Here is a 72,089-nt window from a genome sequence, read left to right on the forward strand (position 1 = left end):
AATACCTTAGTGACAACAAGTAAACCCAGTGCACACGTTTTGGTTTTAATGCTGTTATTAAATGCTGTTATAAAGAAAAGAAGTGCTAAAAACAAAACACAACACAACACTGATGACATGAAGATATGTCAAAGACCACAGCAACCCACTTAAAAATTACCCAATGTCTACAACTGAAGCAATCTGAGCAAAAGAATCAATAAGTAGTACTGGATTATAACCTAAGTATAACATAAATATCCATACTGATAGAAATAAATGATTAAACAAATTAATAAACAAGAAGGAAAGACAACTCTCCCGTGCCAAATAATTCTAAATAATTTATATAGATACTGTGTTCTCAAAGAAGGGAGCATACCTTCCCACTCCTTATGCACATTGTGATTCCTTCCTAAGAAACTGTATGCTGAAGAAAAAATAAAAAGTCTGTAGAAGAGAAACTTGACAAACACTAACACAGCCAGCTGATCATGGTCAACTTCAAAAGTCATAAATCGCGTTGACTGTATTTACACTTGATATGATATGATGACAGTGGCAATTTACCTCTGTGTTCTTCCTCCCATGAATCCATTCCCTACACTAATTATGAGAAAAACATCAGATTTATTGCAATACAAAGGTTTTCTACAAAATATCTGATTGGTACTTCTCAAAACTGTCAAGGCCTCCAAAACAAAGAAAGTCTGAGGAACTCTCACAGCTAAGACATACCTAATGAAACACAATAACTAGATTAACATGGTATTGTGGGTGGACTCCTGGAATAGAGAAAGGACGTTAGGTAAAAACTAAATAAAATTTAATAAACTGACTTAAATTTATAATAATATTTCAATATTTGTTAGTTATTTTTAAAAAGTACCATATTTCTGTAAATTATTAATAATAAAGATGTTTAAGCTATCGTCTCAATTTTCCTAGAAATTTAAAACTGAACTAAAAATAATAAAGCCTATTTAAAAAATAGGCATGAAACAAAAAACAGATGAGCAGTAGGCATAAATCAATAGTACTGTATGACTAACATAACACAATAAAAATTATTATCTACATTTGAAAAAAATCAGTAGTGTTTTAGGCAAAGTGAGATATATGATCAACTTACTAAAAATGTCATTAGCTAGAATCTCAAAACACACTAAACCATTATTATGAAGCTTATTGTAAAAATAGAAAAAATAATTACATCAAATAGTCATTCTGATATTCTCAAATACTGAGACTCATAGTGTAGGTCCTCTAATATACTTTCTCTAGATTGTTTTGGCTATCCTTATATACATATTAACAGAACCTTTGCTTAACTCAAAGTCATGAAGATTCATTCCTATGTTTTTTTTTTTCTTAGAGTTTTATCATTTTTATGCCTATATTTAAGTTTATGATATATTTTGAATTACTTTTTATGCATGGCATAGGAGAGGAAAATTGCCACCCTACAGTGTGTCTCTTTGACATGTGGATTATTTTCAGCTGATTATTTTTAAGAAACAGAAGACTAAAAAAGTTTTTTTGCCTCCCATCTAACTGCCTAAAAGAATTTAGACAGAGGACCACAAAGGGAGCTATCACCATAAATAACCATAGTATAATATGAAGCAGGTATGGTAGACAGGTAACAATCTAGCAAGGCTTTTTTGATCAAAATCCTCTTTGTCATTGGTTCTGGATGACCCAGCAAACATTTGTTTATCAAACATCTAATCTTTTCATGATTTCTGGGAATTGCCTTTCTTCTCTTTGAAGCCTCAGATCCCTATTCTCTTTATCTTAGTCCAGAATGATGTATGTACCACATTTTTCCTGTCCTTGGAATCTCTCATGTGGATTCCTTATATGTACATGATTAAATATGATTTTCTCCTACTAATCAGTCTCATGTCAATTTAATTTTTAGACCAGCTGAAAGCAACATTAAAGAGAAGAGTAAAATCTTTCTTCCTCAACAATGGTGTGAGGTAAGGTCTAATTTCATTTTTTTTTTTTTTTTTAGATTTTATTTATTTATTTGACAGGCAGAGATCACAAGTAGGCAGAGAGGTGGGCAGAGAGAGAGAGAGAGAGGAAGGGAAACAGGCTCCCTGCTGAGCAGAGAGCCCGATGCGGGGCTCGCTCCCAGGACCCTGAGATCATGACCTGAGCGGAAGGCAGAGGCTTTAACCCACTGAGCCACCCAGGTGCCCCTAATTTCATGTTTTTGCAAGTGAATATTTATGTTTGATTTTTTTAAATTTTAAGCTAACAGTATATTACTAGGATAATTTGCATTTGATGGTGTATTACAGATGATATAGATATAGATAAGATATATAGATAGAGATTTACATAGAAGATATACATATTATAATTGTGTAAAATATATAATTAATATATTTATGTATATATTGTATATATATTTCCTCATAATTTGATAAGTACTTTTTTCCTGTGTTCATGAGGGTATTAACTTATAACGTTCTTTTCTGAAAATATCTTGGGCATGTTTTATTATAAGAATTCTTACAAATCAGAGTTCAAAATGTTCTTTATTCCTTGATTTTTAAAAGTTTTTTTATGAGTTGATATTATTTTTTCCTTATATATTTCAAAGAATTTACTAGTAATACTATCTCCCCAACCTGCATTCACTCTCTCACTCAAAAAAAAAAATCTTAAAAAATAAGAAAATCTAGAGTAAAATTCACATGGTTATTGACATAGTTATTTGTGTGTGTATCTTTTCCTCACTGTCCAGAAGGCTCATTGAAAATAAAAGAAATGGCATAATCTAATAAAGTTTATAGAAAGTATATTAGTGGTTGCCTAAGGTTGACAGGTAGAAAATGGAAGGGAATACGGATTTACTCCTAATATATATGGGATTTCTTTTTGGTGTGACGAAAAGATTGTCATATTAGACCATGGTGATGTTTACACGTTATATGAATGCATCCTTTAGTCACCAAGTGGAATAAGAACAAATGTGTTTGTCTGAATGTAAAAATGTCACTATAACTGCGGAAACATTAAGTATATGTTCTATTTACTACAAATAAGTTCTCAGAATGTTCTTGAGAATGACCTCTTCTAGTAAAAAATGACCAATTATGGTAGATGAAGAAAGTTATTTTTAATTTCTAGTAGTAAAACTGAAATTCTATATTTTTCCCGTGAGTTGGTAGAGGTTATCTTATTGATCAATTTAAGAAACATGATTTTAGAAGGCATGTACTGAGATAGTAAAATCAAACAACCCAATTCAAGACATCTTGTAGGACAGTTGTCTGACATGTTTCCTTATTTCATGAGTACTGGAGTTTCTGATACAGATATTCATTCAAGTGTGCACAACTTACCAGAGAAGAATGATCTTTGTCATTCTATCTTTCATTGCACATTAGGTGTCACAATACGTTGCATATAACAAGTAGTTGTCTACAAAAATAAAAACTGTGAAGTAACAATTTAAGTTTTTTTAGAATTTGCAAGAACACTTGCAGTAGCTTTGTAGAAATTATAATGAAGCTGTGTTTTAAAAATAATAATAGAAAATTTGAGTTCTGACTCCTTTTTTGGACTTGTGTTTTAATGCCTGAATTTCTGAAAGCATATGGTGATTCTCAAAGTTCTCCATGTTCTACCTACTGCTAGAAATTTCTTGCCTACTGATTTCAGCACCTCTTCAATGGTGTTAAAGCCAATTAGTGATACATCAAAGTTTTTTTTTTAATAACAGAAAGTTTAAACCACTATAGAACATTTGCACATCCAGCCCTATGAAAACCCATGATCTCATGATCTTTGATCTGTGTCTATGAGGCAAAATTCATAAATGTGCTTTCATTACCAACTTTGACTCTCATCAGGAAGCAATTGGAACAAAAATAAATGATCTAACCTTAACTAGAATGGCAACCTCTGTGGAAAAAGATTATAAGGCAGGTAATAATTTCCTAGCAAATATACAGATCCCCCCCAAGTCTTTTTGACACTGTTAAAAATCAGTTACTTTTTAATATAATGAAAAAATCTAGCAGAAGCTAATGAACTAACAGACAACAACAACTACAAAAACAAGCTACATGTTGGCAAATGTTTGCTTTTGATCTCATTTTCAGTTCAAATATAACTGGAGATCGTGCAAATGTATATTCATTAATTTATACAGATCACACATAGACATCATGTTTATTTTACATGTTTGTATTTATTATTTGTATGGTTTGTATTTATTCACAGATCTATGGAGTTACTTTGATCCCAAATATTTCAGGACTAGGAAAAAATGCAGAGTTGCAGAAGAGGATTTAGCTTATTATTTAACATTACGAAGGAAAGTTTTAAAGAGAAGAGAAAAACTTCTGGAAGCTAATACAGGCTTCATCCTATCTGGTAAGATTGTTGTTGTTGTTTTAAAGATTTTATGTATTTATTTGAGAGACAGAGATAGCTAGAGAGCATGAGCAGGGAGGAGAGGGAGAAGCAGCCTCCCCTCCAAGCAGGGAGCCCTAAGTGGATCTTGGTCCCTAGTGAGATCATGACCTGAGCCAAAGTCAGATGCTTAACCAACTGAGCCACCTGGGCAGCCAGGAAAGATTGTTTTTAATGTTACTTTGGATGCCTCCATTTCCTGTCATCTTTTCATTTCTTAGTCACCACTTACCAGATATATCTGGTACTCTATTGGATATTGGTCATATCCATACTCTATCTCTATCACAACAGAGGATACAGTCAATCTTACATGTTGCTCCTTGATATGCTGTATATTGGAGAAAAGTCTAGGTTAGGGTTGAATCCTAGCTTGACCATTTAATAATTGTGTTGAAGTTGTTCAATCTCTGAGTCTCAAATAACCACCACTTAAAAGTGGGGTTATAATATGTATGTCATAGTATTTGCTACATATTGTATAATGAAAAATTAATGTCACATTTTACACATAAAGTATCAATAAATGATTCAGTAATAATGCTGCTAACAGTGAAGATCCCTGCAGATATATTTTAGCAAAAGTCAGGAGGAAAATGGTATTCTGCCATTAAATAAAGGGTATGAAATCTAAGTGTGAAGACTAGGATGGAAAAGTAGGTCTAAATTATTTATATTTTCTTCAAAGTAAAAAGATAAAGGAGAAAGTTAAGGAAATAGATAAGTGGATAAATAAGGCTCAGTGGAGGAAATCAATCAATCAAAAATCAAGTGTAGATCTGTAATGTCTAAGAGGGCAGCTATTAGCCATATGAAGGTATTGAGCATCTGAAATATGACTGGTCCAAAAAGAAATGTGCTCTAATGGTAAAGTGACACAGGATTTTGAAGACACTTAATTTAAAAAAAAATTAAAAGGACATAAAATCTCTCCATAATAATTCATGCACTAATAACATTGAAATTGTAAAAGAGATTTGGATATTTGCATTAAATGATATGTATTATTAAAGTTATTTTACCTTAAATGTAGCTACAGGAAAATTTTAGATTGCATGTGTGGTTCACACTTTATTTTCTATTGGATAGAGCTAAGTCAGAGAAAGAAATTGACATAGGAATAATTCTATCCTCATGAACCAAGTGTTGAAGAAAATATCGGCGGTTGCATCCTTATTGTCATGTGGTATTTGGAGAGGTTCTCAAAGTTGGTGGTATTTGGATTGTACGTAAGAAGATTAATAAATTTTCTATAGATAGTGAAAACAATAAGGAAGACCTTTGTCATCTACTTATGATCAGGAAAAACAAAACAAAACAAAACGAATAAAAAACCACAAACAACTATGACTCCAGTTGGACCTGAAGTTAGACACAGAGTGTAGGTACAAAAAGATTACCTTCTCAATTTCATAGCCAGAGAACATTTCAACTGAAATGGGCTAACCAAGAAACATCTGGTTTAACAGGTTATCTGAACAAGACTTAAATCATTAATCTATACAATAAAAATTTGCTGACATTCCTTTAGTTTTAAATGCAACCAGTTTTTAATATTGTACTGATGTTGACATGGAAAGCAGAAGAAGAAAACATTTTGCAAAACATGTTTCTTTTTCCAGAGAGCTAAGTAATACCACACAATTTTTAATTATTTTCACTTTAGACATAAAATTCAAAATTCCCTTTCTCGACATTTTATTAAATATTTACATCTTTAATTTTGTTCTTTAATTTAAAGCTCAAAACACAATCAAAAAGTATAAGTGCTGAAAAGATCAATTTAGGTTTTCATTTTACATACAATATTTTTTCATATGTTCTCAATTCGGTATTTATGACTTCTGTGTTTCATATCACTACTAACATCCTTCTTAAGTGTCAACTCCACTGATTGTAAAAATTAATGATGGCAAGATTCAATAAAATGTCTAAATAATTTCAAAACCAGCATTGCTTTGGAATTGTGATGATGTTGCTAACTGCATTATTGGTTTGCAGGCAATTATTAGAAATATCAATCATTGGATATAGGCAAGTTTGAATTTAGAATATGAACATGATCCAGCGATATTAATGTATTAAGGATGAAGATGTAAACTATTTCACATCAAAGATATGAATGCTGAGATCATTCTGTACAAGCTTGGTCAGCATACCAACCACTTTATACAGTTGTCCTCCACTTTGGAAGTGATAATGGTGAACATTTGCTTAATTAAATAACTATGCTCACCTTGACTGATATTTTTGGCTGGAATAATAATTTATGCAACTTTTTAGGCACGAGTTTTGTGCTAAGATTATATAAACCATTTTATTTAAACATATTAAAACATATAGCTTTTTCTTCCTTCCTTCCTTGTATTCTTAATTTTATCTTTCTTTACTTTTATTTTATTTTTTCTTTTATACTTCCATTGCTTAGATTGACATGGTGTTTTTTATAACATGGAGGAATCAGAGATTGCAATATATAATTACTATATACCATCATAATATAACCATCTGGATGTTGTGTTGTTATGTGAACCTTAGTTCAAAATGCATTTTTAAAAAATTTTAGAAAATAAATATATTTGAGGGGTGCCTAGATAGCTCAGCTAATTAAGCCTCTGACTCTTGGTTTCCACTAAGGTCCTGATCTCAGGGTTGTGAGATTGAGCCCCACATCAGGCTCCATGCCCAGCACATACATTCTCTCTCTCGCTCTCCCTCTGCTCCTCCTCTCTCTCTCTGTCTCTCTCTCTCTTTAAGAAAAAAAGAAAAAGAAATCTATTTGATAGAGAAGTATGACACTGAATGAAAGCATGAATTCTATTTTTATGGTGAAATTTAGGAAAGGATATGTTTTCATAGGGATACACCTAACTCTAAAATTGTATCAGCACATGAGTAGTCAAAAGAAAAACACTTAAGATTATGTGTTTAAACATGCTTATCATATATATATATATATATAGAGAGAGAGAGAGAGAACAAACTGGTGGTTTTAAGAGAGGAGGTAGAGTGGGTGAGTGAAATAAAGGGGATTAAGAGTAGACTTACCTTGAGGAACACTGAGAAATGTATAGAATTGTACATTCTATATATTATATGTAAGTATGTAGAATGTATATTATCATTATATTGTATAACTGAGACTAATGTAACACTGTATGTTAATTATAATTGAATAAAACTTTAATAGTAATAAAAGAAAGTAAATTAAAAAAAGAAATGTAGAAAACATGCTTATCAAAAATATTTAGTATTCCTGAAGTCATAAAAAACTCCAAATTTAGTAATATTAAATATGAAATGGACCTGCAAGCACTAAATGTAATTAGCATCCATCATGACTTTCATTCCAGGTATAAGTCTTTTGACATAAAGGGAAAACTAAATTAAGGAAATATGGGACTGAGATGTAAAATTGTAGTAGTAATCAAGTAAAAAATAATTGTTCAATAATGCTTGAATTTGAGTGGTAGTTAATTTAATGGTTTTGTTGCCAAATTATTTCATATTTGATCAAAATAAGTGTTATTTGGATCCTAAAATAGTCACTATAGTACTGAATTTGATAGAATGCCTAGGATAAGAAACCAGCAGCACTGGAGTTAAGTAGGACATAGGTTTGTAAAAGGTCCTGACTTAAATACAAACTATTCCAAGAAATTTGAAAGTGGAAAATACAGTTGGAGAGAAAAGGAACTGAAAAGTATCCATTTATTAAAATTTGTTTTTAAAGAGCATTAGTACCTACTCTATGTGGAATACTGGGACAGGAACTTTATAAATGCAAATAAAATGTCCACCAGTAATTGTCCTCCAAGGAGTCCCACAATAATGGATGAAGCAGACATATTTATGAACCATCCTGTTACAAGGTTTAATGAAGTACTGTACTGTAACAAAGATGTGTAAGCTATTATGGCATGTATATAGTGAGTGTGTATTAATTTAACCAGATAACACTGTAAAGTTTCTTTTTTTTCTTTTTAAAGATTTTTTATTTTATTTATTTGACAGCGATCACAAGTAGGCAGAGAGGCAGGCAGAGAGAGAGGAGGAAGCAGGCTCTCCACGGAGCAGAGAGCCCGATGGGGGCTCAATCCGAGGACCCTGGGATCATGACCTAAGCTGAAGGCAGAGGCTTTAACCCACTGAGCCACCCAGGGGCCCCAACACTGCAAAGTTTCTTAGAGAAAATAAGATTTAAACTAGATCTTGAAGAAAGGAAGTCATGGTACATGGTGTGTGGGGAAGTGATACTTGCAAGCAATTCTGACATTTCCACTCATCTGCTCAGGTAGACACTGCCACACAGCAGAGATATACTGGGAAGCCTACCAGACTCTGCCACACAGCAGAGATATACTGGGAAGCCTACCAGACTCAGCCAGAGATCAGTGCACAAGAAATTCTCTCCTGCTGATATAACATATCCCACTTGACACCTAGCGATAACTGGGGGGCTTAAGAAAGTCTTCCACTTCCATATGCAGCACGAGTGGGGGATCTAGCAGGTGCTCACTCACTCAGAACCAGAAAAATGAAGCAGAATGAAATATTATAAGGGCTCAGAAAACTAAATTGTCATTAGACTACAGTCCATAGAAGTAGACCAGAAGAAATGTTCAGGATATAATAAAAAATCACTGGTCATGTAAGAGCCAAGAAAATTGTACCTTAAGTGACAAGAGACAAACCACATCAATACAGAGATGAATCTGATGTGGGAATAATTGTACAAAGATTTTAAAGCAGCCACTGTAAAATTGCTTTGAGAATAATTACAAATTCCTTTTAAACAAATGAAAAAATAGAACATCTTAGAAAAGAAATAAAAGTTATAAAGGAACTAACTGGAAATTACAGAACTGCAAAATACAATAACTGAAATTTAAAAAAGAAAGAGAAAGTAGAGAGAGGGATAAAGAAGAAAAAAAGGAAAGACAGAAAGGAAGGATGGGAAGATACAGACCAATATTTTCACAAACTTAGACATAAGAATTTTCAACAAATTTGGTACATTGACTCCAACAAGGTATATAAAAGAAATTATACACCATAACTAAATTGGATTTACTACAGGTATATGAGGCTGAATCAATCTTCAAAAAAATCAGTACAATCCTCCATATTAACAGTCTAGTGGAAAAAAAAATCAATTGATGCAGAAAAAGCATTTGGCAAAATTCAGTACCCATTTATTATAAAATCTCTCCAGAAAAATAGGAATAGGTAACTACCTCTATATACAGAATCTACAAAACAAAATAAAAAACAAAAAAAGCCCTAAAAGCTAATGTTATAAGTAATAGTGAAAGATCGAATGTTTTCGTATCATGCTAATTATGTTTATGTGATTGAGCCCCACTAAAAACTCTGAACCCAAGGCTTGAGTGAGCTTCCTTGGTTGGCAGTACTCTGTCTATATCACACACTGTTGTTGGGGAAAGTTAATTTTCTTCATCACTCCACTGGAATAGAATACATGACTCCACTGGTATAAGGACACAGGGGTGACTCAGGTCATGATCACAGGGTCCTAGGATCAGGTCCCACATTGGGATCCTTGCTCAGTGGGGAACCTTCTTCTCCCTCTGCCTGCCTCTCTGCCTGTTTGTGCGCTCCTTCTCTGTCTCTCTCTGACAAATAAATAAGTAAAATATTTAAAAAAGAAAGCAACTAGAAACTCATACTTGGAACTCTTCCTGTATGGAAGAGTTCCTGGATCCAGCCTTTTGTGTTTCTTTCCTATGCTGTCTTTAATCTGTATCCTTTCACTGTAATAACCATGAGTGTAATGGCTTGCAGTGAGTTCTGTGAGTCCTTCTAGTGAATTAGCCTAACCTGAAAGTGAGAGAGGACCCAGAGCTTGATATCAGTGTCATACAATATTAGCAGAATGTGTGTGCTGAAAATGATAAAACACTGATGAAAGAAATCAAAGACCAACATAAATTTGCTCATGGATTAAACTATTCAATATTTTTTGGATGTCAATTCTCCACAAATTCATTTATATATTCAATTTAAGAAAACTCCAATCAAAATGTCAGAACTTTGTGTAAATATTGACATGTAGATTCTAAAATTTATATAGAAATGCAAAGAATCTAGGAAAGGCAAAACAGTATGAAAGGAAGAACAAATTTGAGGGTCCTTACACCTGATTTTAAAACTCACTCTAAAGCTACAGTAATCAAGGCAGTGTAGTTTTGTGAAAGGATAGATACCTAGATCAATGAACAGAATAATGTGTCAAGAAAAGGACACATAGGAATGTGGTCAACTGATTTTTAACAAAAGAGCAAAGATAAGTCAGTGGATAACTAATAGTCTTTTCAATAAATAATGGTGGGAAAATCGTATATCCAGTTACAGAAAACACTAAAACTCCAAGGGGGAATCTTAAAACCTAAACTTAAAATTTAAGACCATAAATATTTTAGGAGAAATCATAGAATAAAATCTTTGTGACCTTGAGTTAGGCAAATAGTTCTTTTATAAAATACCAAAGCACTACCCATAAGATAAAAAGTTAATAAACGGGGGGTGCCTGGGTGGCTCAGTCAGTTAAACCTCTGACTCTTGATTTTGGCTCAGGTCATGATCATGGGGTTATGAGATTGAGTCCTGTGTTGGGTTCTGAACTAAGCATGGAGCCTGCTTGAGAGTCTCTTTATCTCTCTCCCTCAGCCCCTCCCCCATTTTGCACTCTCTCTCTCTTAAAAAAAAAGAAAGTTAATAAATTGGAGTTTATTAAAATAAAAAAAATATTAGCTTTGTCAAAGACTGCATTAAGAAAATGAGAAGAAAAAAAAAGAGAAAAGAAAATGAGAAGATGAGTCACAGCCTAGGAGACAATACATGCGAATTTTTGTTTTTGACAAAGGATTTGTAACCAGAAAGTATTAAAAGTGTTCAAAACTCAAGAATATGAAAAAAAAAACTAATTAAAATATGATCAAAGAATTGAAGAGACTGGTGCAAAGAGAATAAATGAAAAACAAATAAGCACATGAAAAGATGTTCGACCTCACTAATTATCAGGGGAATGCAAATTAAAACCAGAATGAGATACCATTATGTATCTATTAAAATGGCTCAAGTCAAATAGCTGACAGTACTAAGAGCTGGTGAGAATGCAGAGTACCTGAAAATCTCATACTTTGCTGTTGGGAATGTAAAATGATACAATCTCTTTGGAAAACATTTAACAATTTCTCAAAAAGATGAACCTCGCTAACTAACCATTGTAAACCAGACATCTCACTCATAGGTTTTACCCAACTGAAATGAAAACCTGTCTTCATCAACTGACAGGCAAATGTTTATGGCCGTTCTATTCTTAATTGCCACAAAGTGGAAATGACTTAAACATCCCTAAACTAGAGTACGAATAAAGAAACTCTGGCGCATTCATAAAATAGAATGCTAATCAGTAACAAAAAGGAACAAATTATTGTACATGCAACATCATGAATGACTCTTAAATGCAATATGCCAAGCAAAAGAAGGCATACTTAAAGGCTACACAAATTGTGATTCCATTTATGTATTTTTTTATTAAATTTATTTATTTATTTTAATAAACATATAATGTATTTTTATCCCCAGGGGTACAGGTCTGTGAATCGCCAGGTTTACACCTTTCACAGCACTCATCATAGCCCATACTCTCCCCAATGTCCATATCCCCACCACCCTCTCCCGTCCCCCCTCCCCCCAGCAACCCTCAGTCTGTTTTTTGAGATTGAGTCTTTTATGGTTTGTCTCCCTCCCAATCCCATCTTCTTTCATTTTTTCTTTTCCTACCTCCCCCCAACCCCCCACATTGCATCTCCACTTCCTCATATCAAAGAGATCATATGATAATTGTCTTTCTCCGATTGACTTATTTCGCTAAGCATAATACCCTCTAGTTCCATCCACGTTGTCGCAAATGGCAGCATTTTATTTCTTTTGATGGCTGCATAGTATTCCATTGTGTATATATAACACATTTTCTTTATCCATTCATCTGTTGATGGACATCTAGGTTCTTTCCATAGTTTGGCTATTGTGGACATTGCTGTTATAAACATTTGGGTGCACGTGCCCCTTCGGAGCACCACGTTTGTATCTTTAAGATATATACCCAGTAGTGCAATCGCTGGGTCATAGTGTAGCTCTATTTTCAGTTTTTTGAGGAACCTCCACACTGTTTTCCAGAGTGGTTGCACCAGCTTGCATTCCCACCAGCAGTGTAGGAGGGTTCCCCTCTCTCCGCATCCTCGCCAGCATCTGTCATTTCTTGACTTGATAATTTTAGCCATTCTGACTGGTGTGAGGTGGTATCTCATTGTGGTTTTCATTTGTATTTCCCTGATGCCGAGTGATGTGGAGCATTTTTTCATGTGTCTGTTGGCCATCTGGATGTCTTCTTTGCAGAAATGTCTGTTCATGTCCTCTGCCCATTTCTTGATTGGATTCTTTGTTCTTTGGGTGTTGAGTTGGATAAGCTCTTTATAGATTTTGGATACTAGCCCTTTATCTGATATGTCGTTGGCAAATATCTTCTCCCATTCTGTCAGTTGTCTTTTGTTTTTTGTTTTTTATTTTTTTTAAAGATTTTATTTATTTATTTGACAGAAAGATCACAAGTAGGCAGAGAGGCAGGCAGAGAGAGAGGAGGAAGCAGGCTCCCTGCTGAGCAGAGAGCCTGATGCAGGGCTCGATCCCAGGACGCTGGGATCATGACCTGAGCTGAAGGCAGCGGCTTTAACCCACTTAGCCACCCAGGCGCCCCTGTCTTTTGGTTTTGTTAACTGTTTCCTTTGCTGTGCAAAAGCTTTTGACCTTGATGAAATCCCAATAGTTCATTTTTGCCCTTGCTTCTGTTCCCTTTGGCGATGTTCCTAGGAAGAAGTTGCTGTGGTTGAGGTCAACGAGGTTGCTGCCTGCATTCTCCTCAAGGATTTTGATGGGTTCCTTTCTCACATTGAGGTTCTTCATCCATTTTGAGTCTATTTTCATGTGTGGTGTAAGGAAATAGTCCAATTTCATTTTTCTGCATGTGGCTGTCCAATTTTCCCAGCACCATTTGTTGAAGAGGCTGTCTTTTTTCCATTGGACATTCCTTCCTGCTTTGTCCAAGATTAGTTGACCATAGAGTTGAGGGTCTATTTCTGGGCTCTCTATTCTGTTCCATTGATCTATATGTCTGTTTTTGTGCCAGTACCATACTGTCTTGATGAGGACAGCTTTGTAATGGAGCTTGAAGTCTGGAGTTGTGATGCCAGTGACTTTGGCTTTCTTTTTCAATATTCCTTTCATTATTCAAGGTCCTTTCTGGTTCCATATAAATTTTAGGATTATTTGTTCTATTTCTTTGAAAAAAATGGATGGGATTTTGATAGGGATTGCATTAAATGTGTAGATTGCTTTAGGTGGCATAGACATTTTCACAATATTTGTTCTTCCAATCCATGAGCATGGAACATTTTTCCATTTCTTTGTGTCTTCCTCAATTTCTTTCATGAGTACTTTATAGTTTTCTGAGTATAGATTCTTTGCCTCTTTGGTTAGATTTATTCCTAGGTATCTTATGGTTTTGGGTGCAATTGTAAATGGGACTGACTCCTCAATTTTTCTTTCTTCTGTCTTGTTGTTAATGTAAAGAAATGCAACTGATTTCTGTGCATTGACTTTATATCCTTACACTTTACTGAATTCCTGTACAAGTTCCAGCAGTTTTGGAGTGGAGCCTTTTGGGTTTTCCACATATAGTATTATATCATCTGCAAAGAGTGATAGTTTGACTTCTTCTTTGCCAATTTAGATGCCTTTAATTTCTTTTTGTTGTCTGATTGCTGAGGCTAGGACTTCTAGTACTATGTTGAACAGCAGTGGTGATAATGGACATCCTTGCCGTGTTCCTGACCTTAGCGGAAAAGCTTTCAGTTTTTCTCCATTGAGAATGCTATTTGCGGTGGGTTTTTCATAGATGGCTTTGATAATATTGAGGTATGTGCCTTCTATCCCTACACTTTGAAGAGTTTTAATCAGGAAGGGATGCTGCACTTTGTCAAATGCTTTTTCAGCATCTATTGAGAGTATCATATGGTTCTTACTCTTTCTTTCATTAATGTATTATATCACATTGATGGATTTGTGGATGTTGAACCACCCTTGCAGCCCTGGAATAAATCCCACTTGGTCGTGGTGAATAATCCTTTTAATGTACTGTTGGATCCTATTGGCCAGTATTTTGGTGAGAATTTTCACATCTGTGTTCATCAAGGATATTGGTCTGTAATTCTCTTTTTTGGTGGGATCCTTGTCTGGTTTTGGGATCAAGGTGATGCTGGCCTCATAGAATGAGTTTGGAAGTTTTCCTTCCATTTCTATTTTTTGGAAGAGTTTCAGGAGAATAGGAATTAATTCTTCTTTAAATGTTTGGTAGAATTCCCCTGGGAAGCTGTCTGGTCCTGGGCTTTTGTTTGTTTGGAGATTTTTGATGACTGTTTCAATCTCCTTACTGGTTATAGGTCTGTTCAGGTTTTCTATTTCTTCCTGGTTCAGTTGTGGTAGTTTATATGTCTCTAGAAATGTATCCATTTCTTCCAGATTGTCAAATTTGTTGGCGTAGAGTTGCTCGTAGTATGTTCTTATAATTGTTTGTATTTCTTTGGTGTTGGCTGTGATCTCAACTCTTTCATTCATGATTTTGTTTATTTGGGTCCTTTCTCTTTTCTTTTTGATAAGTCTGGCCAGGGGTTTGTCAATCTTATTAATTCTTTCAAGGAACCAGCTCCTAGTTTCATTGATTTGTTCTATTGTTTTTTTAGTTTCTATTTCATTAATTTCTGCTCTGATCTTTATGATTTCTCTTCTCCTGATGGGTTTAGGCTTTTTTTGTTATTCTTTCTCCAACTCCTTTAGGTGTAGGGTTAGGTTGTGTATTTGAGACCTTTCTTGTTTCTTGAGAAAGGCTTGTACCGCTATATATTTTCCTCTCAGGACTGCCTTTGTTGTGTCCCACAGATTTTGAACCGTTGTGTTTTCATTATCATTTGTTTCCATGAATTTTTTCAATTCTTCTTTAATTTCCTGGTTGACCCATTCATTTTTTAGAAGGACGCTGTTTAGTCTCCATGTATTTGGGTTCTTTCCAAATTTCCTCTTGTGATTGAGTTCTAGCTTCAGAGCATTGTGGTCTGTAAATATGCAGGGAATGATCCCAATCTTTTGATACCGGTTGAGACCTGATTTATGACCCAGGATGTGGTCTATTCTGGAGAATGTTCCATGTGCACTAGAGAAGAATGAATATTCTGTTGCTTTGGGATGGAATGTTCTGAATATATCTGTGATGTCCATCTGGTCCAGTGTGTCATTTAAGGCCTTTATTTCCTTGTTGATCTTTTGCTTAGATGATCTGTGCATTTCAGTGAGGGGAGTGTTAAAGTCCCCTGCTATTATTGTATTACTGTCGATGTATTTCTTTGATTTTGTTATTAATTGGTTTATATACTTGGCTGCTCCCATGTTAGGGGCATAGATATTTAAGATTGTTAGGTCTTCTTGGTGGACAGACCCTTTGAGTATGATATAGTGTCCTTCCTCATCTCTTATTATAGTCTTTGGCTTAAAATCTAATTGATCTGATATAAGGATTGCCACCCCAGCTTTCTTCTGATGTCCATTAGCATGGTACATTGTTTTCCACTCCCTCACTTTAAATCTGGAGGTGTCTTTGGGTCTAAAATGAGTTTCTTGTAGGCGGCATATGGATGGGTTTTGTTTTTTTATCCATTCTGATACCCTGTGTCTTTTGATTGGGGCATTTAGCCCATTAACATTCAGGGTAACTATTGAGAGATATGAATTTAGTGCCATTGTATTGCCTGTAAGGTGACTGTTACTGTATATTGTCTCTGTTTCTTTCTGGTCTACTACTTTTAGGGTCTCTCTTTGCTTAGAGATCCCCTTTCAATATTTCCTGTAGCGCAGGTTTGGTGTTTGCAAATTCTTTCAGCTTTTGTTTGTCCTGGAAGCTCTTTATCTCTCCTTCTATTTTCAGTGATAGCCTAGCTGGATTTAGTATTCTTGGCTGCATGGTTTTCTCGTTTAGTGCTCTGAATATATCATTCCAGTTCTTTCTGGCCTGCCAGGTCTCTGTGGATAGGTCTGCTGCCAGTCTAATGTTTTTACCCTTGTATGTTACAGACTTCTTTTCCTGGGCTGCTTTCAGGATTTTCTCTTTGTCACTAAGACTTGTAAAGTTTACTATCAGTTGAGGAGGTGTGGACCTATTTTTATTGATTTTGAGGGGCATTCTTAACATCTCCTGGATTTTGATGTTTGTTCCCTTTGCCATATTAGGGAAATTCTCTCCAATAATTGTCTCCAATATACCTTCTCCTCCCTTCTCTCTTTCTTCTTCTTCTGGAATCCCAATTATTCTAATGTTGTGTCGTCTTATGGTGTCGCTTATCTCTCGAATTCTCTCCTCATGGTCCAGTATTTGTTTGTCTCTCTTTTGCTCAGCTTCTTTATTCTCTGTCATTTGGTCTTCTATGTCACTAATTCTTTCTTCTGCCTCATTTATTCTAGCAGTGAGAGCTTCCATTTTTGATTGAACCTCATTAATAGCTTTTTTGATTTCAACTTGGTTAGATTTTAGTTCTTTTATTTCTCCAGAAAGGGCTTTTATCTCTCTGGAGAGTTTTTCTCTAATATCTTCTATGCCTTTTTCGAGCCCGGCTAGAACCTTGAGAATCGTCATTCTGAGCTCTAGATCTGTCATATTACCCATGTCCGTATTGATTAGGTCCCCAGCCTTCAGTACTGCCTCTTGTTCTTTATTCTGTGGTGAGTTTTTCCGCCTTGTCATTTTGTCCAGATAAGGTTTCCTTTCTCCTCCTCTAGAATTCCACTGTTCTTGGTAAGCAAAGTTGGTCTTGGCTGGGTTTCTTGTTGATCTTCTGGGGAGGGGCTTGTTGTAGTGATTCTCAAGTGTCTTTGCCACAGGCCGAATTGCACCGCCCTTGCCAGGGGCCCAGCTAAGTAATCCACTCGGTTTGCTTTTGGGAGCTTTTGTTCCCTGAGTACTTTCCGTAGAGTTCCGGAGGACGGGAATGAAGATGGTGGCCTCCCAGTCTCTGGCCCGGAGGAGCCGAGAGCTTGGGGTCCCGCTCCTCAGTGCGCCCTCAGAGAAAAGCGCCCAACCGCCTCTGCCTCCCTGACCTCCGGTCACACCTGGAGTAAAGCAGTCAATTGCTGGCACTTGGAGAAAAGGCCCGGTTGCTTCCGTTTCTGTGGCCTCCGGCAGCGCTCTGAGCCCACCCAGCCTGCGACCGGCACAAGGTAACCCTGGGCTGAGAGCTCACACCTTGGCTTTGTCGCTGTAGCCGGTTTCCCTGCTCTAATACCTGCGAGCTCTGCAGCACTCAGACACCCCCGGTCCTTCTGTGACCCCGCGGGACCTGGGGTTACGCTGACCCCGCGTGGGCTTCCCCCCGGTTTAGCCTCTGGAGCGATGTCCCTCCGTGGAGCAGACTTTTAAAAGTCCCGATTTTGTGCTCTGTTGCTCCGCCGCTTGCTGGGAGCTGGCCCCTCCCCCTGCGGTCTGTCTTCCTGTCGCTTTGGATTCACTTCTCCGCAGGTCCTACCTTTCAGAAAGTGATCGATTTTCATTTTATAGAATTGTTGCTCTTCTTCTCTTCGATTTCCCGTTGGATTTGTAGGTGTTTGCAATGGTTTGATAAACTAGGTAGCTGATCTCCTGCTACCCGACATCGTCTCAGCCTGCTACTTCTCCGCCATCTTGACTCCTCCCCCCTCTCATTTATGTATTTTTATAGGAAAAGTGAATAGATTGATGGTTTTCTGGGCCTAGGAATAGTGGTAGAAAAAAAAAAAAGAATAGTGTAGAGTTTAAGTGGTAGTATTTGGAAATTTTGGGGGTTGATGATACACTTCTCTATTTGGTAGTAGTATTTGCAACAATACTCTATGCATTTATCAAAACTCTTAAAACTATACAACAAAGTAAGTGAATTTTGGTGCATGTAAATTTAAAAACAAAAAGAATATTCTTCATATGTAACTATACCTGCTCTTTTGTGGGTTTAATAAAGGTAGAAAATGTGTCTTCCAAACTTTGTTACTATAGATGTGATGGTTGTATACCGTTGGGACAAAGTGTAGCAGTGGCAAAGGTCTGAACAGAGATGAACCAATCAGTCTCATGAGTAAAGATAATATAGAGAGAAAATAGTGGTTACTGTAGTTATTATTGGTTTCTTGCCTAGCCCAGCCCTTTATACCCCATACCCCATACTTTATACCCCATACTCATACTAGAAACTTTTAAATCGTTTTGACTTTTTATTCTCTCCTTCCCTTCCCATGTAAGCAATTATCAATTGCTCATGATTGTCCCTTCCCAGTTAAGGTTGCTCTACTTTCTGTATATATAAATTATCACTATATAATCCCAAGTCACAATCACCAATTGCCTGGAGCAATGTAAGAACCTTCTAAAAGACTTTGTAATCTTTCTCATTACAATCTTTTCTGACCACTTTTTGTCCATTTTTAATGGGCTAACTGATTTCCACGTATTTAAGCAAATATAATTAATATTGAAGATCCCCTTCCATCTAGCTCCAACCATGTCAATACAAACAGTATTCCACTCTTTTTAATGGTCAAGTAATATGCCACTGTATATATATATACCACATCTTCTTTATCCATTCATCAATCTATGGACACTTGGGCTCTTTCCATAATTTACCTATTGCTGATAATGCTGTTATAAACATCACAGTGCATGTGCCCCTTTGAATGCATTTTTTGTGTGTGTGTCCATTGGGTAAATACTTACTAGTGTAACTGCTGGATCACAGGGTAGTTCTATTTTTGACTTTTTTTTTTTTTAAGATTTTGTTCATTTATTTGACACAGAGAGAGAGATCACAAGTAGACAGAGAGGCAGGCAGAGAGAGAGGGGGAAGCAGGCTCCCCGATGAGCAGAGAGCCCGATGTGGGGCTCGATCCCAGGACCCTGAGATCATGACCTGAGCCGAAGGCAGAGGCTTAACCCACTGAGCCACCCAGGCGCCCCTATTTTTGACTTTTGAAGAAACCTCCATACTCTTTTCTGCACTGGCTGCACCAGTTTGCATTCCCACCAACAGTTAAATAGGGTTCCCTTTTCTCCACATCCTAACTACATCTGCTGTATCCTATGTTGTCAAATTATCCATATGACAGGTATGAGGTGGTAACTCATCATAGTTACAAATCATTTGATTTGTATTTCCCTGATAATTACTGATGAGCATCTTTTCATGTGTCAACTAACTATCTGGATATCTTCTTTGGAAAAATGTCTTTTGCCCATTTTTTAACTGAATTATTTGTTTTTTGGATGTTGATTCTGATAAGTTCTTTATAGATTTTTGGATATTAACCCTTTATCAGATATGTCATTTTCAAGTATCTTCTCCCATTCAGTAGGTTGTCTTTTACTTTTGTTGATTGCTTCCTTGCTGTGCAAAAGCTTTGTATCTTTATGAGGTCCTAATAGTTTATTTTTGCTTCTGTTTCCCATGCCTCCAGAGACATGTGTAGTAAGAAGTTGCTGTGCCTGAGGTCAAAGAGGTTGCTACCTGTGTTCTTCTCTAGGATTTTAATAGATTCCTGTCTCACATTTAGGTCTTTCATCCATTTTGAGTTTATCTTTGTGTATGGTGAAAGAGAATGGTCCAATTTCATTCTTCTTTATGTAGCTGTCCAGTTTTCCCAACACCATTTGTTGAAGAGACTGTCTCTTTTGCATTGGATATTCTTGAAGATTAGTTGACCATACAGTTCTGGGTCCACTTCTGGGTTTTCTATTCTGTTCCATTGATCTATGTGTCTGTTTTTATGCCAGAACCATACTGCCTTGATAATTACAGCTTTGAAATATCCCTTAAAGTCCAGAATTGGGATGCCTCCAGCTTTGCTTTGCTTTTTCAACATTACTTTGGCTATTTGGGGTCTTTGTGGTTCCATACAAATGTTAAATTGTTTATTCTAGCTCTGTGAAAAATGCTGGTGGTATTGTATTAAATATGTAGACTGCTTTGGATAATATAGAGATTTTAACCTTATTGGTTCTTCCAACCCATAAGTATGGAATGTTTTTCCCTTTTCTTTGTATCTTCAATTTCTTTCACAAGTGTTCTGTAGTCAGCATACAGATCTTTTAACTCTTTGGTTAGGTTTATTCTCATGGTTTTTGGTACAATTCTAAATTGGATCAATTCCTTGATTTTTCTTTCTGCTGCTTCATTACTGGTGTAGAGAAATGCAACAGATTTCTGTACATTGATTTTGTATTCTACAACTTTATTGAATTTGTGTATCATTTCTATCAATTTTTGGCGGAGTCTTTCAGGTCTTCTACATAGTCTTTCATATCTTCTACATATCATGTCATCTGTAAATTGTGAAAGTGTGATTTCTTCCTTGTCAATTTGGATGCCTTTTATTTCTTTTTGTTGTCTGGTTGCTGATGCGTCCAGTACTATATTAAATAACAATGGTGAGAATGGACCATCCCTGTTGGCATTCCTGACCTTAGAGGAAAAGCTCTGTTTTTCTCATTGAGAATGCTAGAGGTGGGTCTTTTGTATATGCCTTTATGATATTGAGGTATGTTCCCTCTATATCTACATTGTTGAGGGTTTTTATCAGGAATTGATGCAATGTTTGTTACATGCTTTTTCTGTATCTATTGACAGGACCATAAAGTTCTTATCTTTTCTTTTATTAATTGATTTATTTGTGAGTATTGAACCACCTTTGCAGCCCAGGAACAAATCCCACTTGACTGTGGTGAATAATTCTTTTAGGGTAGTGTTGGAGTGGATTTGCTAGTGCCTAGTTGAGAATTTTTGCATCCTTGTTCATCAGAAATACTGGCCTATAATTCTCCTCTTTAGAAAGGTGTTTGCCAGGTTTTGGAATCCAGGTAATAATGGACTTAAAGAATAATTTAAAAGATTTCCTTCCATTTAAATTTTTTGGAACAGTTTGAGAAGAATAGATGTTAAATCTTCTTTAAACATTTAGTAGAATTTCCCTGGGATGCCATCTGGCCCTTGACTTTTTTTGGTTGGGAGTTTTTTTTATTACTGATTCAATTTTTTGCTAGTTATGGGTCTGTTCAAATCTTTTAGTTCTTCCTGTTTCTTTCTTTCTTTCTTTCTTTCTTTTTTTTTAGTTTATATGTTTCTAGAAATTTATCCATTTCTTACAGATTGCCCAATTTGTTGGCATATTTTTCATTATATTCTCCTATAAAAGTCTGTATTTCTATACTATTTGTTGTGATCTCTCCTCTCTCATTCATGATCTTATTTATTTCAATCCTTTCTCTTTTCTTTTTGATAAGTTTGACTAGGGATTTATCAATTTATCAATTTATTTCTTATGTATTTATTTATTTATTTCAGACAGAGAGAGTGTGTGCATGAGTAGGGGGTAGAGGTAGAGGGAGGAACAGCCTTCCTGCTGACAAGGGAGCCTGATGCAGACCTTGATCTCAGGACCCAGGGATCATGAACTGAGCTGAAGGCAGATGCTTAACCAACTGAGCCACCCAGGCTTGCCTTATTAATTCTTTCAAAGAACAAGATCCTAGTTTCTTTAATCTGTTCTACTGGATTTTGTTTGTTTGTTTGTTTCTGTATAATTTATCTCTGCTCTAATCTTTATTAATTCCCTTCCTCTCCTGAAGTTAGGCTTCTTTTGCTGTTCCTTACTAGCTCCTTTAGGTGAAAGGTTAGGTTGTGTGTTTGAGATTTTTCTTGCTTTTTGAGGCCTATATTGCTTTACTTCCCTCTTATGATCACCATTTGGACCATTGTGTTTTCATTTTCATTTGCTTCCATTTATTTTCTTTTATTTCTTCTTTAATTTCCCGGTTAGCCCATTCATTCTTTAGTAGGATGTACTTTAACGTCCATGTATTAGAGGTCTTTCCAAATTTTTTCTTGTGGTTGACTTCAAGTTTCATAGCATTGTGGTCTGAAAATATGCATAGTATGATCTTAATCTTTTTATACTGGTAGAGGGCTGATTTCTGACCCAGTATGTGATCTGTTCTGGAAACTATTCCATGTGCCTTTGAAAAAAATGTGTATTCTGCTGCTTTAGGATGAAATGTTCTGAATGTGTCTTTTAAGTCCATCTGGTGCAATGTGTCACTTTGAACTTCTACTTAGATGATTTGTCCATTGTTGTATATGGGGTGTTTAAGTTTCCTACTATTATTGTATTATTATCAATGAGTTTCTTTATGTTTGTTATTAATTGATTTTATATTTGGGTGCTCCCAAATTGGGGGGATAAATATTTACATTTGTCACATCTTGTTGGCTAGACACCTTTATTATGATAGAGTGCCCTTCTTCATCTCTTATTAAAGTCCTTGGTTTAAAATCTAGTTTGTCTGATATAAGTATAACTACTCTGGCTTTCTTTTTGACATGCATTAGCATAAGTGTTCTCCATCCCCTCACTTTCAATTTGCAGTTATGTTTAGGTCTAAAATGAATCTCTTGTAGGGAGCACATAGATGGATCTTGTTTTTTTATCCATTCTGAGACCCTATGTCTTTTGATTGGAGCATTTATTCTTTTACATTTAGAGTGATCGTTTATAGATAAGAATTTCATGCCATTGTATTACCTGGTAAGTCATTATTTCTGGAGATTTTCTCTTTTCTTTCTAGTCTTTGTCCCTTTTGGTCTGTGTTTCCCATTCAAAGTGTCCCCTTTAATATTTCTTGCAGGGTTGGTTTAGTGGTCACAAACTCATTCAGTTTTTGCTTTTCTTGAAAGTTCTTTGTCATTCTGAATGACAGACAGCCTTGTTTGCTGGATAAAGTGTTCTTGGCTACATATTTTCCCCATTCTGCCCATTGAATATATCATGCTACCTTCTTCTGGTCTGCCAAGTTTTTGTGGCAAGGTCCGCTGCTTCTCTCATTTGTCTTTCCTTGTAATTTAGGGGTTTCTTTTCCCTTGCTGCTTTTGGTGGTTTTGTTTGTTTGTTTGTTCGTTTCTGTATTTTTTAAATTCTACAATGATATGTCTTGGTATTGGCCTCCTTTTTTAAAATTTTGATCAGAGTTCTCTACCTCCTGTATTTGGATGTCTGTTTCCTTCCCCAGATTAAGGAAGTTTTCAGCTATACTTTTCTCAAATAAACATTTTGTGCCTTTTTCCCCTCTCTCCTCTGGGACTCTTATGATATGAAAGTTACTGTGCTTCACGGAGTTGCTCAGTTCCCTAAGTCTACATTCATGATTCAATATTTTTCTTTCTCTCTTCTTTTCAGCTTCATTATTTTCCATTATCTTATATTTTATCTTCTATATCACTTATTTATTCCTCTGCTTCTTCTAACCTTGTGGTCATTATATCAACTGGTTTTGCATCTCAGTTACAGCATTTTTTTTTATTACATCCTGACTAGTGTTTCAGTCTTTTATCCTGCAGTAAGGGACTCCCTGGTATCCTCTATGCTTTTCTCAAACTCAGCTAGTATCCTTTTGACTGTTGCTTTAAATTCTGGATCAAGCATATAACTTATATCTATTTCAATTAGATCCCTGACTGTGACCTTTTCTTATTCTTTCTTTTGGTGTGAATTCCTCTGTCTTGGCATTTGTCTAGCTCTCTGTATACTTCTTGGTGTTAGGAAAGCCTGTTGTTTCCTGCTTCTGAGAATAATGGATTTGTTAAGAAGAGGTCAGATACTGTCCACAGCCTGGTGCTTCAGGAAAAGTTTCTGGTATATGCTACATGCACTCAGCTCCTGTATTTTGGTTTCTCTTTCCCTCAGGTCAGTCCTCTGCAGAGTTTCTCCTTACCTACAATGGTGAGTGTTTGACCTTGACCAGTGTGTGGTAAGTTTTATCCAGGTGTTCTCTGGTCTGCTTGTTAACATAGGCTTGATCTGATTTCCAGTAGAGGTGAGGCCTTGCAGCACTCTATGGTTGTAGACTTGGTGCTTGCAAGGGGGTTTGTGCTGGTCTTCTGGGGAGTGACCCATTGTTGCTCTGGCACTCATGCACACTTGCCCTAGTAAAGAAGCACCTGCAGAGTGCAGGGCAGTGGGTCTTGGTGTAAATGGCTCAAGCCTCCACTGTGGATGCTGTACTACTCACTTAAGTCCATCCATGCTGATGGGTAGGGGAGAAAAATGACACCAGCCTGCTTCCTCATACCCAGAGAGGGGATTTTGCACCTGCTGAGGTTCAGGAAGCCTTCACCAAAGAGCAGACAATCTATCTTCATGTGTCCCAGGCTTCTGTCTGTTTCCTGGCTTCACGCTGTCTGTGTCCAGGCCATCTGTCTGCCCAGGAGTGGCAGTGCTCCTGTGATCCTGTGTTTTATCCCAGACATTGAATTTCAAAATTCCAAATTTTAGGGACTTAGCATGGCATGGACCCAGCATGGCATGGACCCATTGTGATCCTCTGGGGTAGGGTCTCCCCATGCTGGGGCTGGTGCTAATTTTCTAAGAAGGTCAGTCACACAAATGTACAGGAGCTTGGAGTTTAGAGCAAAGTACAACAAAAAACCAGCATCCAGGTTAGCTGCCATCAGCAGGTATCTCTGCACCTCTGGTAATAAATGGGGCAGTGCAGTGGTACCCACTGACTCTTTTGTCCTGTGAGAGGCAATGCTACATCTCCCAGATGAACTCCAAGAAGGAGGAACTGTCTGTCCCAGTGCAATGCAGGGAATCGTTGGACCATATGTTGAATCGTGCCCCTGCCCTCTCTTTCCACAGGAGCACTGCTGTACCCACCAGGCTTCACACCAACCCTGTCATGGACCTCTAAGACTTCAGTTTTGGGGTTCTGCTAGTTGTAAAAACTCACAATGATCAACCCCACTCATTTTCTCAGTCAGTGGTTTCGGAAAAGTGCCACTGTGCACTTGTCTCTCTCTCTCTCTCTGTGTCTCTCTCTCCACTGTGTGATCAGAGTTTCCTCTCCTCTGCAACATCCATAATTCTTTTCTCCCCCAAATCATGTCTCTTACCTCCTGCCTTCCACAATGTGGCCTCTTTTCTCTCTGTAGTTGTGCATTTGTTCTTTTAGTCCTCAGATCGATTTCTGAGGTGTTCAGAATGATTTGATATTTATCTAGAGAGTAGGCAAGCATAGGATTCCTCTACTACTCTGCCATCTTAACTTCACACCATATAGACTTCTAAGTGTGCCTGAGCACTCCAACTCAGGTTATTCCAGTTCCATTCCCTATTTTCTCTTTAAGGACTTATGAAGGAAATCAAGAATACACTGTTAGAAAAGGCATGAAGGGAATGGGTGTTCTGCTTTTCCTGAACAATCTACCTAACTGACATTATTCTGTCATTCATAATGACAAGAAAGTACATGAATGATCTTTGATATATGAATTAGTGTTATTTATTTATTTATTTATTTTTAAAGATTTTATTTATTTATTTGACAGAGAGAATCACAAGTAGGCAGAGAGAGAGGGTGAAGCAGGCTTCCCGCTGAGCAGAGAGCCCAATGTGAGGCATGATCCCAGGACCCTGAGACCATGACCTGAGCTGAAGGCAGAGACTTAACCCACTGAGCCACCCAGGTGCCCCAAATTAGTGTTATTTATTGATTATAGAGAAGGTACTATAGAATATATATAGAGGGAAAAAATCGGTTCATGCATTTATTTCACTTAGTTGGATTACATTCTAAATATTTTAAATAAAAGTGTATGTGGGAACTACAAAAGGATTGGCAAAGAAAAATATCAACTCAGAGGAACAGGGAAACAATATAGATTTAGACGATTGGAAAAGGCTTCCCAGGGTGGCTGTTAAACTGAGTTTTGAATGCATAGCGTTAGTATAGAAAGAGTAGATTTGGAATGTATTCTAGATGAGGGAAGAGGGATAATGTGATCAAAGTTTGGAGGAAATGGACAAGGAAGCTATGGGCAATAATCAAGGGCTTCCCTGGGATTAGTTCATGTGACATTGAACAGGTCATTTCAGATCTTCAGTTATCTGTAAAATAAATGTAGTAGGTTGCATAATTTTAATTTCTCTGAAAATGTTAATGATAAGAACACTTACTATGTAGAAAAGCACTGTGTTAATAATTTTACATGGATTATCTCATCTAGCCCTCACAATAACCTTATGATGCAGATCCTGCTCCTCAAAGTTTGGCAATAACCAGCAGCTTGACAAGCATCATCTGGAGACTTTAAAAATCCAGAATATAGATTCTATATTAAACACAATTAATGTGTGACAGAATCTTAACAAGATTCTTAGATGATTCATTTGTGAAGTAATTTTTGAAAATCCTTGATGTAGATGTGTGAGTATTGCCATTTCATAGAAACTGAATCAAAGAGCTAAAGTAATTTGTTCAAGATCAGTTAGCTACAAAAAAAAAAAAAAATCAGCTAATATGTGATGGTGACAAGTTTTAACCAAGGGAATCTGCTTAGAAACTGCTATTAGCCACTATTCTGATATGCTTATCTTAGGAAAGAAAGCGCAGCTGGATAGAGATAAGCTTGCTTTGCAGCATAAGGATTTAGTCTTAGGGTAATCGATATTTCCTAATTATCAAAATTGGAGACAACAGTGGAATTCAACTATTCAACTAAGATGTAATTAAAATACTATAAGTAGTGACCATTAAAAGAATACCATTATAAATAATAATATATGTTAAGAAATGTCAAGAATCCTTTGAGTGATTTTTCCAGTATATGTGAGAAGAATGTTAAAATTTGTAACTTCATTCTGAAAGGACAATTTAATAAATGCACAAAGATATTTATTTCCTAGATTTAAAATGCATTAAAATACTTGAAATTCTATGAAAGAAGAATATATGGATTTTCATATTTGCCACTACATTGTCTATTTCAACTGTTATTTAATATCATGGCTCCATTTCTGTTGCTAGAGTCTAGTTTTAACTGGTGATTCAAAAAATCAACCAGTTGTTCAATCAGTGTGTTAGGACATCTTTTATTTATCAATCAAATTAGTTGTTTAGATCAAGCTGTTAGCTTATTCAACACAAGGTCATCATCCCAAGGGCAATGGTTTCTTCATTGTCTTTTATACCTCTTGGCAATGTGATTAGATTCCTTAGAAGAACTTCCAGGTGAGAATGGCTGTCATGAAAATACTTGGTTCTCTTTTTACAACAACACACCAGTCCTGAATTAGCCTCTTAAAATGCTTAATAATTTGGGATTCTTATTTTGGAGGTGCACAGAAAATTTCGTTGCTTAGCAACAGGATTAGTATACTTCTAGCAAGTTCATTAACCTTATAGAATGTCATAAAGCAAATTGCAGCTGCATTTTACATACGTCCCTTGTCCTTAAAAAGTAGTCATTCATTTTTGTATTATCCCTATTTCATGTTTCTGATAGTGGTACAGATTTAGATATTAATGCCTAGTTACAATGAGTCTATTTTTTTTGACAAAATATATATTCTCTTTTCAAATTTAGTAGTTCCTGAATTTCTGAATAATCAAATGCCGTTCACAGACTTGTTTTTGTTAGAGAAGCAGCATTCATTTCTTTCTTAGAGTTCTTCAGCAGTGACTGTCAACCCAGACTTGAAATGTTAAAATATCTATGCCTGGTCCTCAACCTTAGGTAGTAGGATATACATAAGGAGTCTGGAGTTGGGCCAGACATGTATATTTTTCAAAGCTCTCCAGGTGATACTAACATGTATACAGAGCTGAGGATTGTATGTAACACATATAAGTATGAACCTCAAATAGAGATCTATTGCAAAAATTGAGGTGGAGAAGCATGAAGGAAGACCAGAGAAGCTGAGAATGTAGGACACGTTCCCTCTGTTATAATCTTTCTTCTTTCTCATGTACTTGTTTTGTACATGAGTGCAAAACTCATGCACTTCCTTCTCATGTACTGTGCCTCATATTTTGCAGTGTTTTGCTGTTTAGTGCATGGCATGCAAAGCTCAGATGTGTTTATTCTGTATTAAATTGTTTCCCTTTCTTTTGTGCTCAATACCAAAAATTTGTTTCATGTGATACAATTTTCTTTAGATCTAACTAAATTAATTGCATTGACCCAACCAATTAATATTCTAAGTTTATGCTTTTAGCCAAACAGGTAAAATGTTAGAAAAAGTGGTAATTGTAAAATTGACTAAAATAAACCTACAATTTTTATTTATAAAAAGTCAGTAACTTTTCATATCAGTATTTTAATATTCAGATCAATTGATATATTAATTTGTAGTATCTGTATTTTAAAGGTTCAGCTTTACTTAGTTTTGAATCAGTCATACTTGAAAATTTTATGTTCTTGATCTTTTTTTCATTTAAGTGTTTATGAATCAGATGTGCCTGGAATATATTGGATTGTAATAAGGGCTCATGTGTTTTGTGGAATTTTATTCATGGAGGTTTTCCATCATTCAGGAGCAGTGGAAAGCACCATTTTTTAACACCAGCACAAATTATTTTAGTTAGATTCCTTTCTTTTTGGAGCTGGATGCATCAGTACCATATTGTTTTTGTGGTTCTTTTCTTTCCCTCTGCTAGGAATTCATGGTCTCTGGTTCTTACCTTTTTTAATAAGAGCTGCTTCTTTGTATTGTATCAGATAACAGGCTTTAGTGAATTTACATGATTTTCTAGGCACTCTTTCTGCTACTGACACCACATTTAGAGGGGATATAAAAAAAATGGCTGTGGGGGCCCTGGGTGGCTCAGTGGGTTGGGTCGTGATCCCAGGGTCCTGGGATGGAGCCCCGCATTGAGCTCTCTGCTCAGCAGGGAACCTGCCTCCCTCCCTCTCTCTCTCTGCCTGCCTCTGCCTACGTGTGATCTCTGTGTGTCAAATAAATAAATAAAAGCTTTAAAAAAGAAAAAAAAAATGACTGTGGACCCAGAATTCTTCCTTGCTAGCTGGGTCTGGAGTTTCCAGGCTCTGGAAAATATTTAACAGGCATTGTCCATTCTGTAGTCAAGTTTTTTGTTGTTTTTTTTTTTGTTGTTGTTGTTTTAAGATTTTCTTTCTTTCTTTCTTTTTTTTTTATTTACTTGAGAGAGAGAGAGTCAGACAGACAGCATGAGAGGGGCGAAGGTCAGAGAGAGAAGCAGACTTCCCACTGAGCAGGGAGCCTGATGTGGGACTCCATCTCGGGACTCCAGGATCATGACCTGAGCTGAAGGCAGTCGCAAAACCAACTGAGCCATCCAGGCACCCCTGTAAGCTGCAATTTTACTCAATTTACCTATTTTCCTGTTAGCAGCCTTGCATTGGCCAACTGGTATTTCAGTGAAGTTGTCATTTGCCCTAAAAATATGTGGAACTCATTTTGTTATGTTGATTTAACACCACTTTCCAGTCCTTGGAAGATATTTCCTATTACTTGTACAGTTTTTGTTTGCAACAAGTCAATGCAAACAGGCTATGTACATTAAGAAAAATGTATAGTCACTTTTCATTCCCCATACAAACTTCTTGAGTGCCTATTAAATTCAAAGCATAGTACTGGGTTCTATGACTATAGCCAAGAAATCTGAAATATAATTGAAAGTGTTAGATACTTTATTGTCCTGATGTTATAGCAGCTAACCATAGAGACTGATCACCTCCCTTTTGCTGCTCCTCTCCCATTAAATTCTAGCATATATTCATAGAGAGTCAGTGTCATTTTAATTATAGGGTATTTACTCTTGCTTCTGGAATTGCTCTGATAGAGCAAAAGTATAGATAAAAAGTACAAAGATAAGTATCACGTTTGGACACAAACGTGCTTAATCTGTGCCTTAAAAAAAATCAGAATATAACTATGTTGGCATTTTAAAAAATGCAAATTAAATCTACTGCATCAGGGTAATAGTTCTGAGAATAAATTATACTACCCATTTTATTTTATGGCAACTAATACTAAACAGGATTGGTGTGCTTTTATTGCTGAGTAATAACACAAGAATTTTCCATCTCTATTGCCTCTTAAAATATTGGCAACAAGGTCTTATAAAAAGATTGTGATGCTTTGTAATATATATAGCCCTGTTTTCCTGACCACAGTTATTACAACAGGAATCTACACTCTACTACTGATATGTAACACTGTAGAGACTGAACCAGTAAGAGGCAATGATTTGGAGCATGGGCAGAGTGACCGAGAGCATGGACACTGGACTCACCGACTCCACCACTTACTAGCTAGGTCACTTTGGCATATTTATGTAACCATTCTAAGCATCAGTTTCCCTATTTATAAAAAGGGATATGAATTATACTTCTTTCATATGATTTTTATTAGGTTTAAATGATACAATATATAAGAACTACCTGGGCCCTAGTAAGAATTCAATAACTAGCAATCATTTATCTCTGTCTCTTAGAGATCTCTGTCCAAGAAGGACCCTACCCTGAATAGGTGTTACTCAAACCAATATGATTCTCTATTAGAAAGTTTATGTGTGGTGAAGAGAGAAAGAGCAGTATGAAATAGATGCTGAGGAGCTAAACTGCAACAGTACAGCAATCCCTAGACCAGGAAGAATGCCCATAGAGCTACTGCTATCATTGCTGTAATTACCAGGACACAGAATGAGACCCCCATTCTCCAGGAGGCCTGAGTGTATGACCAATGAAATGGTCTTTTCTGCTCCTGTGCTCCCAATAAATTCTCATAGCTGAAGGCATTTCTGTGTGTCTCTGTGATATTTTCAGTATAGACTTTCAAGATACTTTGTTAAATTTATTCCTGTGTATCATATTTTTTTGTCTTTTTGAATGATATTATTTTCATTAGCGTTTTCAATTTCTATCTGGTACATAGGAACGTACTGGTTATTTTATGTTGATTTTATGTCTACTACTAATTTTTTCAGCATACCTGTTGAATTTTCTATGTACAAATTCATACATTGTCTGTGGATGATGGTGGGGTTTTTTTTGTTTGTTTTTTCCTAATTTCTATTTCATTAACTAGAGGACACAATTCACTGTTGAAAACAAAAGTGATAACAGGAATCCTTTGCTCACTGCTTAATTTTAAGGGGTTGCTCATACAATTTCATCATTAACTTTAATTTCTGTAAATTTTTTTTGTAGATTCCTTTATCACACCAAGGAAATTCCTTCTGTTTCCAGGTTACTTAAAGTTTTTAGTAATGAATGGGTACTAAATTTGAACACTGACTTTTCTGCATTTAGAGCTATGTTATCCTCCATTAATTCCTCAATGTGTTAAAAAAAATTTTTTTAAGATTTTATTTATTTACTTAAGAGAGAGAAAAAGAGAGAGAGCATGAGAGGGGAGAGGGTCAGAGGGAGAAGAAGACCCCGTGTTGAGCAAGGAGCCTGAAGTGGGACTCGATCCTGGGACTCCAGAATTATGACCTGAGCTGAAGGCAGTCGCTTAACCAACTGAGCCACCCAGGTGCCCTCAATGTGCTAAATTTATTCAAAGTAATTTCTGTTAAGTAGTTATTGCATCTCAGAAATGAAACCTCTTGGATATTAATATTTTAAAATAATATTTAAAATAATATTTTTAGATTCAGTATGTTATATATTTTACTAGGAATTTCTCACATCTATGATCTATAAATGAGAATTGGAATTTTCCTGTCTCATATACTCCATAATTCTTTATAAATGTTATTGCAACCTCATTTTCTCATGGATAATCTGAATCTCTTTAATGCCTGATAATGTCGAACATCTCATGTGCTCATCTGTCACCCATATCTTTTTGGTGAAATGTCTGCATGACTCTTTGCCCATATTTCACTGTGTTGCTGTTTTTTCTTTTTATTGTGTATATTTATATTATGAATTTGAATCCTTCACAGATATGTGTTTTACAAATATTTTCTTGTCTGTAGTTTGTCTTTTATTTCTTAAAGTATCTTTTAAGAAGCAGTATTTTTTTAATTCTGCTTTAAAATTTTTTTTTTAATTTTGATAAAATCCAGTGTATCACATTTTATATGGTTTGTGGGTTTTTTGGTATCCTACCTAAAAAACTGTCTTTTCCACTGTTTCAATGTTTACCTCTAGAGTTTATAGTTTCAGGGTTCATGCCTAGATTGTGATGCATTTGTTGTTTTTTGAGTATGGTGCAGGACAAAGGTCAAGATGATTTTTATTATTACATCTGATGTATTATTATTACATCTGATGGCCTGACCTTTTATTATCACACATCATACAATGTTCCTCTTTATCTCAAGTAACTTTTTTTTAGTCTAGTCTATTTTTCTTTTGCTTTCTGTTTGTGTTATCTATCTCTTCAATTCCATTATATTAAATACATTGTATTTTTTAATTTTCCTGTAGAGAACATATAATTGTGTCTTGTTTTGCAATCCACTCTGATAATTTCTGCCTCTTGATTAGAATGTTTCAATTTATATTTAAAGTACTTATTGGTAAGTAGCATTTGCATCTGTCATTTCAATTGATTTTTATATATCTTATGTGGTTTCTGGTTTTATATCCCCTCTTTTTTGAAGATATTTTTAGATTTTATTTTTTTAGTGGTTGCCCTGGGTATTAAAATGAATTACTAATTTAAAGTAATCTAGATTGGGGGCGCCTGGGTGGCTCAGTGGGTTAAAGCCTCTGCCTTTGGCTCAAGTCATGATCCCAGGGTCCTGGGATTGAGCCCCACATCGGGCTCTCTGCTCAGTGGGGAGCCTGCTTCCTCCTCTCTCTCTGCCTGCTTCTCTGCCTACTTGTGATCTCATCTGTCAAATAAATAAATTAAAAAAAATCTTTAAAGTAATCTAGATTGGATTAACACCAATTTCATTTCAATAGCATACAAAAGCTTTGCTCTAAAATAGTTCCATTCCCTTGCCTTCCTTTGTAATATTATTGTCAAATTACAAACTTGTACTTTATGAAACTACCAACATGTTTTATAATAATTACCCCATGTCACTGTGTTTTAAAAGAAGAAAATGTTACAAAATGTTTATATTGTTTTTTGTATTTACTTATACAGATTCTATTAGCACTGTTATTTATTTCCTTGTGTGGATTTGAGCTACTCACTAGTGTTTTTTCTTATCAGACTAAATGATTCCACTTTGTATTTCTTGTAGGGAGAGTATACTAATGAAAAATTCTCTTTTTTTTGCAATGTCATGTCTTCCAAATTTTTGAAGGATAGTTTCTCTAGGTATAGAATCTTTGGTTAATAGCCTTGGCCTGTCCATGCCTTGAAGATGTCACCCCACTTTGTCTTTCCCAGAGTGAGTTGTTCATTTATTTGAGCATTCCTAATCCAAGTCTTTTTTCATCTTTCTGCTTTCAAGTATGTCTCTTTGTCTTAGATTTTGAGAATTAAACTCTAACATGTATAGTTGTGTATCTCTTTGAGTTTATCCTGTTTGGAATTTGTTGAGCTTCTTGAATATATAAATTGAGTTATTAAATATAGGAAGTTTGGGACTCTCGTCCCTTCTTTATTCTCCTCTAGGAGTCCATTTAAGCATTTATTGCTGTCTCGATGATGTTCCACAGGCCTCTGTTCATTTTTCTTTTTTCCTTTTTTTGTTTGTTTGTTTGCTTCTCAGACTGGTTGACTTCTATTGATCTATCTTCAAATTTTCTGATTCTTTGTTTTGGCAGCTCAAATCCACTGCTGAATCTCTCTGGTTAATTTTCCTTACTATTATTTTCCTTTTCAACTTGACACTTTCTATTTGGTTCTTTTAGATAACTTCCCTCTATTGATATTCTTATTTGAGGAGTGTTCTTATGCTTTTCTTTAATGTTTTAGATATATTTTATTTTATTTAGTTGAACATATTTATAATGTCTTCTTTAAAATGTTTTTCTAATGAGTCTAATTTATGAAATTCCTTGGTTAGTGTTTCTAATGACTGCCTTTTTACCTTTGTGTATAGGCCATACTTTCATGTTACTTTTATGTCTCATAATGTTTTGTTGGAATCTAGAAATTTTAAATAACATAATATAGCAGGTTTTGTTGTTGTTGCTGGTTGTTGTTGTTTCTTTTGGTGTGGTTTGTTTGTTTAGTGACTTTCCTGAATTCCCTAAAGTATGTATTCTTTGATCTGTGCAACTGCTCAAGTTGTCACTTGATTGTTTGGTCAGCCAATGATTAAATGGACATTTCCTTAAATGCTTTGAACCAATGTCCTCCACCATTTCTGAGGGACTCTGTGTTTATGTTGGATATGCCTTTAACATTCTGGTAGTTTATAACTTTTCCTTCTTGTGCAGAACCTCAATGTCAGAGTTGAGAGATCGGGGCCTTTTGGGGGTTTTTTTCTGAACATGCAAACAACTTCGTGTTTGTATGTGGAATTTGCAATGCTCAGGAGTATATCAGAGCTTTTCAAAGTCCTCTATGGGCACCTCATTCCCAGATTTTACTTTTAAGTTTTATGGCCAATCTCATGTTTGCCCCAACTAGTATCACCACTGTAGGAAGCTGTAGTATTAAATAATTGTTGCTGATGCTGATTGATAAATAACCTGGGAAGAGGGATTTTCCCAATGAGAAAAATCTGAGTTCTAATAAAAATAAACCCTGTGAATGGAGATTTTTCCAGACAATTGTCAAGCAAGTCAAATCCTAACAATTCTCTGAGATGGGGCTTTTTGTGGAGCTCCAAATCTGTTCTTGCCCCTGTAATACCTTTAGGCTGCTGATTGTATAGCTACCATGCTTGCAATCCTGTTGTTTTTTTAAGGCTACTGTGGAGTGGGGAAAGAGGGAAGGGAACAGAACAAGTTGAAATGCTACAAAACTTCTTACTGAGATTAAATAATCTTTCTGGAAAAAACACACCTTAGATTATTGCAAGCCTTTGCTTGATTTCCGGAAATATGAAAAAGTTGATTTTGACAATTTTTCACTGTTTTTATAAAGGAACAGATTTGGGGGGTATCATTTCTCTACCATTCTCCTGGTGGGAGGCATTAATAGACCTTTTCTCACAAGTGTGTTCCTCTGCAAAAGTTCTGTAGCAGAGCACAATTTGGCAGGTGCTCCAGGGAACATATTCTTGTAGGAATACCTTCCATATTCTTTTCTTGGCTCACATTCAGTCCAAATAGGTAATTTAAATGTGAAGTCCAAATTCAGATGAGGTATCTTACATTCAGAATTTCTAAATGGAAACCTTTTCTATTTAGAGTCCACACTAAGGCAGATGTGAGTCTTTGTTGCTTGCACGTGCTAGTTTTTTCTAAACCATCCTTTCAGTGAGTATGGCCATTAGTGAAATGGCCTCCACTATAGCAAACTGGGTTGCATCATACCCTGTTCTCCTTCCTTTCAAAAATCACATGATCATACTTCTCAAGACAAATCTGTTCTTTCAAGGATTTGTTTTTGTTAAGGGTAGCCACTATCTGCTTCACTTAATATAGTGGAGGAGGAGGGTACTGCTGTTGGTTCCTCACTCCATTCATACTCACATGATCAGTGTTTTCTGATGACTCTGCTGAAGCTCTTAATTCTTACCATACATTCATGTATCAATCCAGAGGTCAGATTGTTTGGTGGTGGGTGTATAATTGCTCAGTTTTCTTTTTGTTTGCTTTCTTGTTTATTTTTCTTTATGCTCCTTAATGGAATTCTGAGAATCCTGAATTCAACACCAAAGAGAGTAGTGTGTGAGTGTTGTGTAACACATTTGCCCATCTGTGACATGGCACAATTGTCTTAAATCATCATCCATCTTGGAATCACCTAGGAAAATATGATGAAAATAAAAGGTACAACTTTCTACCCCAAACTATGTCCTTCTGGCCCTTAAGTGTTCAAGGCTTTGAATTCTCTTTGTATAAAGCCTCAACTAATTTTTGGTTCTAAATTGTATCTACTTAGTTGTATATCTTTATCCTCCCACATTGGGGCTCCTTCCTAATTATCATATTTGCTGAAGATAATAATAACTATAGAATAATCTTAAATTTTTATTTGATTCTTCCAACAACTTTTTGAGAAGGAAACTATTATGAAGTTCACTTCACAAGTGAAGAAACAGGTTTAGTACATTTAAATAACTTGGCTAGGTACACCAACAGCAAACTACAGTGTCAGCATTCAGAATCATGTCTTTTACTTTACTTTAGCTACCTTACATGACATTTTTATTTTCTCTCAGAATACAAAAATAGTGGAGAATAAATTAAATCAAAGCAAAATGGACAATGTGTTTCTAGAATGGAAAGAAATGAAAACACTGTTTTTATATACAGGTGATATGATTATGTAGAAAATCCAAGGAAAGCTACCCCTAAATCTGCTAGTATTAATGAGTTTAGCAAAAGAGCAACATACAAGTTCAATATACAGAAATCAATTCTATTTCTACATACCAAATAATCCATATATAAAAAATTTTAAAGTACTATTCAAACTACTATCAAACATATGAAATATGTATGGCTAAGTCTGAGAAAAGATATTAAAGGCCTGCATACTGAAAAATAGAAAGCACTACTGAGAGGAAGTAAATATCTAAGTAAATGGAGAGGTGTACTATCTATAGGTTGGAAGACTCAATATTGTTGAGATGTAAATTCTCCCCAAATTGATGTAAAGATTTAACACAGCTCCAGTTAAATCCCAGTAAGAATTTTTGTGAGACTAGACAAACTAATTGAAAATTAATGTGGAAATGCAAAGTGCTTAGATTAGCTATAATAAGTTTGTAAAAGGAAGAATAGAGCTGGAGAACTACTGCTATTTAATGTTAAGACACTATAAAGTTAATATAATTAAGACAGTTTTGGTATTCGCAAAGATAAATAAATAGATAAAAGGAACAGAATAGAAAGTCCAGGAATAGACACACATGTATATGGACAACTGGTTTTTGAAAAGGTGCAAAGTCAATTCAGTGGAGAAAGAATAATGTTCATCAAATAGTGCTCAAACAGTTGGCTAACCATATGCAAAATACCCAAACCAAAACAAAAACAAACATTGATCCATAACCTACACCATATGTTGTAATTAACTCAAAACGAATTATTGGCCTAAATATAAAACTTAAAACTATTAAATTTCTAGAAAAAAAAGATAAGAAAACTTGTGACTTTGGGTTAGCAAAGAATTCTCAGATATGGCAAGAAAAACACACCTTAAAAAAAGATAAATTAGATTTCATTAAAAATTAAAATTTTCTGCCCTACAAAAGATACTTTTAAGAGAATGAAAAGATAAACCACAGACTGGTAGAAAATATTTGTAAAGTGTATATATGATAAAGGACTTGTATTCAGAATCTGTGAAGAACTCTCGAAACTTAATAAGAAGAAATCATGCAAACTAATAAAAAAAACTGTGTAAAATGTTTGTAAAGACACTTTAGTAACCACCAATAGTTGCCTGGGCAGGAGTGGTAATTACACATAGGCAAGAAGAAACTTTTGGAGGTGATGGATATGATTATTAGCAATTATAGTGATGATTTAAAGGGGTTATATATATTTAAAAGTTATCAAATTATACATTTTAATACATGTAGTTTATTATATGTAAATTAAATCAATAAAGCTATTGAAAAAAGAAAATATTTAATATAGAGTTTATTTTGAGGACTCAGCCATAAAGAAAAAAAATGTAAATAATTCTAGAATTTCTATTCTAAGCAAATTATTTGAATATTTTCTTCAAGTAACATTACTTATTTTTTATGTCTTAGAATGAATGAGATTAAGTCCTGACCTTAAACTATAAGGAGAATTATTATAGCTCTTTTCAGGGAAAGATCACTATATTTTTAGTTCAAAATTACCTTCAGGGAACCAGGAGCCAACCTATCCTAATGACACCTTACACACTGATGGAGAAGCTGATCTGATAGACGTCAAAAACAGGAGATAACTTGTTGGATGAAGATTGCTAGTAGCATGATATACTTAGGGGAAAAAAATAACCCTTCAGCTTCAGTAGTTGCTCGTGTAATTGAACTTGCCTGTGGGAAGAATATAAGTAGTTTGGATAGTTAACATTGATTTATAGATCTCTTCTCTTCCTTTCTCTATGCACAAGAACAGTTTTCTCTCTACCACACAAAGAAAAAAAAAAGAGAAAAAGAAAAATTAAAGTAAACTGAGAAGTTTTTTCAGGAGCTGGAATGAACTAAGTAGAATGTATTTCCATTGGTTCCTTATATAAAGTAAAGGAGAAATATTTATAGCATGTAATAAACAACAATTTTTAGTATTATACTGCATGAAGAACTAATGAAAGTCAACCCCAAAAAAGATGAACAACCAAACAAGAAAATGATAAAAAGTATATACATTATATGATTTAGATGAAAGAAGAAATATAAGTAGCCAGTAAATATGTGAGAAAGTTCTATAAGCTCATGAGTATACCAATAAAACAATATTCATTTCTCCTATCAGTTTGGTAAAAGGTGAACACACACACACACACACACACACATAAACAGGCACACAGACTCACAGACACACACACACGAGTGCACACACACACTGCATTACTAACTGCAAAAATCCTTTTACTGTTACACTATCCACTTGAGCTTTTTAGTTCTTTGTTGGAATTCTCATTGCCACTGTCATGGGATAAAGCCACCGCATCCTGGATCAGTTTTTAGTAGAATTTGGGGAAGGTTCATCACGAAAAAAACATGTATCGAGGCTGAAATCTAGCTTCAAAGTCTCCCTTATTCAGAAAGAATCCTTGATTCCTAAACTGAGGAACATGATCATTCAAAGTTTTCTAGTTTTTGACAGAGGAGAGCTGCCAGAAAATAAATGCCACCTTTATATAATTATAGTGAAGTCTCCATTCTTTATTGCAAGCATTGCCAGATTTTGGAAAAAGCTGTAAGTGCTCATTGTACTCTATGAAGGAAGATGAAGATGAGAATGGGATTTTGGCATGAGTCAAAAATAGCATTAAGCATCTTGATTGGTGGTGTATCTTACTTACCATTGCTGACATGATGAATTCTAAACACCGTTTGTGGCTCACACACACACACACACACACACACGTACATATATGTGTGTACATATATATACACATATATATGTATACACACACACATATAACAAATGAAAATGTAGTGTATCTTTAGTTAAAATGATGGAAGTTGATTTGTGTTGCTTTAAAAAAAATAAAATAAAATGATGGAAGTTGAGATGTCAGAAAGAAAGCATAAGATTAGCAAATGCTGTTTTTCATTAACGTGGAGAATAAATGTATAAAGGAGGAAGCAAATAATTTTTTTAAATAGCTCAAAAAATCTTTTCATTTCCTCATATTTCTGATAATTTCTAAGACATTGTACACTTGAGATTCAATACAAATTTTATTTTCAGTTAAAAATTAGTCTCTATTACATACTAGCTCTTTCTCATTAACTTGCCATCTTGTAGACAACCAGTCCCTTGTTATTTTATGCTGTTCATTGTACACTAGATAATAATTTGTAACTCACATTTTGATTACTTATTACACATTTCTGATTGCTTGAGTTTTTACCAGCTTCAAACTGCTTTTTGAAAGTGAAAATTAAGTTGAAAACTCCAAACTGTTCTAAAATAAAAACTTAAGTTTGACATTTTTTCACAAATTATTTTAAGTAGTTTAAAATATATTTTGGTTAATCTGTTAGGAAAGTTAAAATAATTTATTGCTACATGTGAAGGTTACTATCATTGAAGTCCACAGTGCTTCATCCATTTCCCATTAGTACACAAAGAGTGTGTGAAAGCTCTGAAAATCATGGACACACACCAACATTAAGTTGGGGGAAGATTGGCTTGGGAGGGAAAAGCAAATAAGAATAGGAATATTCCTGAGTTAAAATTTGAAATGGCCACTTCCCTATTTGTATCATCTTTACAAATATTCCAAACAGTTACAGACTTTTCTTAAGAATGCAATTAATGTTATCATGTAGAATTGTGAATAATTGTTAGTTGATTAATAGAATGGTAAATGAATGCTTTCAAATGATCAATAAAAGGGTGGTGAAGAGTTCTGAAAAATAGAGACCCTCAAATACTGGCTTTTGAATCCAGACCAGGATGGTGACATCACGGGTAGTAGGAAGTTACAAAAAAATAAAGATTTCTCAGACTTACTGTAAAACATTTTAATTAATTAAGATGGGCCCCATGGATCTATAATTTAAAAATGTATCCAGGTTACTCTGATCTTTAGAATACTAACTTTGAGAGATGTTAAGACTTTTTTTAAACCATATGGTTGTGCAGATATTTTACATAATTTTTTCTTAACTTATTTCACCATAAACTTCCTTCTCCAAGCATCTTATAGAATTATTTTATGGACATGTTTTGAGAGATGATTTTCACAGAGTTAAAACTATTTGCTGTGACTATGAGGTTTGGTGGAAAATTGGGTAGTTATAAACAGGTTTAAATACGATAGAGATATAGGAGTGCATGTATGGATACTATTCTCTAGATACTCTAAGGAAAAGAGACCTAGCATAACATGAACAGTTAGAGAGAATATGAAAACAAATAAAGACTGGAATGTGATATTGCCTATGGGGCTGAAAAATTACAATCTGGGCTTAAAACTAGATTTGGTCATCCGTTCTTAGAAGCAATCTCAAGATGCAATCAATTGACAGATCCCTCACCTGTGTAATAGGCTCTGTTGGAATGAGTGGGAACCTGTCCCCCGTCTCCAGGGACAATTGAATCCCAAGTGCAAAGAACAATATTGGCAAAGCACTGTTGGGATCAAAAGGAAGGAACATCAGTTATTGCCACTTCGCTTGGTTACAAAGTGCTTCAACCACGACCCAATGTCCAATCACATAAAAATTGCTAAGACTTTTGTGAAGATAATAGTACCATGAGGAGGTAAGGACAGCGGATTGTAAAGCTACACTCTAGAAATAGAGTAGTTCTCAAGTTGTTCCAGGAGCTTTCTGAATGAGATGGTCCTTGTTTTCCCCTCCTTTTTCTTTCCTCTGCTTTCTTCCTCCTCTCCTCTCTTGTCCCATATTTTCTTTCCCTTTTTTCCCCTTTTTCTGATCTTGCTTAGGTGTCAGGAATATCTCTGGAGTGACCAGGAAAAAAATCCATGAGTTGCTGCCTAGAGGAAAGGATTCCTTGACAATGTCTAACTCCTTCCGCTGTGATTGTTCATTCTCTAAACACTGCTGACCTGACATTCATTCTTCCAACTGAGACTTCCGCTATGCACACTTCCTATGCATTTTCACAATAGCCTCTGAAACCTGTCTTTATATTTATAAACTTGAATTATGATTATAGTATACATGTGTCCCACTAAGTAGATTTTTAATGCCTTTAAGACAGGGATTGCATTCTTCCATACTGTATTCTCAGTAGTATTTGGTACATTATATGAACTTGGAAATTATAATCGATCTGAACTTGGATAAATAAAATAATTAAAAGAGAATTTTGTGAAAATAGTTCCTCCAGATTCTTAGACTAGTAATATTTGCCCATAATCATTGTCAGTCACTTAGCAAATGCCTGATGATGGTTTACTGGGCTGATATACCAGTGTTCTTAGAGTCTTAGGCTGCTAAATAAGGGGATGACGTCCTAGAGTGTTAGCAGCCTTAGGAGGAACCTAATTCAGCTCAAAAGTAAATTCCTCAGAACAAGACTGGTTGAAAAGCCAGATGGCAATGAAAGGAGAATGTGTGTATACACACACATACACACACACACACACGCACACACACACTCACGTACTCACACATATATGTTTAAAACCATGAATTATTCTACTCAGGGTTATTTAAATCCTTCTTCAGGTGTGTCTGCCTCTACCTTAGGACCTCATAACTAAAACAGGATGTGGCCTAACACGAAATCCAGAGGAAATCAACTGAGTCAATTTAATGCAATAAATATTTATTGATTATTATATGCAAGGAATATAGGTAAATGACTGAAAGTCTGAGAATAAGGGAAAAATTAAAGAAACCTGGGTCATTGTACATGAAGCCAGATTGACCTAGGGTTGGGGAACTGAGGTAACAGATTTCAGGTCCCTGAATAAATGTCATTTGTAAGCAAAACATGCACATTTTCACCAAGACACATAAAAAGAATATACATAATGAGCATTTTTAGCAGGAAGCATTTTAGTTTAGAATCAGCCTTCCAAGAGTGCTCTACCAAATGGGCTAGGATGGCTATTTCTTGGGAGATGGTTATAAGGTTAAGGTAACTTCTTAGTTTCAATCTTTTTAATTAAAGTAAAAAAGGCAAGATCCTCAGATCTCCCTTCTGGCTATGTAGTTCTAGGACATTTTAGTTCTTTTTTATGCCTCTCCTCTAGTGACCTTATTTCCTTTTTTCAGTTTAAAGTTTAAAGCATTTATAAGGAAAATGTATCTATTTAAATGGATGAGAAATTGCAAACTTTTCCAGCCAAATCTATTTTAGAAAAAATCCCCTATTTTAAGTAACCTCATGAGTTTCTCCAGGGCAGATACAACCATTAAAAGATGCAGTTAACACAGGCTTTAACTTTGAAGGAGATGATATGAAATACAAAAACAGACTTCCCTTTTATAGTGTGTACAAGCATTGTCTTTTTTAAAAAGAAAAAAAAAATTCGGGGCGCCTGGGTGGCTCAGTGGGTTAAATCCGCTGCGTTCGGCTCAGGTCATGATCCCAGTGTCCTGGGATCGAGCCCTGCATCGGGCTCTCTGCTCAGCAAGGAGCCTGCTTCCTCCCTTCTCTCTCTGCTTACTTGTGATCTGTCTGTCAAATAAATAAATAAAATCTTAAAAAAAAATTGGAGATGATGCATAAGGTTTCAGAAGCAAAAAATAGTCCAAATAAACTTCTCACATGCTACTACTACTCAACTCTGATTAAAACCTCTCACCAACTTTACATTTAGACATTCATAATTAGACCATCTTAAACAGCCAAAACTGAGAATGGCTGTCAATGGCATGGCCTTGGTTCTTTCCCCTTTCTGTTGAGGGTTTCTATTGCATTTGATACTCTCTGATGCAGCCAGTTTCCAAATGCTTCTGGAAAATTTGCACATGCCATGCCTGCTAAATTTACATTCACATACTCTTTCCTACCTCTGCCACACATGCTCCTGAAGATGACTCAAACCACACTGTACTCATGCTGTGCCTGATGATATCATGTACTTATCAAGAGCTATATTTGCGAGTGGTGGCCACCCAGTCTGTGGAGTGGTAGAAAGAGGAGAATTTGTGGAATCATTGCTATTTTCCATCAAGCAAGTTCAAAAAAACACAGGACAAGGCCATTCAATTGAATGTGACAACTTTCCATGTATTATATTAGGTCCAAATTGTTAATTCTATCATAGTTCTATAATTTACACAGGTTTTTCCACATATTTCCAATATAATATATATAATTCAATATACTTATATTATATTATATATAATATAATATATATACATATAATCCAATAACATGGTCCAATAATCCTCACACGACCCAGTAAGAAAAATGGAGCCAGGGTATCATTGCATTAAAAACTTCTGGTCTTCCTCCTGAACCAAGATTCTGTGGATACTGGATTCCCATTTATGGCTTTCTTATTTGATCTTTTATTCACAAACATGCAACCAAATATTACACAAACACTCCCTTATGTACACACACTCACACACAGAAATTATCAACATCCATCTGCAGGAACTATGATATATTATGTCTGGGGCAAGGCATGCCGCATGTGATTCTGACGTTTTGACAACTTTAGTATATACTTTCCCTGATCAGTGTTTCTGAACTCTAGTTGCACATTAGAATTACCCGCAGAACTTAAAAATTATGAGTATGTTCTGGCCCCAGGAAAAAGTAAACAAATCTGAGTCAGTGGGGTGGGGGCAAAGCATGAGTAATTTTTTTAAGGGCCACAGATAATTCCAGGGTACAGCCAAGGTTCAGGATCAGTGGCTCAGAGGAGCATTTTCAAACTTGAATGTGCAGGAAGCACTTGGGAATCTTGTTAACATGCAGATTCTGACTCAGTAAGTCTGGGGTAGGGCCAGAGATTCTGTAATTCTGTATTTCTACATTTCTAACCAGTTTTCCAATGATGCTGGAAGACCACATTTGAGTAGCTTCACATGAGAAAGGAATGACCACCAGTCTCAGCTGCTCAGAAGGGTTAATTGCAAACCTTACCACAGTAAAGGCCATTCACATTTAAGGCTCAGTCTCCAGTAGGATGTCCTGCCATTGAGCCACAGTAAGTCTTTATTATCCTTATTAGAACTGTCACTTCAAGACATCAGATCCTTCTTTGTTCAATGAGCTTCTGTTTCACCCTATGGGAAAGTTTCTAATTGCTTTTCCAGCTGTGCTCAGGTAAGCTGAGTTACCTGCTCTGTTTTCAGGGACACGTGGACCTTCTACTTCCTTATGAACAACTTAAACACAGGGATTGTGTTTACCTAGATCACCTGTGTGTTCGTAACACCTTTTATATTGCCTACTAGATAATAATTGTTCAATAAATGTGTGTTGAATGAATGAGCACAGCTCTTAGAACATGTAGCCAGTGTTCTGTCTTCCCAAAAATCTGTGAGTTCTTTGAAAGCAAAGCTTATATCTTTTCATGTTTATAGACCCAGCACCTGGTACAGGGTAGGCAATTAATGCATATACAATATATATAATGAAAAAATTAATACCATATATTTACAAAGAATATCACTATGTTGCAGAACGATGCAATGATTAGAATGTTAAGACTCTTACATTCTTTAGAGAATATTAACTTGCATTCATCATACTCTGTATATATGTATATGTACACATATGTATGCATACCTATATCAGGGTCTGATTACTATCCCGGGATACTTTTCATTAACAAGAATTTGCAGTATTTTGTAATTAAGAGAATCAATTCCCCTTACTCCTGCCTACTCACTCCACTCACGTATTTGGATCAAAATCCTTCACTGCCCACACCAGATATATGTATGTGTTGTTGCCCTGATTATATCTGGTGGAAGAATCGAGACCATGCTTTGGAGTAACTATGAAAGTTTCCAAGCCTTCTGTGTAATCATTTGTACAGACTGCTCTGACACTGTTTGTTGGCAGTGCCAGTCAGACGTTGGCACAGGAAGTAAGGGCACACATGAATCTCCTCAAGAGGCCTATTTATAGCTCTTACAGACAATTATGCATACTTTACTTTAAGAACATAGCCTTTTCCATTTTCAAAGCATTTGAGAATTAGGGGGTTGGAGCTGCATTGTTTCCTGACATTGATAACAGGAGAGTATCAGCCCCCTTCTCTTCTTAACTCATTTGCAGGAGATTTCATTAGCAGGAAGACTGTGGTGAGCTGATTCAGGACAAGCTGTACCACTGGTCTGGCAGAGTAGTTGAGAGTATGGGTGATGAAGTTAAAAACAGGTGTTCCCAAACCTGCTTTTGCCACTTGCAGATAGTATAACACTGAACAAGCCTCAGACTTTCTCTGTACTTCTCTTCTTTTCGGCAAAATGGACATAAAATAATATTCCCTTCATAACATTCTGAGGTTTCGAATTAATTCATGCTTAACACAGTAACTGGCATGTTATTACACGTCCATTATTATTGTTGGGTTTAATTATTTCTATTCTTTGACTTCTGAAATCTTCAAGGTTTCCATGGTAGAAGCCAGCACATATGTTATCAAGCAATTGATTAACCAGCATATTAATGTTGATCATATATTCTGATTGATTTCAGAGAAGAGAAAATCACACTCAGGAAAAATGACCAAGTTTGTGATTCAATTGATGCCAAATGACTGGATTGACTCTATTATTTTTCCCCCAGCAAGTTAATTAGACTTTGGGTACTATAGGTTAGTTGTATGAGACAAAGTCAGGATATAAGGTGAATATGACAGGAGAAATCAGTAATTAGGGGAGAGAACTCGGGGTATTGCAGGGTTTGTTCTAGCACAGTTGGAAACCTAACCACATGTGTCTTGCAAATTGCATTTCCTATTGATAAGTCTTCCTGATCCTAGGGTACACTTATAAAACTCATCTTGAAGCTTAGGGCCACAAATTTCTCCATCTTCTAGTAATCCCTAATGGATATTTTCTATAGTCTTTTTTTTTTTTTTAATAGGAGACACCTATCCCATATATAAGTCAATTTGTGAGTGTTTTATTTATTTGTTAGCTTGGACTAGCCTTGGAAATCTTCTCTTTGTTCTTGAAAATAACAAACATGAATATCCTTCACTGGCCATTTTCTATAATAGACTCCAGGTTTTTTAAAACTAAAATTAAGGTGCCTGGGTGGTTCAGTCAGTTAAATGCCTGTCTTCAGCTCAGGTCATGATTCCAGGGTCCTGGGATCAAGTTCCGCATTGGGCTCCGGGCTCAGCAGGGAGACTGCTTCTCCCTCTGCCTCTGCTCTTTCTCCCTGCTTGTGCCCTCTCTCTCTCTCAAAAAATAAAAAATAAATAAAATCTTAAAATAAAATTAAATTTTAAAAAACTAAAATTAAGGAGCACCTGGGCAGCTCAGTGGGTTAAAGCCTCTGCCTTCGGCTCAGGTTATGATCCCAGCGTCATGGGATCGAGCCCCGCATCAGGTTCTCTACTCAGCAGGGAGCCTTCTTCCTGCTCTCTCTCTGCCTGCTTCTCTGCCTACTTGTGATCTCCATCTGTCAAATAAATAAATAACATCTTTAAAAAAAAACAAAATAAAAAAATAAAAAAACTAAAATTAAAATGTTTTTCACTGAGCCTCTGTCCTGGAAAGCAGATTTTTTTGATGAGTGTTTGTTTCTTAAAGCAAATAAATGATGTAAGAATACTAATTACCTCACTCTATTTTTTCCTTAGTACTTGTTCATCATTTTGCCCACTGAGTATATAAAATATAGAGTAAATTCTGTTTTGTTTTACAAAATTGGATTTTAATGGCTTATTTGGTTCTAAAAATATTTCCTTATGCCAAATTTTAATCAACAGTATCAATCTGAATCTCACTAAACTGTTTTAACCAAAATTTGAATAAAATTCAAAAATCAACAATTGAACATGTAGAATCTCCTTGTTTCTAAAGTTAATCAAAATTGATAGTTTGAGAAGGACAAATGTCATATGATTTCACTTATACATGGAATCTAAAAAACAAAACAAGTGAATAAACAAACAAAAATCAGAATCAGACCTATAAATAGAGAATAAAATGATGGTTGCAAGAGGGGAAAGGGTGGGCAAAATGGATGAAGGGGAGTGGGAGGTACAGGCTCCAGTTATGGAATGAATAAATTGTGGAAATAAAAGACACAGCATAGAGAAGATAGTCAGTGATACTGTAATAGCATCATATGGTGGTAGCTACACTTGTGGTGAGCATAGCTATAATGTATAGAATTGTTGAAATCACTGTGTTATACCTGAAACTAATATAACATTGTGTGTCAACCATACTCAAGTAAAAAAAAAAAAAAAGATAAAATTCAGAGAGAAAAAAACCTGATAGTTTTGTTTTTATTTTTTTTTTAATTTTTAAAATTTTTTTTAAACATATAATGTATTATTAGCCCCAGGGGTACAGGTCTGTGAATCGCCAGGTTTACACACTTCACAGCACTGCACTCACCATAGCACGTACCCTCCCCAATGCCCATAACCCCACCACCCTCTCCCTAGCCCCTCCCCCCGGCCATCCTCAGTTTGTTTTGTGAGATTAAGAGTCTCTTATGGTTTGTCTCCCTCCCGATCCCATCTTGTTTCATTTATTCTTTTCCTACATGCAAACCCCCCACATTGCATCTCCACTTCCTCATATCAGGGAGATCATATGATAGTTGTCTTTCTCCGATTGACTTATTTCGCTAGGCATAATACCCTCTAGTTCCATCCATATCGTTGCAAATGGCAAAGTTTCATTTCTTTTGATGGCTGCATAGTATTCCATTGTATATATATACCATCTCTTCTTTATCCACTCATCTGTGGATGGGCATCTAGGTTCTTTCCATAGTTTGGCTATTGTGAACATTGCTGCTATAAACATTCGGGTGCACAAAGATCTTCAGATCACTATGTTTGTATCTTTAGGGTAAATACCCTGTAGTGCAATTGCTGGATCATAGTGTAGCTCTATTTTCAACTTTTTGAGGAACCTCCATGCTGTTTTCCAGAGTGGTTGCACCAACTTGCATTTCCACCAACAGTGTAGGAGGGTTCCCCTTTCTCTGCATCCTCGCCAGCATCTGTCATTTCCTGACTGGTGTGAGGTGGTATCTCATTGTAAAAACCTGATAGTTTTAATTAGAAGTTGCATGCCCTTTATTTTTTAAGAGGTAATGCAAGCCTGTGGTCTTAATTGGGATTCATTCAAAGTTGCATTTTTTTATTTATTTTTTATTCCTGTGTTTCTCAGCATATGGTCTATTTCCCACTTTCATTACAACTATTTGGGCATGTTTGTTAAAAAACTTAGATTCCTGGGCTCCATTCGAGAGTTAATGAGTCAGGATGTCTGAAGGTAGAGCTAAGGAATCTGCTTTTTTTTTTTAAAGTATCCCATGTAACTCTTACACACATTAAAATTTGATCTGAGTGCCAATGGCAGGAATCAATGGAAACCAATGGCTGTTAATTGAGCTTGCTTAGGAAAATGTGGGTATGAATAAAGGCAAGGCAATTCAGCCTTGATTATCAGTGTATGAATGGTAGATAGTAACATGCTATTTTCTGCATTTTTTTAAAATCTTTTACTTTGTATGAACAACTGATATTCAGTAAAGTGCTTAAAAATTGTAGTTACATCTTAATTCACAATAGAGTGATGAATGTAAAAAAGAATGTTTAGAGGATAAAAATCGCTGAGATGTGCATTTCCACAGAGAAAACAAAGCTGTTGATATGCAAGATAGGTTAAAGAAATGGGACAGTATGGGGGGGAGACAAGATGGCGGGGAAGTAGGAGGAGGTGCTGTTTCAACCTGTACCCTAAAGTGAGCTGATTACCTACCAAAGAACTCTGATCACCCATGAAATCAGCCTGAGATCAGAATTATACACATTTGGGTCTCTACAGTGGTAGAAGATGCCAGTGGGCAGGTAAAGTGGAATGGGAACGTCAGACTGATATCAGAAGATAAACAAAAGGGGGAGGGAGCCACCAGAGGTGACCCATTGGAAAGTAATACCCCAATACGAGAGTGCCCTGCGTCTGGGGACCAGCATTAACTTGGAGTCTGGTTGAAAGCACTCAAAAAGAGCAAAGGATTGTGGGGGGAAATTGTGGGAATCGGGGTGGTTAGGGACAGGGGCTTAAGTCCCTGGACCTGGGACAGCCACCCCTGGCACTGAGCCAGAGAGAGTGTGGCAGAGAAACCAGGTCTAGGTCCCTGAGCTGACAGCATGCCTGAGAACACGTCGAGTCCGGCTCCCGTGAGGGGCTGGGAGCCTCGCCAGCCAGCAGAAGCATGCCTTTTTGCACTCTCCACGAAAGCACCATGTATCTCAGGCTATCAGAGCCTGAGACACGCGCATCCCACACCCTCCCCTGAGAGAGGTGCATGCAGGCACCAGACCGGCGCTCTCGGACCCGGAAAGACCAGGCACTCCCAGCCCGGGCCAGTGAGAAAATCTCAGTGTGTGATCACTGCTTGGAACCTCTCTGGCAGTCCAGAGCTGCCCAGATAGCTGCCACTGTCATGGTTTTGGGTACAAGCAGGAGTTCCTGTGTCCCCAGGGACTGCAACTCGGAACCTGCTCTGCCAGTGGCTGAGGGGGAACTTAATGTGCCCTGGAGACCCAGAGGGGAACAGACTGAGGCTTCTCTCTGAGAGGGAGGTCGGGATGCAGTTTGCATTCCTCTAAACCTTCAAAAACCATCAAAAGCTGTCAAAGTGAGAGAAAACAAATGAACAAACATAAAAATCTCCAGAGAACAAAAGCCTGAAAAACCGATTTCCTCAGAGCCCACCCCCTAGAGGGGAGTGGGAGGACTTAACTCAGGGAACATTGCCTGAAAACCCACGTGGCAGGCCCCTCCCCCAGAAAACCAACCAGGAAAAAAAAAGAAAAAAAAAAAAAAGACGACAAGAGAACAACCACCACTACTTCATAGATACAACTTTTATTTTTAATTCATTCCCACTATTCTGGTTCTTTTTTTTTTTTTAATATAGATAATTTTTTAACCTATTTACCAGCACAGTGAGATGTCCATCAAATTCCATAATAACCTTTTAACCTGAACATTTTGATACATATACCTGTGTTTTTCTTTTGCTTTTCAATATTTTAATTTTTTATAATTTTAGTTTAGTTTATTCTTTTTTTTATTTTTATATTTTAATATTCATATAGAGTTAAACTTCAAGGTAACCCCCTTTCCCCAACCAATGCTACCCCTATAGGTAAACCAATTTTTAATCCCCTGTTATCTTAGGAAAGTTGAGTCCTTTAACAAAGATATCAAGATTCATCCAGGAAGAATCAAAATAAACTTCCTCACCCACACTGAGAATTTATAACCACTCTCCCATCTTTTTCTTCTGCCAGTGTTTCTGTGTATTTGTGTTTGTCCTGATAGTATATAAATCTTATACTTGGGGTTCTTTTGGACGAGGTTCTTTCCTTTTTTTTTTTTTTTTTTGCTTTTATATATATATATATTTTTCTCTTGTCATATACATTTATCAGTCTTTTTGTTTGTATACTTCATAAATCTTACCTTTGGGCCCATTTGGGCTGAGCCTTCTCTTTTATCTTCCCATTTTTTCTTGTCTCTCTCTCTCTTTTTTTCTTTTTCTTATCTTTTTTCTCTCATTTGGGTGGGGACTCCTGATTGCTCAGAAGCGTTCCAGGGTGCACCTTGACTGCACCATGGTAGATACATCCAGCTACATCCGTTCAGCCATCTCACCAAAATGACTAGGAGGAGGAATGCCCAACAGAAGAAAAATACAGAGGATGGGCCTTCTGCAACAGAGCTAATGGCTATCGACATAGACAATATGTCGGAAAGAGAATTCAGGCTAACAATTATCCAGGCAATAGCTAGGTTGGAGAAAGCCATGGATGACCAAATAGAATTGATTAGGGCAGAAATGAAAGCCACCAGGGATGATGTTCACAATGCTCTCAATGAGTTCCAATCTAATCTAAATTCTCTAAACGCTAGGGTAACTGGGACAGAAGATAGAATTAGTGATCTGGAGGACAAACAGATAGAGAGAAAGGATCACGATGAAGCCTAGAACTAACAGCTTAGAAGCCACGAAAACAGAATCAGGGAAATAAATGATGCCATGAAACATTCCAACGTCAGAATTATTGGAATCCCTGAAGAGAAGAAAGAAAGAAGTCTAGAAGATATAGTGGAACAAGTTCTCCATGAAAATTTTCCCAATCTTGTGAATGGAACCAGCATTCATGTACTAGAGGCAGAATGATTTCCCCACAAGATTATAGATTCTTGAAAGTCCTCGAGAAACCTAATAGTAAGAATGAAGAATTATAATTGTAGGCAGGCCCTCTTGAAGGCAGCTAGGACAAAGAAGCTCCTTTAGTACAGAGGAAAGCCCATCAGAATAATGTCAGACCTGTCCACAGAAAGCTGGCAAGCCAGAAAGGGCTGGCAAGATATATTCAGGGCACTAAATGAGAAGAACATGCAGCTGAGAATACTTTATCGAGCAAGACTGACATTCAAAATGAATGGAGAGATAAAGAGTTTCCAAGACCAGCAAGGCTTAAAAGAGTATGCGACCACCAAGCCGACACTGCAGGAAATATTAAGGGGGGTTCTATAAAAGAGGAAAAATCCTAAGAATATCATTGAACAGAAATATAGAGACAATCTACAGAAAGAAAGACTTCAAAGGTAACACGATGTCAATAAAAACGTATCTGTCAATAATCTCTCTCAATGTGAATGGCCTAAATGTGCCCATAAAACAACACATGTTGCAGATTGGATAAAACGACAGGACCCATCCATATGTTGTTTACAAGAGACCCATTTCGAACCTAAGGATACACCCAGACTGAAAGTGAAGTGATGGAGAAGCATCTTTTATGCCAATGGGCCTCAAAAGAAGGCCGGGGTAGCGATTCTCATATCAGATAAATCAGATTTTAAACTAAAGACTGTAGTCAGAGATACAGAAGGACACTACATAATTCTTAAAGGGACTATCCATCAAGATGATCTAACAATTGTAAATATCTATGCCCCCAATATGGGAGCAGCCAATTACATAAGAAAACTATTAATCAAGATAAAGAGTCATATTGATATGAATATATTAATAGTAGGAGATCTTAACACGCCTCTCTCAGTAATAGACAGATCATCGAAGCAGAAAATCAATAAAGAAACAAGAGCACTGAATGACACATTGGACCAGTTGGACCTCATAAATATATACAGAACATTCCACCCTAAAACAACAGAATACTCATTCTTCTCAAGTGCAAATCTATCTATGAAAGACCCACAGCAAATATCATCCTTAATGGGAAAAAGCTCGCAGCCTTCCTGCTGAGATCAGGAACACGACAAGGATGCCCACTCTCACCACTCTTGTTCAACATAGTATTAGAAGTCCTAGCAACAGCAATCAGAAAACAAAGAGAAATAAAAGGTATCCAAATTGGCAATGAAGAAGTCAAACTCTCTCTTCGCAGATGACATGATTCTTTATATGGAAAACCCAAAAGACTCCACATCCAAACTACTAGAACTCATACAGCAATTCAGTAATGTAGCAGGATACAAAGTCAATGTACAGAAATCAGTGGCTTTCTTATAAACTAACAATGAAAATACAGAAAGGGAAATTAGAGAATCAATTCCATTTACTATAGCACCAAAAACCATAAGATACCTGGGAATAAACCTAACCAAAGAGGTAAAGGATCTGTACTCGAGGGACTACAGAACTCTCATGAAAGAAACTGAAGAAGACACAAAAAGATGGAAGACCATTCCATGCTCTTGGATCGGAAGAATAAACATTGTTAAAATGTCTATACTGCCTAGAGCAATCTATACTTTTAATGCCATTCCAATCAAAATTCCGTCGGTATTTTTCAAAGAGCTGGAGCAAATAATCCTAAAATTTGTATGGAATCAGAAGAGACCCCGAATTGTTAAGGAAATGTTGAAAAACAAAAATAAAACTGGCGACATCACGTTACCTGATTTCAAGCTTTACTACAAAGCTGTGATCACCAAGACAGCATGGTACTGGCATAAAAACAGACACATAGACCAGTGGAACAAAGTAGAGAGCCCAGATATGGACCCTCAACTCTATGGTCAAATAATTTTTGCCAAAGCAGGAAAAAATATACAGTGGAAAAAAGATAGTCTCTTCAATAAATGGTGCTGGGAAAATTGGACAGCTACATGTAGAAGAATGAAACTCGAACATTCTCTTACACCGTACACAAAGATAAACTCGAAATGGATAAAAGACCTCAATGTGAGACAGGAATCCATCAGAATCCTAGAGAACATAGGCAGTAACCTCTTTGATATCAGCCACAGCAACTTCTTTCAAGATATGTCTCCAAAGGCAAAGGAAACAAAAGCGAAAATGAACTTTTGGGACTTCATCAAGATCAAAAGCTTCTGCACAGCAAAGGAAACAGTCAACAAAACAAAGAGGCGACCCACAGAATGGGAGAAGATATTTGCAAATGACAGTACAGACAAAAGGTTGATATCCAGGATCTATAAAGAACTCCTCAAACTCAACACACACAAAACAGATAATCATATCAAAAAATGGGCAGAAGAGGGTGCCTGGGTGGCTCAGTGGGTTAATGCCTCTGCCTTCGGCTCAGGTCATGATCTCAGGGTCCTGGGATCAAGCCTCACATCAGGCTCTCTGCTCAGCAGGGAGCCTGCTTCCTCCTCTCTCTCTCTCTCTCTGCCTGCCTCTCTGCCTACTTGTGATCTCTCTCTCTGTCAAATAAATAAATAAAATCTTTAAAAAAAATGGGCAGAAGATATGAACAGACACTTCTCCAATGAAGACATACAAATGGCTATCAGACACATGAAAAAATGTTCATCATCATTAGCTATCAGGGAGATTCAAATTAAAACCACATTGAGATACCACCTTACACCAGTTAGAATGGCCAAAATTAGCAAGACAGGAAACAACATGTGTTGGAGAGGATGTGGAGAAAGGGGAACCCTCTCACACTGTTGGTGGGAATGCAAGTTGGTACATCCACTTTGGAGAACAGTGTGGAGATTCCTCAGGAAATTAAAAATAGAACTTCCCTATGACCCTGCAATTGCATTACTGGGTATTTACCCCAAAGATACAGATGTAGTGAAAAGAAGGACCATCTGTACCCCAATGTTTATAGCAGCAATGGCCATGGTCGCCAAACTGTGGAAAGAACCAAGATGCCCTTCAACGGATGAATGGATAAGGAAGATGTGGTCCATATACACTATGGAGTATTATGCCTCCATCAGAAAGAATGAATACCCAACTTTTGTACCAACATGGATGGGACTGGAAGAGATTATGCTGAGTGAAGTAAGTCAAGCAGAGAGAGTCAAGTATCATATGGTTTCACTTATTTGTGGAGCATAACAAATAACATGGAGGACATGGGGAGATGGAGAGGAGAAGGGAGTTGAGGGAAATTGGAAGGGGAGGTGAACCATGAGAGACTATGGACTCTGAAAATCCACCTGAGGGTTTTGAAGGGGTGGGAGGTGGGAGGTTGGGGGAGCCAGGTGGTGGGTATTAAGGAGGGCATGTATTGCATGGAGCACTGGGTGTGGTGCAAAAACAATGAATACTGTTACACTGAAAAGAAATTAAAAAAAAAAAGAAATGGGACAGTATCATGTCCATTTCTTACTATAGTTGTGTAAATTGTTCATTAAAAATTCCTGAAGCCAAGGTTAGTTCCAGCTAATTTATCCCCATCTGATTATACTGCTTTTTAAAAATTATATTTTAAAGTTAAATAAATACTTTCTGCAACTCTAAAACCCTGTTTTATTCATTTAATTGTATATAGAACTGTTGAATCTTCAACATTTGGATTGAAATGCCCACTGACATTTTGTAAAATAGTTTTAATCAAATAACCTCCTTTTGGGGAAGATTTTCTTTTATCTCAGTTTTGCTTTGTATTTCATTAAGAAGTTTGTTGGTATTCTCCAAAGATTTTCTCCTAAGAAAGGGAGAAAATAAAAGAATTACCTTTTCAATCTTTAATATATATAAGTTGCAAAATATTTGATATTAAGCCAACATGAGACGATAAATAATTCATGTAGTCTATTGGTAATTGGCAATGGGAGATGGGAACCACATAAATGAAATATATCTCTTTGCTATCATTTGCCCAATGTAATATATTTTATAGACACTAATGATACACAAACAGTAAAGTTTAATGATGTTTTGAATGCTGATTATACCTAAAAGATGCTTCAAGTCATACAAATATTCCAGAAGTGATCACACAGTGAGCTATTTGTTGAAATAAACATTACAGGATGGCTTAAGGTCAATTTAATTAAATATATATGGAGATCTTTTTGTAGTTGCGTGAATCTCACTATTGCTCAGTCACTTAAATCTGTTTACTTCTCAAATAAATCAGTTCTGGAAAAACAGTAAAATGGAGTGTGTCACCAATTAGTGCAACTGTTCCTCAAATTTAATTAACCTTTTATTCAATCAAAGGGCACACCTGCAAGTTTCCATTTATTTCAGGGTTGATGCTGCTGTTTCCCAGAGATTCTCTTAGGACTCAGGATCTTCTAAGCAGATGCTTAGACCATAGTATGATATTTTTTATATCAGAAAGATGGCAATTCATTAGAATAAAAGTAGATAAAATGGGTTAATTAATGAAGCTACCCTTGAAAAAAATGTCACTTTTTCTTTAACAATCCAATTCTATTATAGAGCACTTTCATCCTGTATTTAACATTTAGGAAGAGGTTTTGTTCCTACCCAAATTCTTACTCTCAGTAAATGGAAGAATAGTGAATAAGTAAGACAGACTAAGTTTTAGAACGTGTCCATTCCCAGAGTATTTTTACTTATCGAGCTGCTCTGTGTTGCATCATAACTTTGTGAAATATTGTTAGATTTCAGTTAGCATAACAAGAAAATATCCATTTTTTAATCAGCGAAACTGAATTATGCTGCTTCACTGAACTGATCTGGACAGGTTGCTTATAATACTCAAGGTATTGTCATCCAGCTGCAGTAATAGTGACAATTTGAATAGGAAGTGGGATCTCAAAAGCCTTTCACCAGATGGGAGATTTTATTTATTCCTTGCAACCAGATGCCACCAACTTCTCTTTCTGATGAGGCTGTTTACTTATTTTACTTGGAGAGGCAGTGGTTGCTCTCAGGCATGTTTATTGAGAATTTCAACTCCCAGTTGAACAAAAGAATCCTCACTTAATAACAGCTAATTAACATAAAACCAACATTCTTTTGCGATTTAAGAGAACCATTCAACCGACTCTTTTCTCTATTTCATTAGCAAACTGTCCAAACCCTGGTTCTTCAATGCTGGTGGCAATTGTGCAGTAATGAAGGAGGCAACATCAAGTGGTTTCACCTGCGTGATTCTGGAGCCAACCTAGGGGCAGCCCAGAGTGTGACCTGGCATAGCATAGAGCTGGAAGGGGACCCTCAGCCCACAGCAGCCCCATCCTAGAATCCTTAAGTGTTGGTATAGAGTCCTTAACAAAAGTACTGAAATACAGTTAAATTATAAGATCGACAACATAATTATTCTGAAAGTAGTTCCCTCACCCCCACCCCCACCCCAATTGGGCTCTGCAATCCTGGGCTTCCTGTATTCTCTCAGAACTCTCCATGAGCCATTCCAAAACCTGTACCCATCCTCCTTCCTCTACCAACTGAAGAAATCCTATGCAGAAACACATGTAAAACAGACTAGAGCAGTGTAGCTCAGAAGGGTCTGGAACTTCAGCTCTTTAGTATTCCCCCTCATAGCTTTCTAACAGCTCCTCAATATCCTTGGGTCTTATTGCTCCAGGTGTCCCAGCAATAGACCAAAACTGCTTCAGAAATTTGTCAGCTCTTCCCTGTCCTAACCCATCATACAATGAAACAGGTGGTCCCCAGCCAGGCCACCATGTGTGTCCTCAAACCACACAATCCATGATCCTTGACCCAAGCAAGACGAAGGCCATCTAACCTATCTACACCTCAGTGTCCATCTATGAAATTAATCACTCATTAAAATGTGTCCTCTTATCACACAGATCCACATGTGTTATATAAAATCACAGGAAACAAGAACCTATTTCAATAAGTTAAGCCATAGAACATGCATTGGATTCCTAACATTGTGGCTCTCATTGCATAGGTGCATTCAAATTCCTTGAATGTTCCCACAGGGAACATAGAATTTAATTATCTCTTATAAATTTAGTACATTTATATGAGAATAGCTCTAAAATCAAAAGCCATCGTGGAAGAATGTCTTCTTAGCCTTACCACATTTAGGATAGCAGCAGTGACTCATGCGGTCACTACCATAAGAAGGTTATGGAGTCAACCAGATCTGTTTGTTTTTTGGTTCTCTTACTCATTGGGAAATTACTAAATCTCTTTAAGCTTTAGCTCCTCATATATGAAGTGGAATATGTAAATAGTGTGTACATACAAGATTGTTATGAGTATTGCATATGAAGTTCTTAGCATAGTTTCTAACACATAGGAAGTATTTACAAATGTTTGCTATTTTAATTATTACTAAAATTATTTTTATTATTGATAATCCAATTCTACTTCCTCTACTTATAGGCCAGATTACTATATTAATCTCCTAATGCTACTACAATAAGTTCCTTCAAATTTAGTGGCTTAGAACAACACAGTTTATTCTCTTATAGTTCTGGAGCTCAGAAGTCCAAATTCAGTCTGACTGGGCTCAAGTCAAGGTCAGCAGGGCTTGTTTCTTCTTTAGGCTCTAGTGGATAAATAGCCTCCTTGCCTTTCTACCTTTCAGAGGCAACTGCATTTCTTAGTTGGTGGTTTCTTTTTCCACCTTCAAAACCAGAAGTGTAGCAATCTTAGTCTCTGTCTTTGTCTTCCTTTCTGTCTCTCTGTCTTTCTCCTTTCTCTTAGTCTCTGTCTTTGTCTTCCTTTCTGTCTCTCTGTCTTTCTCCTCCCATTATCACATCACCTTCTCAGTCTTTGACCATCCTACCTCCTCATATAAGTATCTTTATGATTATATCCAAGGGGCAGAATAATCTCCCAATCTGAAGATCTGCAAAGTCCCTTTTGAATATAAGTAAGGTAACATATTTATGGGTTTCTGGGATGAGGACCTTGACATCTTTGGGTGGCCATTATTCAACCTACCACATAACTAAAACCCATGAGTTTATCTGGCCAGTTATGTGACCCATGTCTCAAGGCTCCCAGCTAAGTTTCAATCTGATTTAGTATTCTATCTCTTGTTGCTAACCTAATCTTGTTTTAATTTGAAAATAGGTTCATAAACTCTTATTTGTTATTATTTTTAAATTAACACCAGAAACACATGTATATAATTTTATTATATAAAAAAAATATGAAAATTCCTTTTCCCCAGATGTAACCACACTAAAGGATTCATGGCTAACCTTCTGTATCCTTCTATATATTTACATAATTATTACATTTTATATAAATGTACCTGTATGCCTATTTATCTTTTTTGGTCTTTATTTTTTACATAAATAGGATCTTACCGTAAGTATTACTCCATCTCTTTTTTTCCTCACTTACCAATTATGTCATTTTTTTAACATGGAGTATAGGATTCCACTGAATAGGTGCATCATATTTTCAACTACTGTCTTTCAGAAAGACATTTCTGTTCCAACTTTGTGCTATCACCTCAACACTGTGATGAATAGAGGTCTTTATGCACGTGGGAATGAATTTATAATGGTAGATTTTTAGAAGCAGCAATGTGTGTGTCTGCATGTCTGTGTTTTAATGCTAAAGTCTAACGATTTGAAGGCTTAACCAATATACAATCCAACTGATGTTTGTATAAAACTATATGAGTATAAGAGAGTACTCATATTACTGTGTCTTCAATTACAATTGATATTCTCAATTTTTGTCCCAGTTTGATAGGAGGAAAATTATACTTTATAATGGCTCCAATATGTATTTCTTGAATTAGTAACATTGAAATTTTTTAATGCTTCCTTAGAAGGATGATTCAAATATGAATGTACAAGGGATTCAATGACACCCTCTTAGGCTAACTGCCCCAATGATAAGCCACATGGCAAGTCTTTACACATATTTCACAGCATTTTTCTACGGCCTCACTCTACATTATATAGCTTACATAAAGTTCTTCTGCAATCAATCCCTCAGTCAGTGAAACATTTATTCTTACTTTGTGTCTAAACACTGTTTTTTTATATATGGTTATTTTGCTCACCAGTCTTATTCGTTGGACAGGCTTAGGATAACTGAATCTGCTGTTATTTCATAATTGCTATCATTGTAGTTCTTATTTTCCCATTATTTTCATACTGGTTTGAGTTTCTCACTGATCATTTAAAAGTAATTAAGCTAGTCTACCACACTATACACAATCTATGATGCCTAAGGTTTTGAACATTAGTCTGTTTATATACAAAATAACATCAGGCTGAAACTAACTTACCAATCTACCATGGCTCTTCAGGTGATCAATGATCACTTTTAACACAACTGGAACCAAGCCACTCAAAAGAATGACAAAAAAAGACATCTAATTTTCACTTGGTTAATGTTGGCAGAAGTGCAGTGGAAACTGGTGTACTTTTCCATCAATATCTCCTGAATGAGGTCATCTGGAAGCTCAGGCGCATTGATTAGGGTGAACTTGCATGTATCCTTTGATTACAGTCATGTTGTCAAGATTCAATTATGCTTCACTGGTAAAAAAAAAAAATGGCAATTATAGCCTGAACTATTTTAGACCTGGAGTTTTCAACTACGTGAGCAAGTTTCTGCTTCTATTATGTTGTGGACAAAAGTTTATTCTATAAACCAATAACTGAACTTAAAATTATGCATGTAAAAAGCAAATAATGACCCTGATACTGGATTCATACACTCAGGATTCCATACTGAGGAAATGGAGATGGTCAGGGAATAGTCACCAAGGGGGTTGATATTTGAGTTGTTATCTGAATGAAGAGAACAAAACAGCCATGTTAGAATTTGGGACAGAGTATTCCTAGCAGAAGGACAGCAAGGGCAAATGTCCTAAGGCTGGAACAAGCGTAGCTGGTGAGAAACAGAAAGAAGTTTAGACGTGGCCAGAACACAGTAAGCACAGATGAAGGTAAACCACGATGAGGATGGTAAGCTTGGATGGACAAAGTTGGAAACACAATGGAACACCATTAGAGGGCTTTTTTAAAGGAGGAGCCTTATGATTTTATCTGAATTTTGGAAGGATCACTTTGACTATTGGGAGAAGGTACAGTAAGAAGTTGTGCATTGAAAGATGATTACAGCTAGATTAGAGTGAGTGCAGTGGACCTGGGCCAATTTGGAGAACCTAGATAAATATTAAATGTAGAGCAGACACTACTTGATTCATTGTAGTGAGTAAGGAACAGAATAAATTGAAAGACAACTCCTGAATTATGGCTTAAACAATCATTTGGGCAGGCAGTATGACTGTTTAGAGAAATAGGGAACATTCATGAAGAGGCAGTTTCATCTTTCACTTTAAACATGTTAATTTTGAGAAGTCTGTCAGTTGCAGATATCAAGTAAGCAATCAAGAGTTAAAACCAACACTTCATGGGGAGGTGTAGGCCAGAGTTACAGAGTTTTAATTATCAGCATATAGATAGCATTGAAAGGCACTGTAAGAGGTGAAATTAAAATTTTAAAGGTAAATTGAGGAAGACATTGAAAAGAAATGGAGGCACAGGGTAATTCCTGAAAGATTCAGACCCTTACAGTTCTAGTAACAGGGGAGGAGCAGATAAGAGAACAGGTAAGAAAAGTGAAATATGGCAGGTGAAAAATGAGAAGAGGAAGTTTCACAGAATACAAGAGTCAGGGGAGAAGTGTAAGAGACCAAACAAGAGTATTTAAGAAGATGACTACTGGAAAGCACCTGTTTGAATCAGCAATGGACTTATAGATGTGATGCTGACCAGAGAAACTTTAATTGCTTGATGAGGACTAACTTTTAATCAGTGTATGTGGGAGATCATTGGGAGGTGAGGCAGTAGAAAAATGATTTGTAGAAAATTATTCCAAAACTTCAGAGAGGGAAGTAGAGAAATGGTAGAGTAGCTAGAAAAGGATGTGGAGGCAAGGAAGCTATATTTAAACATGGGGAATTCTGGAATGGGTTTCCACACTTATGGCAATTGTCCATAGAAACAGACTAGTAATGCAAGAGAGGAGATAACCAGGAGAGTAAAGCTATCAAAAAGGGGAGCAAGGGTATGACAGGGGGAACATATGAAGGCATTAACCTTTGCCAGGGCATTTCTCCTTTGAAGGAAGAGGAAAGAGAAGATGGAAGCAGATTTGGCCGTGAGAATATGTAACATATTTCTCTATGAGGACTTCAATATTTCAGTGGGATATGATGCAAACATATTAACTAAAAATGGAAAGACGATTATAAGTGGCAGGACATGGGCGCCTGGGTGGCTTAGTTGGTTAATCGACTGCCATCAGCTCAGGTCATGATCCCAGGGTCCTGGGATTGAGTCCCATGTCAGGCTCCCCATGCTCTGCAGGGAGTCTGCTTCTCCCTCTCCCTCTGCCTGCTGCTTGTGCTTGCTCTCTCTCTCTCTCTCTCTCACTCTCTCTCTCTGTCAAATAAATAAATAAAGTCTTAAAAACAACAACAACAAGTGGTTGGAGATTAGAAAGGAAGGAAGGGGTATGAAATGTTTCTTGCTGAGAGTAGAATAATACTCTTACTTGAAGAAACAGCATAGGTGGTCTGATATTGAGAACTCATTTGCAATTCAAGATCATGAATTTGTAGTGAACCCAATCTGACCAGTTTCAAGATTTTTCTTGTAAAACTTCACTGCATGAGTCTATACACAAAGAAGACAAATGTTTAAATCTCAGTTTGTGGATTTTCTGGATGAGTAAAATGAAAGCATAAAAGGTTTGCAGGAAGATGCCATGGACTGCTTATATTGAAAGATCTTTACATTGAAACTGGATTAAGAGGATGTGAGGTCTAGAGTAAGTGGTGGAGCCACTGTATGAGGGTCTAAAAGAGGTGGAAACATGGTTTCCATGAGAGTGTTTGACAAAACAAGCAGTCATAATAGGACATTTGTGCTTTGAGGTAAGATGGTTTCTGGAGAGAGCAAAACCTAGGATGTAACTATGGCTGAGGTGCAGTGAAGGAAATGGATACATGAAAATCATTCACTCATTCAACAAATACGTTTTCAGTGCTTTCTGCGTATCATGTACTGTTTTTAAGCTGCAGGTTTATAGCAGTGAACAAAACAGACAGAAACTCCCTGCACCAATAGATTTTATATTCTAGTGACTGAAAGATATGACAGACCAAAACATATATATAATAAAGTGTCAGGTGTGACAAATGACAGGGACTGAAGAAGGAGAGGAGGTCAGAGCCCTGTTCAGATAGAAGGTCTCATCAGTCATGATAAAGGGTTTGAATTTTTTCCTTAGCGCAGTGAGATGCCACTAGCAGATTTTGAGAGAGAGAGAGAGACAGAGAGAGAGAGTGTGTGTGTGTGTGTGTGTGTGTGTGTGTGGTATCAGGGTTGGGAAGACATGATCAGATTTACATTTGTAAATAGATCACTAGGACTACTGCCTGGAAAATAGACCTTTTGTAGTTGAAAGAAGAGACCTGCTTGGAAGCTTCTGCACTGATCCCGGCAAGAGATAAAGGCTCTTCCCTATGCGAGAGCACAGCTATGGCAGAAGTAAGCAAAAGAGGTTGAATTCAGAGAATATTTAGGAATTAGAATATCAGATCATCAGGTGCTTGAGCAGCATTGTGACTCTTTGTGATCTCAGCCTATTCAACCCCAAGAGACCACTTCTGTTCCAATAGCCCGGCATGGTCAAATTTCAAATTTGATAACTCTCTTCACATAAAAAGATTGCACGTAATTATGACAACAGTTCTATGAGGTAGGTTTCATTAACCATCTTGTAAATTGCTATGCATCATGGACCTTGTGGGTTGCTTGAGAAGAGGCATTAATTTTATATATACAATGAGAATACTATACTTATTTTCTATTATATATCTTTGTTTGATTTAATAACAGCCTGGAGTCAAATTCTGTCTGTTTTGGGAAATACATAAGGAAGTGTACACGTTTTAGGTTAAAAGTCAGAATAGTCTATGTAGTTGAATTCCATGAGAATATCAAGAGACAAATTGGACTCTATTTATAACCCGAGAAAATGTTTATTACCCACAGAAAGACGTTGCTTTTGTCAGGCAGGTCAGAGTTTTTGTGCATTCTGTTCTTGATCTTACTCCAAAATTGCAAGACCTATGGAAAATAGAATAGTTGTAGTTCAGCAAAGTGATCTTGGTTTGAGGTTACTTTTACTTTTGGGATATTCTTATGCATTCAACACATAAAATTTGGCACAAAGCAGAAACCATCATTGGCTTTCATCCCTGTTTTCTCAAGCACTAGTTTCTTTACTGGCTGAGCCACAAGAGCTATTAAGAGTATTCTGAGAGATTAATCAAAATTGTGTTGGAGTAAGACAATGGCTCAAGGAGCTGAGAAGTCAGGGTTTTAGAGACCTGCTCTTATTAACAGTTGCTTAATATCCTCTCAGGAAAAGTGTGATGAAGCCGTTGTGACCTGAGTTCTCTAAAGACAGCAGTAATAAAAGAGAATTGACGAAGAGGTCCGTGGAAGCCAGTGATGATGGGAGCAAAGTGTTAAATGCTAACAGCATCAGTAGACCTCAAAATAGTAAGGGTTTCTGCAAGAGCAAGGAGAGGAGGTAAGGATATGTTAGCGTGTCTGGAAAGGAGGAAGCTGCTCACTCCACTATGCAGGTGTAAGCTTAAAGAATATGGAAATAAACACATTCTACTTGATCGCAAGTATTCTCTGGGGATAGCCAGCATTCAGTTGGAGCAAGGAAGTGGAGGGGACTTTCAGGAAAAAAGACTGGGGAATATGGGGGGATGAGCTAGTCATGGAGAAGAACTTGAGAGGACACAGGGCAAACTGTTATTATCCTCATTTACCACATGGAAATAAACTGAAGCCCAGAGATGATCATTTATTAAAAATCACAGGGTTTCTATGTGGTGATAGAATTTGGTTCCTTATACAATTTTATGACACCAAAACCTATATTCTTTATAGGGGCTATGAAGTTAACTGAGCGTAACATTGAGGAAATGCTGTTATTTAGCATGCTTTAGCCTGCAATACAGACATGTAACAATGCTTTTGATGAGATGAATTTTGATGAGATGACATGAATGCTTTATAGAGACGAATTCACTACCCACTTATGAGGGTCTCAGTGTGTTGATATATTTGTTGACCGCCTCTTAAGAAATTTGTTCACAGGGTGCCTGAGGGGCTCAGTCAGTTAAGCATCTGACCAGCTCAGGTCATGATCCCAGGGTTGCAGGGTTCTGGGATCAAGCCCAGTATCAGGGTCCTTGCTCCATGGGGAGCCTGCTTCTCCCTCTGCCTGCTGCTCCCCCTACTTGAGCGCTCTCTTTCTCTATCTCTTTCATTCTGACAAAATAAAATCTTAAAAAGAAAAAGAAAAGAGATTTTTTCACATGCTGGTCAGGGTGAACTCAGAGCTTTGATAGTCTTTAGTGCCTGCTTTAGAATAGGCCAGGAAAAAAAGCAAAGAAAAAATAGATTTGGTTGTTGAATAGTGTTTGACTAATTTGCAACATAATTAAGGGTCAGCTATGCACCCAGCTATGAAAAGGCACAGTGCAGAACCATGAAAAATATAGTTTCATATCATTGATATCTTTTCTATATCACTCTTCCTTCCTCAACTTTGCTCTTCTTCAATCATAAAATTATGGAAATGTTAAGTTTTGCTAGTACGTAAATTTAACTTAAAAAAAAAAAAAAAAAGAAAAACTTACCTGGTCAAAGGGTGATTGATAGAGTGGGTAGGGTTGCCTTAGCAACTAGCACATAAAACAATCAGTAGAAATCCCTATGAACTTTTGGGCTAAATTTTCTATGGTTCAAAATGTAAATTATTTTTAAAAACATAACTTTTACCTCTTTCTCCAGCTATTTGAAAAAAACATATAGTATTTCCATATTTTGTATTTTTTAAAAAATAACGGCAGAGAAAGCTAAGATCTAAGTGCCTTCACAGAGGAATAATGATAAAACCCTGATTTACTTTAGAGAGATCCAGAACATATGATGGGGATTGAGTCTTAAATCTAAAACTCAAATGAGGGTTGATTATCTATAATGGAAATGAAACCTTAGATCTCCTCCTCCTCAAGCAAGCAGCCAGGTGATTCTCCTTCCCTGCCCATCCCCAGCAGATGGAAGATATATATTCTCTGGAGAAACAGAACTCAAGATGCTTGGGATATGGAGGTCAGGCTTACTGAAGATACAGGGATTAAGTGAATATCTGCATAGGAATCCTATGATCATTTCTCATCCCTGCTCCAAGAACAGAGGCGAAAAAGAATATGCCCTTCCAGTCAGCAGAGCAAGAAAATAAAAGATTAGTTTCTAAAGAGACTGCTCTAGGAAAAAAAAATTCTCATTTTTGAGATATTCTGACATTTGGGGTCACCTAAGGAAGAGGTTGCTCTGGTAGATAACTTTACAATGCTGTTTACCCATTAAAATTCTTGCCTTGCAGCTAGATTTCCCACAGGACCTTTAGTGTCTCACTTAAATGGAAATAGTAAAGGCAAGGGTCACAAAACATTTCCAAAAAAAATCTCTAAAATCATGGCCAAAGCCTAAAATAATGAGAAGAAAATGACTTGGATCAAGAAGAAAACTCAAGATAGCCACAAGCAAACTTTGTAAAACTATTATTAATATGTTTAGTTTGATAAACATGAATAGCACATCTATAAAGTGAGAATAAATGAGAATAATACAAATAAAGCATGGCAAATCAAAAAAGCACTCATGGAAATTAAAATTATGATAATCAAAATTTTAAAAATAAATAAAAGTGTCAAAAGATTTTCAAAATAGAGCTTCCTGCAATGGGCTCCCTCTGCCCCACCCTCACCCAGCCTCCAAGTGCAGCCCCAGCACAGCATGGAATGGTCTAGAGACAGGGGGTGTAGACAGAGAAGGGGCGTCTCTAAGACCAGGCTGCTCCCAGCTACAACTGCGCTGATGAGGCAAGGTTCCGGCATGACACACTGTTTCTGTTCAAGATTCTAGCTCTCCCCTTGGGTAATGAGGGAGCAAAATCAAATGAAGGCATGAGAAACTTCTCATTCTCACACATAGAAATGCTTAACAATTTCTTCATAAATATTTCTTATTGTTATAAGTAGTACTAGTGATATTTATTTCAAATTAGCCATTTTCTTTTTATTAATGAAAAAAGCTTTATTTTACCTGCTTTTAATTGTAATACATATTCATTATTAAACATCCGAACAAAACAGCAACATTAAAATAATAATAATAATAAATAATCCTCCTGAAATCAGAATAAAAACAAAGAAGTGGTGCCTAGGTGTCTCAGTCGGTTAAGTGACTGCCTTTGGCTCAGGTCATGATCCCAGGTCCTGGGATTGATCCCCAGGTCAGGTTCCCTGCACAGCAGGGAGTCTGCTTTTCCCTCTCTCTGTCCCTTCCCCTGCTCATGTTCTCTCTTACTCTCTCTCTCTAATAAATAATAAAATCTTAAAAAAACAAAAAGGTGCCAAATACTGTAAATAGAACAATAAACCAAAAAACCTAACCCTCATTGAGATTTCTAATAAGGACAAATAAAATCCAAACAAATACTGTATATATTCATGTATGCAGATGTGTAATTAAAAATTCATAAAGTGAGGGACGCCTGTGTGGCTCAACTGGTTAAGTGGCTGCCTTTTGCTTAGGTCATGATCCCAGGTCCTGGGATGAAGCCCTGCCTTGCTCACTGCTTAGTAGGGAGTCTGCTTCTCCCTCTGCTCTTCCCCCAACCCTTGATTATTCATGCTCTCTCTCAAATAAATAAACAAAATCTTTTTAAAAAGGACAAAAACAAAGAAAGCAATAACAAGAAGAAAATGATTTTTTAAAATTAAATATTTATCCAAAACATCCAGCAACCTCATAATAGGAATTTCGTAAAGAGAGAATAATAAAAAAATGAAGATTGTGCAATTTTAAATAAGTTGTTTATTTAATAACTCATAAACCATTCCATAATTGAAGGAAGGAATTTTTCAGATTTAAAGGGTTGCTTGCTCAAATCAGTGAATGAAAGATATTTATCAAACCACATCATCTTGAGATCTTAAAATAAAGGAAAAAATGAGTAGAATAAAGAAAAAATGAGCCTGGTGGTGGGTATTAAGGAAGGAACATATTGCATGTAGTACTGGGTGTGGTACATAAACAATGAATCTTGGAACACTGAAAAAATAAAATTAAATTTAAAAAAAAAAGAAAAAAATGAGCAGATTAAAAAATCTCCCATAAAGAAAATGTGACATACAGTTAAACAGATGGGAATAAGAACAACCAGTAACAACATTCTATAGTTAAATCTGGAGAAAAACTGCAAGGATTCAAAACCAAACTCAGTATCTGGTACTGAGCCAAATTCTTAATCTCTCTGTGCTCATTTTTATTATCTGTAAAATGCAGATAATAATACTATCTTGTTGAGAGAATTAAGTGAGATAATACACAGAGGAGTTTCTCAAGTAATATCAGCTATTTTTATATTGATGATATGATTACTATACTTTACAACAAGCACTTCTGACTAGAAAGAATTGTCTGGGAAACCATAGATGTGAAAATATTTAAATTATTATGAAATGAATAAGGACTTAGTAAGCTGCAATAATAATGGGAAAGGTTGAAATACTTAACTTAGGTATTTGAATATATAAAAATCAAAACTGCACATAATAACTGCAATATAATAATCAAAAGATAAATTGGCAAGCTGAACTATAATTGCAACAATCATGTGACAAAGGGTAATGTCACTAATTTATAAAGAATATTTTAAGTCAATGAAAATTCTATACATTAATAGAAAATGGTCAAAAGAGCTGAACAGAAAGATCATAGGGGAGATTAAAAAATAAATATGTGAAACCAAATATTAGCAGGAAAAGTAGCCAAAGATATACCAAATGAAAAAATAATAATGTGTTGATGTTTTTTGTCTAGGAATTTGGCAAACAACAACAATAACAATGTATTGACTTCCCAAGTATATCTTCATTATACTTTATTCTTCTTTTGATATGTACCTTTACTTAATAGGTACTTTCCCAGGTAGGCTGTAGGCTTTGTTAGGGCAGAGAACTTGAGCGTGTCGCACAGTGTGTCTTTCTCAGCCCTAGCCTCAGCTCCCTCAGTCCTGTGTCATATTGGAGAGGTCTGTCCTAAGGGCTTCCCTGGGCTCCCACCCAAGAGAGGGTGAGCTGTAGGACAGGGTAGTAGGGGACTCTAGTCTAAGGCAGAGGTTCCAGGCAACAAGTGTGATGGTGGCTGAAGGTTTGTGGGGGGGGCCCAGGTCACCCCACGTGGTGAATAGGACCCAGCACATGGATATGCATCAATACTAGCTAAATATATGCTGACTGACTAACAAAATGTTAAGATGCAGAGCAGTGATACAGGTAGTGTGTATGTACGTGTGTGTGTGTGTGTGTGTGTGTGTATGTGTGGTTTTTAAAACATTTTGGAAATCTCTCTATATAAAGAGCCATTCATAATCTTTGACACAGAAGTTCTTTTTTGAAATCTATTCTAAGGAAATCATCCAACAACTATTTATTTGTAAGTGTGTTCACTTTGGGTTTTAATAATAATGAAAACAGGGAAATAACTTATATGCCTAATAACAGGGGAGATGTTATGTTAGGATGGAATATTATGTAGCCATTAAAATCAACAATTTCAAGAAGTAGTGAATGATCTGGGAAAGAGCTAATGATATGTTAAATGAAATTTGCAAAATGTGAAATTATACAGTGTAAGGCAAATGTTTAAAAGCACTTACATTTAATAAGGAATTGCACCAAATTTGTTAGTAGTAATTGTCCCTGGGTGTAGAATTACAGTAGATTTAATTTCTGTACTTTCTAAAACATTGTAAAACAGTTTTTAAACAATTCGAGCCGTTAATAAACATTCTTAAATCAGTAGGAGACAGATAAAGACAGTAAGGTGTAAACATGTTTTGCAGAGTATATGATAATTTCCCATGGGAATCATTGTCATAGGTTTTAATTTGCTTATGCCAGAAACAAGAAACAAAAGTTTTCATAAAAGAGATGGTAACTTGCCCGTCAGCAGCCCATTGCTTGAGTACCTCCGACTGAACTCCTCTAGGAGAGGGAGGAAATGGCTGATTTTCTACTCAGCTAAGCCAGCTCTTGGGACTACTTGCTGATAGAGCAAAGCCATCCTCTTATGGCACACAGGCACCTCTGGAGCCCAGAAGAAATCTGCCTACCATTCTCAAGCAAGACAGGCTCATGCACAAGCATAGGTGAGGTAATACAAGGTACTTCAAAGACAAACTTTATATTCCAACAATTAAAAAATTCCATGAACCACCAGGGCCAGTTCTCTGGTTAATTTGTAGGGTAGGCTGTTGAGTCCCCAAATGTCATTAAATAGTTATAAAAAATATGTGGTTTGAATAAGTTCGGTAAACACTGGATTTCACTACTGCAGCACTTCTAGGAGCCCTTCCTATGCTAAAGGGCCTTGTAAGTCTCAAAGACAGAAATACGGTTTGCAGATTTTCTGAAACTCAGTAGACTCCTGGGCCTATATTTTGCAATGCATCTCTCTTGCACCAAAGACATTTAAGAAATGATGACCTTGGTGTTCCCTGTAGAACTCCAAACCTAGCTCTCCAACAGGAAAATAATTTATCCTAAAATTTCTCTATTAGCTCTTTTTTGAAGACAGGTGTGCATTAGGGTAGCTGGAGGGGGACCAGGTTTGTCCAAGGTAAAACTTGGAGAGTGGGGGAAGGTTGAAGTATGTGGACTTAGTGTGGAAAAGGTAGCAGTTTTATTAGAAAGTGGATATGGATTGGTTGTACATGTCTATTACAAACTCCAGGGCAATCACTAAAAAAAGTAAAACAAGAAGTATAACTGATATGCTAAGAATGGAAAGAAAATAGAATCATGGAAAATGCTCAGTTAAAGCCACAAAAGGCAGGAAAAGAGTGGAAGACAAAAATAGGAAGAAAGAACAAGAGTAACAAATAGAAAATTGTAATAAAGGGGCACCTGGGTGGCTCAGTGGGTTAAGCCTCTGCCTTCAGCTCAGGTCATGGTCTCAGGGTCCTGGGATCGAGCCCCACATCGGGCTCTCTGCTTGGCAGGGAGCCTGCTTCCCCCTCTCCTTCTGCTTGCATCTCTGCCTGCAAAAAGAAAATAGTAATAAATATGGTAGCTATTACAGCAATCATCACTTTGAATGTCAGTGGTCTAAATGCGACAATCAAAAGGTAGCAGTGGCTGGCTTTCAAGAAGTCAGCAGAATCTATCTAGTAAGGGAGCCAAGCAGGAGAAACTCAGAAGATGCAAGGCTAACATGAAGTGAATGGTCAACTATACAATTCTATGGAATTGTCATGAACAAGGTTTTGAAAGATTTAGATTCATGATTAGCTTTTGTTTTCTATGGTGTCTAACTTTTACAATGAGATTATGAATCCATACATATATGTATGTGTATGTGTGTGTGTGTGTATATATATATACACACACACACACATATATATATACATATATATATACACACCACTATGTTATTTATTAAGAAAAATAGTAAGTTTTTATGAAATGTTTCATTATTTATTTCCAACTATACTTTTATTTTATGATGAAAGAATACTGAGTCTATAATCTGGTCTATCATGATAACAGAAAATGTTATATACCTTTCCTAATTGGTCTTTGGTTTCTGCCTTGTAAATTTATTCCCATCAATCTGATTTATCTTTGAAGAGTTTTAAGTTTTAACAAATAACATGGCTTCCCATAAAAAATTAAAACTTTGCTTTGACTGCTAGTTTGAGTTATTATGTTTCTATGCCGATAAACATTCTTTGTTTTTGAACTCTCTATGTAATATGTTTGGGCAGTATTTCTACTTCACAGAAGTGTTCCCTCTGATTCACTTAACCTAAATTGGCTTAGAAACACTCTTTCATCCAGAATGCAATATTAATAAATGAACTTCTGTGAGTAATAAAGAGGCAGGGTCTTATTCTGAGACTCAGTCATATTCAATAGGACAATTATCTTATTCATATGGTCCTACTAAGGAGTTAATTACTACAGATGTACTTTATCACTAAAGGAGAGTCAGTGACTATACCTAGAGATAT

This window comes from Martes martes (assembly GCF_963455335.1).
Source record: "Martes martes genome assembly, chromosome: 13".
NCBI lineage: Eukaryota > Metazoa > Chordata > Mammalia > Carnivora > Mustelidae > Martes > Martes martes.